This window comes from Tubulanus polymorphus, chromosome 2 (assembly GCF_964204645.1).
Source record: "Tubulanus polymorphus chromosome 2, tnTubPoly1.2, whole genome shotgun sequence".
NCBI classification, from domain to species: Eukaryota; Metazoa; Nemertea; class Palaeonemertea; order Tubulaniformes; family Tubulanidae; genus Tubulanus; species Tubulanus polymorphus.
The window spans coordinates 14,072,962-14,145,050 of record NC_134026.1 but is presented as its reverse complement, the minus strand read 5'-3'; the positions used below and the strand labels follow the sequence as shown (position 1 = coordinate 14,145,050).

The 72,089-nt window shown below is 34.9% G+C and overlaps 1 protein-coding gene across 1 annotated transcript; it reads right to left on the bottom strand.

Annotated features, from left to right (window-relative positions):
- Positions 1-21,290: 21,290 nt before the first annotated feature.
- LOC141899503 (metal transporter CNNM4-like) lies at positions 21,291-71,888 on the bottom strand. Its single transcript, XM_074785861.1, has 5 exons — positions 70,476-71,888; positions 54,061-54,204; positions 50,165-50,296; positions 28,880-29,125; positions 21,291-23,368 (listed from the first exon to the last, which is right to left on the bottom strand). The coding sequence occupies exons 1-5, from the start codon at positions 71,839-71,841 to the stop codon at positions 22,902-22,904; spliced, it is 2,355 nt and encodes a 784-aa protein (XP_074641962.1). The 5' UTR covers positions 71,842-71,888; the 3' UTR covers positions 21,291-22,901.
- Between the last annotated feature and the right edge of the window lie 201 nt (positions 71,889-72,089).

Below are 72,089 nucleotides of genomic sequence, written 5' to 3'. Positions count from 1 at the left end.
AAATGTGATACATGTAATCTATCATTCAGTGATAAAAGATATTATAAAGAACATTTAAAATCTAAAAGTCATATTAGAAATAAGAATAATGATATTTTAGGTGAAGATTAATTTGATAAAGATAATGATAAGAAACAGAAGACAATTAAAAGCATAAAAAATAATTAAACAATAAAAGACCATACATGGAAGATGTAAGAAAATATATTAATTCATTGGATAATAAAAAAGATATAGAGATAACCGAAGCATTTAAAAGTGATATTGGCCCAGCAGCTATCGAGTTTAAATTTCATAAAGGAAAAACATTAGAAGAAAATAAAAAACATTTAGAAAATATGAAAGAACTAATAAAAATAATAATAGATGTTGAATACCCTAAAATTAGTATATCTTCTAAAGTAAAGTTTATAAAATCTGAAGATAAACCAATATATAATATAAATTCTCATTCACAACATATTATATATAAACAACATATAGATGATAATTTAGATAAATGTTATAATGAAGTAAAAACTAAAATCGAAGAGAAATATTTTGAAGGATCTGGTTTAATATTTGATGAAATTATATTTATGACTTTACATGTGTATAACACAAAATATAATAAGTTAACTAAATCAAAACCAATTGATGAAAATAATGTATCATATTATAAAGAACCAGATATTGAAGCATCAAGTTATATTAAACTACCATTTAAAACTAATGCTGTTATAAATGTACAAAATGAAGATGATAAATGTTTTCTATGGGCTATAATAAGTTGTTTACATCCAACAGAAGATATTACACATAGTTTTAGATTAACTCATTATAAACCATTTGAAAATAATTATAAGATAGATAAGTATCATGTTATAATTAAAAACATCCCAAAAATAGAAAGAGATAATAATATAAAGATAAATGTATTTGATTTAATCAAATTACCAAATACAAAAGGTAACAATATAAAACATTATACATTAGAACCTTTATACCTATCAAAAGATTATGATTCAAACGATGTTATAGATATATTATATTATGAGAATCATTATATGTGGATTAAAAGAATTGATTTATTTTTTAAATCAGAAAATGATTTTGATAATAAAATATATCTATGTAGAAAATGTTTACATAAATTCAAAACTGAAAGTGCATTATTAAATCATAAACAATTATGTGAAAATCATGATTATTGTAAATTAGTTTTACCAAATTAAAATGATAGAATATTAGAATTCAAAAAATATGATTACAAAAATAAAGTACCATTTGTCATATATGGAGATTTTGAATCATTAAATAAAGAATTAACTGATCAAGATAGAAAAGAAATATATTATAAAAGAAAGAAATTAAATTCTAATGAAAATGATTTTTCAGATGAACCACCAAAAACAAATACAATTAAAAAGATTCATCAATCAGCTGCTGCTTTCGGGTTATATATTAAATCTGATTATCCAGAACTAATTGAAAGTGAATATTATCATTATAGAAATGAAAATGTTATTAATCATTTTTGTGACTTATTAATTGAATATGAAATAAAATTTAATGAAAAGTTAAATAAAAATATAGAAATTATAATGACAGAAGAAGATAAAGAAGAATTTGCGTTTGCAGATAAATGTTATTATTGTGAAAAGATATTTAATTATAAAGATAAAAAAGTAAGAGACCATGATCATTTGAATGGAGAGTTTAGAGGCGCTGCACATGAGAATTGTAACTTACAAGCTAAGAAAATTAATTTTGTTCCAGTTATATTTCATAATCTATCAGGATATGATGCACATTTATTTATCAAACAGTTATGCCATAAAATAGAAGAAATTAATAATGAAATAGAAAGATTAAATTCAAATAGATCAAAAGATAAAATACCAACTTATAAATTTAAAATGTTAGCTAAAACATCTGAGAATTATATATCATTCCAATTTGGGTGTCTAAGATTATTAGATTCATATAGATTTTTAGGTAGTTCACTAGATAACTTATCAAAATCATTAGTTAATGATGAATTAAAAATATTAAAACAACACTATCCAAATAATGATGATTTTAAATTAATGAGATATAAAGGCGCAATTCCATATTCTTTCTATAAAAATCATAATGATTTTAACATAACTGAATTATTAAAAGAACAATTCTATGATGAATTAAAAAATGAATATGTTAAGGATGAAGTATATAATAGAACATTGAATATTTGGAATCATTTTAGAATGAAAAATCATGGGCAATTAGTAGATTTATATCTAAAATCAGATGTATTATTATTAACCGATATATTCGAAAGGTTTAGAGATGTAAACCTAAAATATTTTAACATTGATCCTTGTCATTGTTATTCAAGTCCAGGTTTAACATGGGATTGTGGATTAAAATTTACAGATATAAAAATGGATTTGTTAACAAATATAGATCAATTGCTATTGTTTGAAAAATCTATTAGAGGAGGAGTTTCAGGTGTATTAGGTGATAGATATTTCAATGTAAATGATAATCCTGGATATAAGTTATTATATATAGATGCAATTAATTTGTATGGTTGGGCAATGATGGAACCACAACCTTATGGAGAATTTGAATTAACAGAAGTTTTACAGAATGAAAATAATGATAAATTTGATTGGAAGAAAAGAATCCTAGATATTGCAGATGATTCAGATACTGGTTACTTCTTTGTTGTGGATTTAGAATATCCTGAACATATTAAATTTAAATCTAGAAATCTAGCTTACTGTCCCGAACATAAAACTGTAACTCATGAAGAATTATCAAATTATCAAAAAAGAATTAAACCCGAAAATCATATTCATACAGAAAAGTTAATGGTAACTCAAGAAGATAAATATAATTATGTAGTACATTATAGAATGTTGAAGTTTTATTTGAATCAAGGAATGATTCTAAAAAAAGTACATAGATATATTTCATTCAGTCAATCTAAATGGTTAGAAAAATATATAGATTTTAACACCAAACAGAGAACTGAAGCTAAAACTGATTTCGAGAAAGATTTCTTCAAGTTAATGAATAATGCATTCTATGGTAAGACTTGTGAAAATATTAGAAATAGAAATGATATTTCTTTAGTCAGTTATGGTAAAAGAATTAGACATTTACAAACATATCCTAAGTTCATTGGTAACAGAATATTTGATGAAAATTTAGCTGCAGTTAAGATGAGAAGAACATCAATGAAATTTAATAAACCAATCTTGGCGCTTCAGTTTTAGAATTATCAAAATTACTAATGTATGAATTCTATTATAATGTATTACAACCACTTTTTGGAGAAAAACATATAGAAATATTATATTTTGATACTGACATATTAAAGATAAAAACTAATAACATAACTGATGATTTAAAAACATTAAAACATCATTTTGATTTCAGTAATTATCCTAAAAATCATGAATTGTTTACAATGATAATAAAAAAGTTCCCGGTAAATTCAAAGATGAATTAGGTGGCGAAGAAATGATTGAATTCATCGGTATTAGATCTAAAATGTATTCATATAAAACTAAAGAACATGAAGCTAAAAAGTTAAAAGGAATAACCAAAAGTGTAGTAGAAAAGAATATTCATTTCAAAGATTACATCAATTGTATATTCAATGAAGAAGTTAGAAAACATAAGATGAAATGTTTAAGATCTGAAGATCATGAAATGTTTATAGAAGAAATTGAAAAGATTAGTCTAAACCCATTTGATGATAAAAGATATATTTTAGATGATGGAATTCATACAGTTGCTTATGGTTGTAATTTAGATGAATACTTAAAATTTAAAAGAGAAGAAACAAAAGAGAACGATATAATGAAAAGAATTCTAACGTGTTAATCAAATTTTAATAAAAATATGTATTATAAATGGAGAGTAAACAAGCGCACAGTGAGAACAACAAATTATTTTTAGATAGAATAAAAGATACTTCAAATGTCAAATCAGTAGATTATAAATTTAAGAAGTTAAAAGAATTAATAATCCATAAGAAATATCTAATTACAAATATTGATACAGTTACTAACAAATATGGAGATAAATTAGTTATACACTTAGAATATGAAGGATTAAAAGGAAATACATATAAATTCAGAACATATTTACCAGATAGATTTCATAGATTATCAAGTGATGATCTAGAAGAATTATGTTCTGGAGATTTCTATTTCGTATACAAAGGTAAGAATGAAAAAGGTCACCATGAAATAGATTTCGAATAAGAAAATATGTAAAATAAATGGTAGAATTAAAAGAATACAGAATATTTGTTGATTCAAGAAAACTTACAAATTATAAATCTCATAATTTACTAGTTCAATTAGATAGGGAATTTAAGAATTGTGTTGATTTAAAATTAGTAAATATAAGTTTATGTAATTCTTTTTATAATATATTGGATAAAACTTTTGAACATAGAGGGTTTATGATTTATATGAGAAATAAAGATAAATGGTTTCATACATTTTTAAAACCAGGATTATATAATTTAGAATCATTAGCGCAAGAAATTAATAGAAGAGCTCGGTTGAAAATCGGGGGCACTTCTGTATTTGAAATTAAATTTAAAAAAATTGATAGTACTAATAAAATAAGAATAAAGATATCTAATGAAAAACATAAATTTATGGTAAACAAACCACTGGCTAAAATGTTAGGAATTAAACCGCTTACAGTTACTGGAAACGCAGAAGGCATCTCAAATATAATACCTTTTACACACTTTTATATTTATTGCAATTTAATCGATCCTACAAAAACTTTCGAAGCAACTAAAGAAACAATTTGTAGTTCTAGTATACTAAATATTTTACCGCTAAAAATGTGAAACAATTTGGAACTCAAATAAATTATAATTTAACAGAATGTGATTTTAAACCTTGCATTCCTAAATTTCATAATTTTACATTAGAAGTAAGAAATCATAATGGATACTTAATTGATTTAAATAACTTTCCTGTAATTTATGAATTAATTATAAGATGTAAAGAGCAATTTTTGATATATAAATGAATATAACTGTTGGACCGAGTATATGTTTTGGATTTGATTTTAAACGTGAGAAAGAAATGAAATTTAACATTAATGATGTAATAACACATATCAAAAATATTACATTTTCTAATGAAACAACATTTGAGTATGAAACTACAATAGATAAAGAAACTTTAAATGTAGAAAAGATTACTTATTTGATTAGAGGATCTTTAAGATTTTATGAATTAGATGAAGATTTTATCATCGATGATATTAAAAAAATAATAATTGAAATATATACAAATGAAACTAGTAATGAAATAAATGTTGAAATAATTATAACTAAGATAACTAAATATTTTGAAGATAGTAATTTTTTGATAAATAAATGAGTGATAATAAGTGGATAATAACTGGATCATATAATGGAGCATTACTATCAGTTGGAACTGTTGGTTATTCAATGATATTAAAAAAAGTATTTAAAATGGGAAGTGTTAATGTTGATAGATTTGATATAAATGATATCTTAAAATTAACGTTAGCAGTTACTTTATCTAATTTAACTATTGATTATTTGGAAAAACAAAAATATATTCCTCCCATATAAATGCATAATTTTTTTGCTAAATAAATGGCTTCTGCAATTATAACTATTATAGGATCGGCAATTGTTAACGCTTTAGCATTTACTGGTGGTGGTTATTTATTTAAACATATTGATAAAAATAGTTCATTAGGAGAACAAAGAAGACATAACTTAGCGTTAGAGAAATATAATAAAGCTGCAGAAGAATATAGAGAAAAGAGGCAAAACTATATGGATTATATTAACAAAGAATTATATGATCAGAAGATTTCACATAGAGATTTTCAATCAGTTGATGATGCAATGAGTTTATATAACGCGGTAACCAATAAAGAAAAATTACATCTATACAAACCTAAATTATCAGATTATTATACCCCGAGTAAAGAACAACAGAAATATGAAATAATTTGGATTTTAGGTGGAACAGTTATTGTTATATTTGTTCCTTATAAGTTTACTAATTAGTAATTTTTTTGTTAAATAAATGGAAGATAAAGTTGATGATAATATTGATATCATTCCTCATGATATAAATAAAACTAAATTAAAAATATATTTAGAAAAACAAATATTAGAATTTGAAAGTGACTTGAAAGTTAAAAAGAAAAAATATCTAAAAAGTAAAATTATATATTATTTGATTATAAGTGGTTCGGTTACAATTAGTTCTGTAATAACATTTCTAGCAATATTCAGTCCATTAAGACCTTTAGCTATATCAATTGGTGTGTTAGGATTAAGTTCAAGTGTTTTAACCGGTATAAGTTCAAAATTAAATATAAAAAGTAATAAAGAAAAAATTAAAACTAATATAAAAGAAATTAATAAATTAAAGAATACACTAGATTATATAATAAGTTTAAATGGTCATATAACAGTTGAAGAACAAGATAAATTATTAAAAGAATTAATAAATTATTAATTTTTTTATTAAATAAATGGTAGATAGTTTTCCAAAAGCTTTCCAATATAATAAATCAATTAAATATAATATTCCAGCAATAGATTTTAATAAAGATATTACATATAGAAATGAAGTTTTAGATTCATTAACTAATTTAGAAATATATGTTACTGAAACTAATAATTTTAATGCAAAGATGGAAAATATATTTCATGTATATTTAATTTCATTAAAAAATTGAAAGATGAAAAACAATGGTTATTAAAATCTAATATGAAGTATTGGCAGAACCAATTAAATTTTGCTGTTTATTGTGCAACAACAGGTTGTGGAATTAGTTGGAATGATCATTTGAATAATTCTAAATATAAATTAATTCAAAGTTTATTTAGATTTCATACATACTTTCAAATCAGAATAATATTAAATGAATTAGAGTGCGCTTTACCAGGATCTTGGTATTTTAAAGAATTAGATAATAAAATTTGTAATGAATTTAATATAGATATAAATAATTCTGATTTTAGAACAAAAATTGGAACAATAAGATCACTTCCTTGCCCTAAAAAGATTGCAGAATATTGTGCACTTCCCATACCATCTAATAGTTTTTATAATATCTATAATAATAAATTAGGTTATGGTAAAATAGAAACAAAGGATTTAGAAACATTAAATTTCAATAAATTACCGAAATTTTATGATCATTTAAAACAAGAAAACAATAATGGTTGGGTTTATTTCATTTTAGAAAATAATGAAGGTTTTACAAAATCAGGTATACAAAGAATAAATCAATCTATTAGAACTTATTTGATATGTATTCTAGGATCACAAGTTGAAACAAGATCACCGATAATTGGAAATTTGAATACATCATTCGATACACAAAAACAATTTAAAGTTTTATTTGAAGATTCCATACATAATGATAAAAATAGATCGATTCCAGAAAACATTGTAAGATATCAAAATTATTTAGATAAATCACATATTAGATTAAATTATTGTATAGGCCCTAATCTATTAATTATTTCTAATGATTTAGTATTAAAGATGGGAAATATAATTGGTTACAATAATCTAATTAAAACTGCAACAATAAATAATTCATTTGGATTAAATGATATAAATAAAAAGATTATAACTGCTCCAAAATTAATGGAAGGAGAAAAAAATAAAAAACATATTCAATCAACAGAAACTAAAACTAAGAATAATAAATTAAATAATGATTCTAAAATAAAAGATTATAATACTACAGAAAATATTAAAACTGATAATATTCAACATGATATAATTAAAACTGATAATGACAATAAATTACATGAAAATACTAAATTAGCTTTAACTTGTATAGGAATTGTTAAAGGAGGAATATTATATTTAGGGTTTTCTGTTATTTCACAGAAAACCCTATTGATATCCGCGTGATTATTATTATTATTATTTTCTTCCAAAGCTCTGTCGAGCCGTAAACATCGACGAATCGACGTGTGTTAGTACATCGTCGTTCCGGGGATCAGCTGCGAGTTTCTCCTCATCATGAGAATCAAATCGAGTAGAAATTAATTTATTACTACTAGTGATTTGGCTGCGGGTTTCAAGGAGTTAGTTTAACAATACCTATTTTTCTTTACCGAATTAACCGTGTATTTACTAAGATATATCTTTAGTGTACCGGGGAATCGTAGGCCTAAACCAAACACGCCGAAGAGATATAGCGGAGAAAAGCTGTTATGTCGACGAGGTATCAAAATAAAATATATATTACTTTATTCGACCGCGGGCTACAAACTCTATACCAATACCATCAATACTCTATATTTCCTACAGTACATACCGATCATTGTCAAATGCAGAAGGTATTTACTAAAAACAAGTATATAACACACTCCTTTCCGTATGCTGGACTCACACTTGACATTCGGAGTAAGCGTTCGCTGTGGGGGAAAGAAGATCGTTCGCTGTGTCGCTTGAAGTGTTTATCGAGTTTTACGCGGCTTTAGGCCTACCGGTACTGAGCTATACTAAAACACAGTATAATTGTTGCCTTTATTAACGGACTCATTGGATTGAACTTCAAAACAAAATTTACGATATTTAGGTGGGTTGTTATTCAATAGGCCTACGACCAATCTGTCCGGATGTTAGGCCTACGCATATACATAGGCCAATTCAATATTTTGGTTTTATCGCCAGTAATTCATTATTTTGGTTTTATCGCCCGCAACAATTCATTAGTTTGGTTTTGTCGCCCGCGACAATTCAATATTTTGGTTTTGTAGCCCGGGACAATTCATTATTTTGGTTTTATCGCCCGCGACAATTCATTATTTTGGTTTTATCGCCCGCGACAGTTCATTATTTTGGTTTTGTAGCACGCGACAATTCATTATTTTGGTTTTATCGCCTGCGACAATTTTTTTTTTTGTCGCGGTTTTATCGCCTACGACACTTCAATATTTTGGTTTTATCGCCTGCGACAATTCAATATTTTGGTTTTATCACCAGCGACAATTCATTATTTTGGTTTTATCGCCCGCGACAATACATTATTTTGGTTTTGTCGCCCGCGACAATTCATTATTTTGGTTTTATCGCCCGCGACAATTCATTATTTTGGTGTTGTCGCACGCGACAATTCATTATTTTGGTTTTATCGCCCTCGACAATTTTTTTTTTGTCGCGGTTTTATAGCCTGCGACAATTCAATATTTTGGTTTTATCGCCAGTGACAATTCATTATTTTGGTTTTATCGCCCGCAACAATTCATTAGTTTGGTTTTGTCGCCCGCAACAATTCAATATTTTGGTTTTGTCGCCCGGGACAATTCATTATTTTGGTTTTATCGCCCGCGACAATTCATTATTTTGGTTTTATCGCCCGCGACAGTTCATTATTTTGGTTTTGTAGCACGCGACAATTCATTATTTTGGTTTTATCGCCTGCGACAATTTTTTTTTTGTCGCGGTTTTATCGCCTACGACACTTCAATATTTTGGTTTTATCGCCTGCGACAATTCAATATTTTGGTTTTATCACCAGCGACAATTCATTATTTTGGTTTTATCGCCCGCGACAATACATTATTTTGGTTTTGTCGCCCGCGACAATTCATTATTTAGGTTTTATCGCCCGCGACAATTCATTATTTTGGTTTTATCGCCTGCGACAATTTTTTTTTATGTCGCGGTTTTATCGCCTGCGACAATTCAATATTTTGGTTTTGTCCACGCAACAATTCAATATTTTGGTTTTATCGCCTGCGACAATTCAATATTTTGGTTTTATCGCCCGCAACAATTCATTAGTTTGGTTTTGTTGCCCGTGACAATTCATTATTTTGGTTTTATCGCCCGCGACAATTCATTATTTTGGTTTTATCGCCCGCGACAATTCATTATTTTGGTTTTGTCGCACGCGACAATTCATTATTTTGGTTTTATCGCCCGCGACAATTCATTATTTTGGTTTTATCGTCCGCGACAATTCAATATTTTGGTTTTATCACCAGCAACAATTCATTATTTTGGTTTTATCGCCCACGACAATTCATTATTTTGGTTTTATCGCCTGCGACAATTCATTAGTTTGGTTTTGTCGCCCGCGACAATCCAATATTTTGGTTTTGTCCACGCAACAATTCAATATTTTGGTTTTATCGCCTGCGACAATTCAATATTTTGGTTTTATCGCCAGCGACAATTCATTATTTTGGTTTTATCACCCGCGACAATTCATTAGCTTGGTTTTGTCGCCCGCGACAATTCAATATTTTGGTTTTATCGCCTGCGACAATTCAATATTTTGGTTTTATCGCCAGCGACAATTCATTATTTTGGTTTTATCACCCGCGACAATTCATTAGTTTGGTTTTGTCGCCCGCGACAATTCAATATTTTGGTTTTGTCGCCCGCGACAAATCAAGATTTTGGTTTTATCGCCCGTGACAATTCATTTTTTTTTGGTTTTGTCGCCCGCGACAATTCAATATTTTGGTTTTATCGCCAGCGACAAATGATTATTTTGGTTTTATCGCCCGCGACAATTAATTTTTTTGGTTTTGTCGCCCACATTGTTAGCTTTTGAATAATTAGGCCAATTAATAACGTAATAAAGACTTATGCTTTCGCCTATTTTGAAGTCGATTAATCTGATATAGTACGGATTAATCTGATATAGTACGGAAGCGATAAAGGGCCTCGAGTTGTGGCGTTCAAACTCGACAAGTCGCCATATTTATGTCGATATATCGCGTCAAGTCCACATGAATATGTCGATATATCGTGACGTTTTCACAACAAATTTCGCTTTTTTGCTCATTTTCCACGGGACAAGCCGTCATTTGAAGACATGTCTAAGTGTAAGATGAGGACGCTAGTAATATGACGACTGAGTTTCAAGTCGTCATGAATATGTCGACTTGTCGCGAGGAAAATGGTCGAGGAAACGAAATATGTCGTCAAAACGTCACGATATATCGACTTGACGCGATATATCGCGGTATGTCGACATAAATATGGCGACTATTCGAGTTGGAACGTGACATCTCGAGCCCCCTTATCGCTTCCGTAGATAATGTGTCGAATATTAAGGTCATTTTGGCAGATTCTTTTTTTTTTTAAGTGATATTTACGGAAGCGATAAGGGGCCTCGAGATGTCGCGTTCCAACTCGACAAGTCGTCATATTTATGTCGATATATCGTGATATATTGCGTCAAGTCGACATGAATATGTCGACATACCGTGACGTTTTGACGACATATTTCGTTTCCGCGACCATTTTCCTCGCGACAAGTCGACATATTCACGACGACTTGAAACCCAGTCGCCATATTAGTGGCGTCCTCATCTTACATTTAGACGTGTCTTCAAATGACGGCTTGTCCCGTGGAAAATGGGCGAAAAAGCGAAATTTGTCGTGAAAACGTCACGATATGTCGACATATTCATGTCGACTTGACGCGATATATCGCGATATGTCGACATAAATATGGCGACTTGTCGAGTTGGAACGCGACATCTCGAGGCCCCTTATCGCTTCCGTAGATATTAAAGCGATCATTCAAGTGATCCTACTTAATGAAAGATCTACGGAAGCGATAAAGGGCCTCGAGTTGTCGCGTTCCAACTCGACAAGTCGCCATGTTTATGTCGATATATCGCGATATATCGCATCAAGTCAACATAAATATGTTGACGTATCGTGACGTTTTGACGACTTGAAACTCAGTCGTCATATCACTGGCGTCCTGACCTTTCAGCAACGCCAGTCACATGGAGTCGTACGTGTTCTACTTTCTGCGATGCGAGAAAATCGCAAGAACAAAGTTGAACAAACTTTTTTTTGTCCAAACGAAAGGTTTTTCGTTTGAACAATCGTTCAATTGAACAGAATCTTTTTTAATTTGAACAGAATTTTCTTGTCAGAACATTAAGTTTTTCGTTCGAACAAGTATATTGAAAAAAGTTTTTTCTCCGAACCGAAAGTATGAAGTATTTCGTTCAATCGAACAGAATTGTTTTCATTCAAACATTCGTTCGAAAAAATTGTTTTCGCTCCACCAAATTTTTTTGCCGGGACTTAAAATTTTTCATTTCAACTATAACATAGCTTTTTATTCGAACACATTTTTTGTCAGAATGAAGAAAATTTTTGGTTCAAGCAAAAAGCGTATTGTTCGATCAAACAGAATTATTTTCATTCAAACAAGATTTTCTTGTTGGAACATTAAGTTTTTTGGTCGAACAGCGTGTTAAGGTCGATTTGGAAATTTACTCGGTCTGGGATATGTTGGATTAGTGTGTATGTCATTTGTCAGGACATTAAACAGAAGACAACTTAGGATACTACCTTGCGTGACTCCACTAGTTTGACCGACTTATTCCAAGATGAGGCGTTCCGTTGATTTCGGCTACAAGTTTTCGTTCAGAGATAACTGCTGAGCCATTTGGGCGACCTATCATTGATACTGTTTCCTAATAGCCTGTTTAGTAATGGCTGATGTTGTGCCTTATCAAATGCTTCGTCGAAATCCACCGTTGAACAGGATTCTAAGACTGTGCAGAAAACCCGTTATCGCTGCATTGCAGCTATATTTTAAATTTTAATTTTTTTATTATATAAATGGATGTAGAAGGTGGAGAAGATATTGGAATGGATCCTTTTGATGAACCTGGTATAACTGATGAACAACCACCTGATTTTGATGAAACAAATTTTAATGATGGTAATGAGCCAGAATATAATAATAATTTGAATATGCCTGATTATATTAAAAATGCTGAATCACAATTAAATCCCGAAAATTTAGACCCATATTTAGTAAAACAAGATTTAGATAATTTAAACAAAATAGCTAAATTAGAAGATTTAATTGAAAATTCTAAACTTAACATAAATGATGAAGACGTTGGACCTTTAGCAGATCAATTAAGATTTTTAGATAATGGTAAATGTTATTATCATTTGAAAGATGATTATTATATTGCTATCACTCATAAAAATAATAAAAATAAAATATTAACAAAATCAACTTTGAGTGATTTAGATCCAGATAGAATTAAGAGAATAAGTATTAGTAATGATATAGAAGAAGATTTAACACAAACAGAAATGAATAAAAATAGAGAAGTATTTAAACAAAGAATTAATGAATTATTTGAAATAATCAAAAAGAAATCAGAAACAGAAACAACTTCTGAACAGAATATAACTTCCAAAAATAGTAAACTTAAATCAAATAAAGTTCCAATTGAAAAACTTTTACCGAATGGATTACTTGATGCAACAGATCAACAATTAGAAAATTTAGATATATTTTCTGATAAAGCAATTAGAGAAATTATTAAGACTTGCATCTGATAAAATTGCACATAATAAAAGTATAAGAGATCAAAAAATTATGTATTTGGAAAAAGAATTAACTAATGCAAATAAAGAAATAGAACAAATAAAGTCCGATTTAGATCATCAAGTAATTGAGGAAATAGAATATAGGCAAAAAGAATTACGTTTAGAAAAAGAAATTAGTAATTTAAAAGATAATTTAGAAGTACAGAAAGAAGAAATTAAATTATTATTAAAATCATATGATTATAATATTAATAGATTAAAAGTTATTTTTAAAGATTTGTTGATTAAACCAAATTCTGAAATATCATTAAAAGATAGAATAAAATTATTACTTAAATTAGAAGGAATAACAATTCTTTCAATTCTAACAGCTGTAACTATGTTATTTACAACAATTGGTTTAGCTATATCAAATGCTTTAAAATCTACACCTACTCCCAATAAACCGGATAAACCCCCGAATGATAATAATTCTATACAAGATAAAGTTAAAGATGGTTTAAAGGAATTAGCAAAATATTTATGGGAACTATCTAAAAAATCTGCCGCAGCATTACCAGGAATTATTGCATCAATTGTTGGTTTTATATTGAAATCTGCAGGAAACATTATTAACTTTGCTGCTGAACATATTATTTTATTTTTAATTACAGTTGTAAGTGCTATTATTTTTGGGTTAGTAAATATGATATCAAAAAGATATCAAGAAAAAAATAATAAAAAATAAATAATTAATTTTTTTGTTTAATAAATGAGTGGGAGTTATATAAGTCCTTCTAAGATTTCTAGAATATCTAATGCTATTAAAGCAGAAAGATCACATCGTATAATTACTCATAACCCTTCAAATATTAATCCCGATGAAACTTTATATGTTAGAATTCCTAGATTAACACAAAATACTTTTTATGTTCCAAATAGTATTTATTTATCAGCCGATATAAAAGTAACTGGCCATGATAACAATTATGTTGTTGATAATGTTGGAAGATATTTGATTAAAAAATTAACAATAAAGATTGGTCCAGAAACAGTTTTCTCATTAGATGATTATAATTTATTTATGCATTATAAAGATTTATGGTTAACTAAAGAAAATAGAAATAATATGATATTTCAAGGTATTCAATCGGAAAACCATAATAAATTAAGATCAGGAGCTAATGAAGCAATAGTAACTCGTGCCACAGATAATTTGATTAAAAAGATTTATGGAAACAAATATAAAATTCCATTAGATTTTGAATTGATAAATAATAATGCACCTTTATATAAATACGCAATTCAAGAAGATATTATATTTGAGATAACATTTGCTCCTGTAAATGAAATTGTATTATCTAGCGTTGTTAAAGATATGGGTTATAAATTATCGAATATATGTTTAGAATATAACACAGTAACTAATGAAAATATTGCTAGCACAATTCAAACTCAATACAATCAAGGATTTTCATTATTATATGATTATATTGATAAATTTAAAACCGTAACTATTAATGCAAATGATGAAATAATTAATGAGAATATTAACTTCCCAAGAAGATCCATTAAAGGTATATTAATATTTTATACCATTGCAACATATTCTAATGGCGCAATAAAGGTAGATAATTATCATAATCCTGAAATAACAAAAGTAGAAATAACTATCGAAGGAATAGCAAATAAAATATTTTGTCAAGGAATGAGAATGATTGATCAATGGCCAGAAATTAGAAAACATTTTATGAATGAAAAAGTAAAATCATTTGAAAATTGTAATATTAATCAAATTGATTATTATACCGGCAATAAATATGCATTATGGTTAGATTTTAGAACAGAGGATAATTCATTACATGGTTCTGGGAAAAAACTACAGAACACTAAAGATGGAATACAATTATTCATGAAAAAGAAAAAAGGAAGCTTAAATTTTAAAATGCACATTTATATTATATCTGACGCACAATTAAATATTGTAAATTCACAATTAGATAGTATTCAATATTAGAAATATAAAGTTAAAATTAAGGATATATAAATGGGTGGTAAAAAAACTCCTAATACTAAAGAACAATATTTAAGAAATTTATATTACAACCGTGAGAGTTCGGTTGCTTATTCTTCTACTAAAAATATATGGCGTAAAGTAAAACAAGATAAATTAGATAAGATAATCCCACAAAATTTAGTTAAATATAAAGGTATAAATGAATTTATGTTAGAACAACCAACATACACAACACATAAAAAAATTGTTAGAAAATATAAAACTCGTAAAACTATGGTAAGTTATGTAGATCAACAGTGGCAAGGAGATTTAATTGATATGAAAAATGTTAAGAAAGATAATGATGATTATTGGTGGTTATTGAATATAATTGATATTTTTAGTCGTTATGTATGGAGCTTCCCACTTTATAGAAAAGATGCTGTACAAACATCAAATGTTTTAAGAAAATTTCTTTGGGATGATAAACTAAAACCAGAAAAAATACAATTTGATGATGGAAAAGAGTTTGATAATTCACTTGTTCATGAACTCTTAGATAATCATAATATTAAATATTTTTCAACAAAATCGGATAAAAAAGCGGCAGTTGTTGAACGATTTAATAGAACATTAAGAACAAGAATGTGGAAATATTTTACAGCAAATAATACTTTTAAATGGATTGATGTTTTACCAAAATTGATAGAAGGATATAATAATTCTTATCATTCTTCTATTGGAATGAAACCTATTGATGCTAGAAAACCTGAAAATGCTGAAATTGTTTGGAATAATTTATATGGAGCATTTCTTGTAGATGATTTTGGTGAACCTAAATTTAAAGTTGGTCAAAATGTTAGAATTTCTAAGTATAAAAAGATATTTGATAAAGGATACGATCGAAATTTTACTAGAGAAATATATAAAATAAAAAAGGTAATAACAACAAAACCATATGTCTATAAATTAGAAGATTTAGATGGTGAAGAAGTTGATGGCTACTTTTACGAAGAAGAATTAAGTTTAACTACTGAAAATCTACAACAAGAATATAAAATTGAAAAAGTATTAAAAACAAAAACTATTAAAAGAAAAAAATATTCTTTAGTAAAATGGGTTGGATGGCCAGATAAATTCAATGAATGGATATTATCAAGTAAAATTAAAAATATATAAATGAATAAGGAATTATTCATATTTGAGCCTCATAATATGTTAATTTCTGGTGTAACAAATTGTGGAAAAACTTATTTTATATTAAATTTATTAGAAACTGTTTATGAAAACTATTTTGATAATATAGTATTATTTTGTCCAACATATGAATTTAATCAAACTTATGATAGAAATATTACTAGGAATAATAAATTTATTATATTTGATCCTAAAACAGTAAAAGAAAATTTAGATAATTGTATTAAAATAGCAATTGATATTTATAAAGGATCAAATACATTATTCATTATAGATGATTGTGCTAATCTACATGATTCAAAAGTTAGAGAAAGTGAGTTATGCTATTTAGCTTTCTCTGGGAGACATTTTGGGATAACAACATGGGTTTTAAATCAAAAATATAATTCAATTGTTAAAGACTTTAGAGAAAACATTAGATTTCTAGTTTTATTCTACAATAAAGATAGAAAATCGATGAAAAATGCACTTGAGGAAAATGATATTATTCCGCATGATTTACATAATGAATATATGGATAAGTTGAAAAATATTAAAAGATCAAAATTACTATTTAGATTACAACACCCATTTAAATATGAATTTATTTAAATTCAATTAGTTTGTTAATCTAGTTGAATTCTAGTTATTAGTAATTGTAACAAAAATCAAATAGATTTAACAATATTTTAACTAGCTTGTTAATCTAGTTTAATTCTAGTTACATTCTAGTTGAATTCTAGTTGTTAGTAGTTGAAACAAAAATCAACTAGATTTAACTAGAAATAAACAAAAACAACAATATTTCAACTAGTTTGTTAATCTAGTTGAATTCTAGTTACATTCTAGTTAAATTCTAGTTGCAACATCACACAATTAATTTTTTTGTTTTATAAATGGGAGGTGAAAAGAGAATAAAATCTAAAAATGGTGATGTTCCAATTGAAAAAACTTTAGATGATTTAGGAATAACAGAAAACAAATTAATTCCAGATGATGGTGTTTTAAGTAATGTTACAACAAATAATAATTATGAATATTATCTTTATTGCAAACATCAATTAGAAATATTAATAGCATCTGGAAAATGTAAAAAATTTGTTGATAAAAATTTAACTTATAATGAATTAGATACAATGAAATCAGTTGAAATTATTAGATTATTTAAGATTTATGAAGCCGCCAGAACAGCTAAAATTAATGACGCGATATCAGAAAATGTAGTAAAAGGTAAAAAGGTAAATTATGTAATTATATACTACCAATTGAAAATGAAAATAGATTATATTCCGATTTAAAAAATGACTATTTAGTTATGACTGAATTAAATAAATGGATTGGATATTTATCATTTCAATTAGGTGGATTTATGACATTATTATCAACCGGGGTTATAACATTTTCAAATATTGAAAGTAAAAATATTTCTATAATAAATGAGCGAAGTGAAAGAAGTGAAGGAATTAACTGTGAAGAAAAAACCGAGAACTCAGAAACAAATTGAATGGTCTCGGCAATTAGGAATTAAATCACAAGAATATAAAAAAGCTGTAAAAGAAAAAATAAGTAATAAAAATGTTAATAAAAATAGTGAAAATATTGTTATTTCTACTCCTTCTGATAATAGAATGTTTGATAAATATCTATATTTTACAGTTGGATTTGTAATTGTATTCATTTTGATTGGGGTGTAATTGGTATAAGAAATCAAATAAAATTCATGATATTAGTAATTCTGAACCAACTGCTATCAAAAATGAAAGTACTTCTGAAATTCCAAAATTGATAATTAAAAAAATGGATTAATATTTTAGAAAAAAAGCAAAAAAAAATAATTTTTTTAATTAATTGAATATTAATTGAATATCTCACTACTTTTGTCTATCTATGCGGAGCGATTAAATTGTCCAGATAAGTCATTTCGGATTCTAGATATTCATTATTTTTATTAATTTATTTTGTTTTTACTTGAATATTGTATTACAGTCGTTTCTTATTATTAGTTTTTTCTTAAATTGAAAGATGGCAGCACTGGGTGGGGTGTGATGCTAAAATGAATATTTAAATTTGAATTTGAATTTGTTAATCAATTAACATGGTAATAGATTACTAATTTGATTAAAAATTATATCATAATTAAGTTAAAAATCCATAATTCATTTATCAGTTTTCATTCTTATATTCTTTTCATTCGGAATAATTTATAATTTCAAATTTCACATATTTTTTTAGCACCAGCAACATTTACTTAGGTGTTTTAGCTAAGTATATAAGGTAATTCATTCAACCACTGGAGTAGCTCTGGCCAGCAGAGGCATTTTGAAAATGCACCTTCGTCCACTCTCCGGGTTTCTCCTTCGGTTTCGAATTTCGAGATTGGTAGAAATTACATTAGGCGCCTTTAATATAATGTGATTTCTACCAATCATTGAAGGAGATCCCGGTTGACGTGGGTCGCCAGGGGTGTAAGTAGAAATGACGGGGGATAAGCGTCCCGTGGCGCCTTTCAATAATGGGATGCTTATCCCCTGAAAACTCTGTAGGTCGAGGATAGGGCAATTTCGCTAAAACTTACCGTAAAAACATTGAAATATTCCTTTTAATCACGAGAGAATGATGACTATCCTTCGTCACGGCCGATCTAATTTAAATAAACCTCGCTTTCAGCAACCAATGAAAACGTGGTGGTTCAATACCGGCTAACTGGCTTGTGTGTGTTGTATGTACTGCGTGCTTATTATATAACAACAACGTTGCGCAACACCTGTTTGATCGATCAATATTCAAATGAAGCACTCTCTTATAATAACATGTAACAGATGTTTGACTGTATGATTGTAGTTGTTTATAAAACGACTAAGGTCATTTTGGATTCTAGATATTCATTATTTTTATTTTTTATTCAATCAACAATTTCTAAATCATGATGACCGTCTTCATTTTTCCCATGATATATTATTTTAAATCCTACTAAATCTTTCAATTCCTCTGTACTCAATGAAACCCATTTATCGGGTAAAAACACTTTAAATTCTCGTGATGTACTAACATTACAGTAGCTTAAATTAGCTGATACTTTCTCTCCATATTTAGTTTTTATCTTTTCTAATTTCAATATTTTATGTTCAATTTCTTTTGTAACATCAACTAACTTTTTTATTTCAAATTGTTTTTTTGTTGGTTTAATTCTGTTATTTATTGTTGCTAAGAATGCTTTTCTATCTCCCATTTATTAGGAAAAAAAATTACTTGTGCTGATGAGTGGTGTCTCGCCCTCTCGCCCTCTGATCTGAAAGCCTACTTTCCCAATTACTCCTATGTCAAGACGGACGTAATACTTCGCGATTGCTTAACCCCCTCTCATCTACCACATAACTAACCTGCAAAATTGCGATAGAATAACCTTTTTCGACCATTAAATCAGAAATCTGGAGACGCTATGTTGGAGGGAATAATCGAAACATTAGTAAGAGTCATATTCAGCTGTGTAATGTTTTACGGGAACAGAGTTTCAATTTTAGAAGCCCTCGTCTATCAAGACAAGACTCAAACTGACTAAAATAACTGGATATGGACGTATGAGCGTATGAACAGTGAATGCAATAGCCCGTCTGCACCAGTCCCAGGTGGATTAAAACTTAAATAGAATAGCCCTTTGGCAGGGTAGAAATGACAGTTAAAGGGGTCATGAAGAGGTTTTGAATAAAATTTTAAAAAATTAATTTTTTTGTATAAAACATGCACCGTATGCATCTATAGTATTCTCGTGGAAAAATTTTTTTAATATCTTTATCCAAACTCGAGAAAAGCCCGTAGCAACAGGACGCTCGCGTTTGCGCGGTGATGTCATTTTGAGAACACATCGCCTGCAGGACACTCAGAAGCGTTAAAATACAATGCTCAGTTTCGTTGAATATTGCGCTAATTTTACCGTCTTTTGAAATGCCTTTGCTGTGTGAAGCTATGAACTGTTCCCACAAAGGCAGCAACAAATCTTAGTGGCCAAAACCAAAGATTTGGCCCTAAGATGATGGACCGTAAGGGCGAAAACACCCGCCATATGTGTAAACTAGCTTCACACTTTAGAGAAGGATTCTTGCAAATATTACAGCACACATAATCTTGGATACACAAAACTTATGTTTTTATTATCCGAGAGCCTTTTATTCTGCCAAGTGACGTGATTTGCAAATTCAATACCTAGTAAGAGATATGCGCTTTCCACTGCATATAGTACTGGCTTTCCCCAGTGACCCACATCGCTGTAGTATGTACAACATAATGACTGTATGTATGCAGCACACATTACTTTTACACGGGATCGCGCAGGCTGGGCTGGGATTCACGAACAAGTTTACGGTTTCAGGACGCTTTTATGGTCCAGTACTGGATAAAACTTTCTCTGCCCACAGAAATATCTGCGATGTCTATATCAGTCATCCCCTCCGTGTGGTTTTTACAGAGAGGGAATGACTTAATTGATGATGAATGCTCGCTACTCCACGGCGTAGAAATATGCTGTACTATAGTCATAAATTGCTTCGTTCTGAGGCGTCAGGTCCAAATTAAATGGAATGATTTTGACTGTCTATTAATAACAACTGTTGGCTTCCTTAACTCCAGACGTTTGATTGGAATCTGATGTATTTGAGTCACTATTTTGCACTTTAATCGCAGTTTGTTTCTATACACTACACCATGTTGTTTTGGTTGAATGATGTCACACTTTCAGGTTGCAAAGGAATCAGCGCGGCCGATTAAAAGTCTTGTTTTAACACTAACTGAAGAATTAAAAATTAATTTCTTGACCACTAAATCAATCAATAGGTCACAACTGATGATAAAAAATACTTTTAGCCATATCTCAAAAACAACTTCATGACCCCTTTAACCTTTTGTCATGACTTCTGCATTGCTAAGTCATACAAACACAACTTTCAGATATTTTCATTTATTTCGGTGGGCTCGACAACTATATCATTGAGGTTTTTCAATCGACAACTTAACATTATCACATCTACTTCATGATTACATAAAACTCTAACAATCAATCCTATGATTCATACAGTGATACTTTTCGATGTATATAGAAATTACATAGATACTGCAATGCAAATGTGTAAGTTCAAATTTATGCAGCCATCATTGAAATTCTTGTCACCCTCCTGCATAGGCTTTTAACTTTCGGGTTTTTCAGGAATTCAACAGTAATTCAGTCAAGAATTCAACAGTATTTCACAAAGGTTGTCTACTACAGAAATACTACTAATGTTCAACAAATGATGATATCCCTTTAAAAGGCATTCAGGGATCATTCAAATATGCCAAAATAGCATGACCTGAGGAATTCAACATTCATTTGACATTTTTCAATATGTGTGAGCAACATTGTTTCCCTAATTTCTATTGCTGTTAATTGTTGTTAGGTGTGAGACATCTCAGTTGCTTTCCAAATCAGCCTAGGTACCAATCAAATATTCTACTATTCAACGCCCCCTTGTGACTATATAGAATAACTAATGTCCTTAACTTCACCACAATCATAGACGATGTCATGAGCTACAATTTTGCAATTGACTGTGGTAACACAATATGCTCAGGTATCAATATAATGTGGAAAAACTTTTTCCACCTACAAATGAGTACTGATGACGCCAATTGCGTCATAATTGGCTGATCAAAAATACCTGTCTCTGGTCTAAACCATCCCTTTCCAAAGAATACCCATTATAAATTGCAATGAGAAATGGCAAACCAGGAAGAAGCTGCAGGACTCGGAATATGGGCCAAAATTGACATTTTGGGCATTAAAAAGGTCATAGGAAGGCCATCTTGAGTCCGATCGACGCAATTTTTCTTATGCTGATGGACCCTTTGGGGATTCTAATATATATATAAGATGAAGGTAATTTATAAAAGCGTCTTCAAAATTTCCCTCAAAAAGTTCAAAAATGTGTAAAAAGTGTTGATTTTGATGAACAACAATGGCTGTCAGTCGGCCATCTTGATTCTGACAGGGCCAGTTTTTGGGCTGAAGATCCGTGTAACATTCAACTGAGTTTCAAAATGAAGTGAACTTAAAACGTGAGTAATCTGGGTCTCATTCGATCCGGTGAACAATCAGAACGAAAGATATACGATGTCAAGTTATGATAGAAAGAATCGCATTACTGTTGAATGCCTATGCAGGGGATGACAGGAATTTCAATGACACCTGCATTAATGCAACTGGATCCATATGTCTAGTTTGTATCTAAAAAAATGACTCTAGATAAAATAAGTTCATTTCCATTGTTTTAAAATAGGAAAACAATTTCAAACTAGAAGTGTGGCACTAGGTCCTGATATCTAATTTAAATTAAAACAACCATATATGCTAACGTCTTTTTAAAAATTGGTCAAAGTTGCACTGAGTCTTCTTCAGTTCTATTGCCATCTAGCCCAGAATCTTTGATATATCTATCAGTGAGCATATTCGATTCAGACGTGACACTTCCTGTCTCCTCTTTATCATCATCTCGTGTCATGGATATATTGAAATCAACGGATGGTGTGAAGCTTTCACTACGGTTACGGTCTCCAGTTTCTGAATGACCATCAACACTTCCACAGTGGTGCTGCATAGAACTCACTTTAGCCCATTCCTTTGAAAAGGGGTCATATTCATTGTTTTTAGAGCTTCGTTCCATGAGTGTAGCTTTCCGCGCTGCGATATAATGAGCCCGCTTTATTTTCATATACTGCACATCACTCAAAGCTTTGACTGTAAAATCTGGTGTATATGTTGGTTGTTTGGCGTAGAACCCGGGTCCTAGACTTGATATACTACTACAACTATTCGCTCGAGCCAATGGAGAAGGAAGTGCTGAAATTGTGGAAGACATTATAAGACATAAGATTATTCTCTTACTGAAAACATATACATGTACATGTACTCATAAGTATTTCATAACAAATAAACAAAGAAAATAAGATGACCATCTGATCGATTCATATTTCATACTGTTAAAAGCTTACATGTCATATCTTAGTCATATCTAACTGTCAATGAAAGGCTATAACCAGGAAGAAACACACTCTAAATATTTGGATGGATATATGAAAGCTGTGGGTACTGGAGTTTGTAATGGGTAGTGTAGTGTGATCTGTGTGCATTTGTGGCCAGCACACAGATCACATTGTTCAATGGGGTTTGGTCCAGGACTCGCGAGATTTTCAACAACACGGAAGTAACGTGTAATAAATGATGACTTGAATTGCATGACTACCTACCACCCCTCATCATTGTTGGAAAACTAAACGTTCCGCACTGACTAACTAGGGGTCCAGGGACACCATGCCCACTTGGGAAATGGTTTCAAATGCTCAACAATCTAACAATTTCAATATTCAACGTCCCCTGGTGACCATTTACAAAAACCAATGACCTTAAAACTCACCACAATCATAGAACATGTCAGCAGCTACGATTTTGTAATTGATTGTGATAACAAAATATGCCTCGTTACCAATTTAATATGGAAATACTAAGTCATTCTACTATTCAACGCCCCCTGGTGACCATATTCAAAACCCAATGACCTCGAAACTCACCACAATCATAGAACATGTCATGAACTACAACTTTGCAATTGATCATGGTAACAAAATATGCCTAGGTACCAATATAATAAGGAAATACTAAGTCATTCTACTATTCAACGCCCCCTGGTGACCATATTCAAAACCCAATGACCTCGAGACTCACCACAATCATAGAACATGTCATGAACTACAACTTTGCAATTGTTCATGGTAACAAAATATGCCTAGGTACCAATATAATAAGGAAATACTAAGTCATTCTACTATTCAACGCCCCCTGGTGACCATATTCAAAACCCAATGACCTCGAGACTCACCACAATCATAGAACATGTCATGAACTACAACTTTGCAATTGATCATGGTAACAAAATATGCCTAGGTACCAATATAATAAGGAAATACTAAGTTATTCTACTATTCAACGCCCCCTGGTGACCATATAGAAAAACTTATGTCCTTAAAACTCGCAACAATCATAGATGATGTCATGAGCTACAACTTTCCAATTGATTGTGGTCACAAAATAGTCATAGGTACGAATATAATAAAGAAATGCTAAGATATTGTATTATTCAACGCCCCCTGGTGGCCATATACGAAATCCAATTACCTTGAAACTCACCACAATCATAGAACACGTTATGAGCTACAACTTTCTAATTGATTGTGGTAGCAAAATACGCTTAGGTATCAATATAATGTGGAAAAACTTTTTCCCACTTACGAATGAGTACTGGTTACACCAAGATGGCCGCCAATTGCGTCATAATTGGCTGATGAAAAATACCTGTCTCAGGTATAAAACATCCCTTTCCAAAGAACACCCATCACAAATTGTAATGAGAAATGGCAAACCAGTAGGAAGCTACAGACTCAGAATTCGGGCCAAAATTAACATTTTTGGGCACTAAAAAGGTCATAGGACGGCCATCTTGAGTCCGACCGACCCAATTTTTGTTATGTTGATGGGCCCTGGGGGGATTCACATATGTCCGAAAGATCAAGGTAATTGATCAAAGCGTCTTCAAAATTTCCGCCAAAAAATTCAAAAATGTGTAAAAAGTGCTGATTTTGGCGAACAACAATGGCTGCCAGTCGGCCATCTTGATTCTGACAGGGCCAGTTTTAGGGCTGAAGATGTGTCTAGGGTAGATACATGTGTAACCCAAATATCAAGACGTTACATTGAAGCGTCTTTAAAACTTCCCATAATAACTGGATTCCGTCTACGGACGGACGGACGGACGACGGACGAAAAGTGAACGCAATAGCCCGCTGGGACTAAAGTCCCAAGTGGGCTAAAAATTAGTAATAACATTTTAGAAATAGCCAGAATTTTAACTTAGCTTTTATCTTATTTTTATTTTACAATTGCGATTGGTATAATTTTTTTTTAAACGGCCGTTAAGGAGTCATGTTTCGTCTGCAATTCACTGCAAATAGTTACGCAACTATGCACATTTCAGTGTTTTTGGCAGCTGTACACTCGATCGGCACCATTCGTGACTAGCTTCACTGCGGAATTATCATTAATTAACATCGCCATATCACATCATCAACTTATATTGTGCCTTAAAACCCTAACAGCCGAAATAATTGAAATGCACACACGATTTCTATCATTGAAAATTGAGAGAGTAGCCATGTTTGTTTTTGCTGCTTCGCGTAAATCCCGCACGGTGGCGGAACCGCGCGGAGTGGGGCCGATACGTCCAGTATGTGACCATGCTGGTCATTTATTGATACAATCAATCCAATCACCCACGCAGATTAGGGACAAGGAAGTGCATGAATCTTAGTATTATTAACCATGAACTCAGATTATTTTTCAAATGTTTGTTTGTTTTGTATGTATAAGGGTACATGTCAAATTTCTAAGAGTGCAGGTTGATTCCAGAAAAGAGGCCATGGCCCGGTTTCACAAACGGAGATTCTAATTTGGGTTAGAGCCTCTAAAAGCCTCTAATTTGGGTTAGTTTGCTAATCCAAATTATAATTTTGAGGTTAATTTTCAATGGTCGTTTCACAAAAAAATGAGTTAACGGTAATTCGAATAAGTCTAACCCGAAAATCTAATCCTGCTACAGAGCAGGATTAAATCGGCTAAATCGAATTAGTTACAACGAGAATGGGCTACTGCGCTCTTTTTGGAGCGAGACTCGATCACAAACAATGGCAGAACTCTTTCGTTAGTTCTATAGATTTTTAGAATTCATCAAAAATCTCATTGGAGAAAGAATTCAAAGAAATTGAGATATCAAATTCAATTTCACCGTACCACCAAAAAATCCTACGATACTTCAGGCGCGTAGCAAGGGGTCTGACGATCTGACATTTGTCGGACAAAAAATGTTTTTGACGAATTTTAGAAGGTACCTAAAACGTCTAAATCCATAAAAAAAAACTAAGGGGGGTTCGAGAAATATGTACTGAGTCACTCGTGATCGTTCCGTGAATACATTCGCCATGCGATGTTGCCTTTCGTGGGATTCGACACCGCTGACCACTATCGTATCGTACCGGTTTCGAGTTCTGCGATTCAGGTAGACGGTCTACTTCAGCTATTCTGACTGCGAATACAGGTGGGGCAGAATTGGACAGGCGACCAGTCTACAATTCAATCACTAAATAGGATCGCATTGTTTACTTCCAGGTTAGGGTTTCACAGAAAAATATTCCGAAAATGAATTATTTTGTCGTTTAATCACCATAATCACGCATGTAATGTTAGAAATTAATCATGCCAGCCCGCCAATGGAGGGTGAGAGAGCAGCAGAAGCCTTGGAGTCTGAAGCCAAGCGATGCTATACTATTTGAAGCCTGTTTAGGTGCACACAAAAAAATCAAAATGTGATTGTGTGTAGTTGTAGTCTAGTGTGTCGATTCGTGTAACAGACTTACTAATGAATTTAGGCCTTATGAAAAGGGCACTTGTCGTGTGGGGTATAATGATTAAAAGGGGCACTTAAATCGGGTCGTATTTTTTTAAAAGGGCACATTTTGTGCGAGTTAAATTTATGTGGGCCTAAAGAATTCTTAAAAAGGGCACTTTTGTTTTAAATGTTAAAAATGGCAGGCTCGGGGTGTAATGTTTGAAAGGGCACTTAAATTATCTAAAAAATGGCCATTTCCACCTGATTAATGTTGAAAAGGTCATTTTTAACGGTCAATTTTGAATTTGAATCAACGATGAGTCAGTACTAGATGAGATTCAGCAAGCAGCCATCGACGATGAGCCAGTACTAGATGAGATTCAACTAAGAGCGCCTAATTATGTTGATCCACCGTCTGTAGAACCTGGTATGTCCTTTTGCACTTGTATTTAGCATAGATATTTAAAGATTAATCTTGGTTATGGAAGGGTGAAGAGTGAAACAAATTCCAATGTATTTGTGAAATATGAATAATGATGGCAATGTTCCCACTCTCTGATGGGTCCCATGAAGCTTAGAATTATACAGCAGCGATGTAAGGTTTGTTTTTATTATAATATACTCATAACTGTAGTTTTGATTGATTGAATTTTTCCTGATTTTCAGATGTAAGTAGACATAGACCAAAAAGGGATTATGCATTTCCGAACGGGGCATATGGTTGTACAACTGTTTGCCTAGCTCGCTGTAAGCAGGAGTACTTCGGTCAATATGAATGGCTCACCTACAATGAAGAGAAGGACCATGTCCTTTGTATTTATTGTAGGTCAGTTTTCTCCTCCGATAAATTAGTGCAGAACAAGAGATTCGACACTGCTTTCATTACGAGAGGTTACAACAACTGGAATGAGGTATCTGGATCTATGACAAAACACAACAGGATTGATTCGCAGAGAGGCATACAAATTTTCATTGGAAGGCAGAGGCAAAAGAACCAGAATGTAGGAGAAATGATTGCACATTAGAATGGCCAGGTTTGTCCTTCATTTGATTTTTTTCCAATGTAATTAAATGACTCAGTCGGTCATGGTCCAGGCATCTACCATGATTGGTACTTTGACTCCAAATCTCCAAGTTGTGCCAGTACACTTTAATTTTGAAGAGAAAACAATATTTCATATATGCCTGCTGCTTTGTATTTTCAGAACAAGAAAGATAGGAGACATTGTCTTTTGAAAATTGTCCCACGCTTAAGGACTTGGCACGTCGAGCAGAAGCTCTGAGAGATCATGAAGAGATAGACTCTTTTTCAGTTTTTTAGAACTTTTTTCAGTTGCTTAAACTCCGGTCTGAGGATGACTCGTTACTCAGCGATTGGATCAATAAAGCAGGGAAGCGGTACATGTCACCAGTTATTCAAAATGAACTTCTCCAAATAATGGGTCTTCAGGTATGCATTATAATTTTCATTAATAAGCAACAAAGCGTTATCAACAGGGTTCCCACGAAATTCCCCCAAATTTTTTTTACCCTGTTTATCACTAAACTATTGGAGCTGAAAATGTCAGTCTTATCAAACCACCTGACTTGAAATAGTCCTGAAAGGACCAGATCTATGTGAAATATCAATTCTCAAAAGTACTGACACATTTAGAGCCCAAAATATACTTTTTTGGAATCCAAGATGGCTGCTTACCAGCGATCTTGAATGCAATTTAAACTAAATAGGTTCATGTTCATGCCACCAAACACCCATGTTTTACAAAAACCTAAAGATTCAAAGGTCATTGAGGCACAACAATGTACCACAGCGAAAACAATATCCCCAATGAATTTGTCGGGAATATAGTAATCCTTCAAGCATCATATGAATCTGTATAATCTGTATGCTTAGTAACTAAAAACATTGCACTTACATTGAAGAGCCTGTAATCCGAAGAATGTGAATGGTCCACCTTCAAACATAAGGTTTTCCTTACCAACAATAACCGAGACACGACCTTGTAGTACAAGTACAAAATAATCACATGGTTTACCCCGTTCAAATATTATATTATGGTCAGGGTCTTTATCTTCATAGCGTAAGCTCAAAATTATATTTTGACGTAGCAAACGCTGCAACACTACTTCAGATATCATCTCTGCTTTGAATGGTTCAACAGCTGAAAAAAAAATCAATTAGGTAAATATTGATATTACATTAATAAGTTAAAAGGAGGCTCAGTGGAAGAAACAACTGGAGGACTAAGGGTCCTGCTTATAAGGATTGGTGTACATATTTAAGTGTTGTTTGAAAATGGTGATATTTTGTAGGCGCATTAAAAAATTCCCAAACCTCAAAACAGGTCAAAACATTAAACTAGGGTCCAGGGATACCATTCCAAATTAATGAAATGCTTGACAATCTGATAATTCAATATTCAACACCCCCCGGTGAATTAACACACTAATCATATGAGCTCCAAAAAAAAATTTGCAGCTGATTGTGCTACAAAACATGCGTAGGTACGGCAATATAATGGAACATTGTCAGATCTGCCAACCCTACAGATATCATCTCAGGGACATGAACATTTTTCACAGGGACAAATCATTGTACCAATTTCCCAGGGACATTTGCTTTCTTCTGAGTGATGAACCCGAAATTCCTTAAAAAACAAGCATGACAAATTTGAGTTCTTTTATGCGTTAGTCATCTTTCTTTTTTTTTCATCCATGGTGTTCATAATCATTTGTCTCTAACAGAAATAGAAAATGCAAACTGTAATACATGTGTTACGAACGGTTAAATTTGTGTTGTCACTATAGAGTCCGGTCTCTGTATTTAATCAAGTGCGTATTATTCGCTCTGGTAAGCACACTCACGTCTCAGGACATAATTAAAGGTTGAATTTATAAAACATGAAAATGGTTAAATATTTCGTATTTCCTACCAAACGTAGCATAATAAATAAGTTATATAGAGACACAATAGGAAACCCTCCAAACATAATGGTCCTTGTTAGGCATGTTTGCACATCTTGTACTTATGACTCGTATGTATTTGCATTAAACCGTTACCAATTAAGAATAAAACCAACCGTATGAATTGTCTATTCGTCGTTAGTTGCATATAAAATGTAATCATCAAAATTGGAGCAATGAGTATTCGCACATTAATATTACAGACTGTATCTAAATCTTATTGGGGGTATTGAATAAAACTAGGGGTCCAGGGATGCCATGCCTACTTGGGAAACGGTTTCAAATGCTCAACAATCTAACAATTTCAATATTCAACGCCCACTGGTGACCATATACAAAAACCAATGACCTTGAATCTCACCACAATCATAGAACATGTCATGAGTTACAACTTTGCAATTGAACATGGTAACAAAATATGCCTAGGTATCAGTATAATAAGGAAATACCAAATTATTCTTCCATTCAACACCCCCTGGAGACCATATAGAACAACTTATGTCCTTAAAACTCACCACGATCATAGAAAATGTCATGAGCTAAAACTTTGCAATTAATTGTGGTAACAAAATATGCAAGGGTACAAGTATGATATAGAAATTCTAAGTTTTTATATTATTCAACGCCCCTGGTGGCCATTTACAATAAGCAATGACCTTGAATCCCACCAATATCATTATTTCATTATTTTATTATTATTTTATTTTTCCATTTTGAATTATAATAATCGTACAAAGTAATACAAATACAAAAATTCAAGATGGAGGAAAACATGAAGAAACCTGTTAAGGTTTATATGATATTCATGCCACCCTCGTACACCCAATCACACTCTCTTTCACACCACATTCACACTGAAAATATTTAAGTGCCAGATGGCAGAGACTGGCAAGGTTATCGAAACATTAATTGAGAAGATACTGTTTGAGAGCACGTTTAAAAACCGGAGGGGATACTGATCCAATGATCTTCAGTGAGTAAGGTAAGTTATTCCAAGTTAGAGGGGCTGATACTTCTAATGAAAATTTCTTTCGATTGGTTCTAAATTGTTTTACTTTGAATGCATGATGGTTTCGGGTATGATGATGGTGAAAGTCGGAATTTAATGAAAAAATATAGCTGCAAAGCAGCGATAACGGGTTTTTTCTGGATGCATGTGATCGAAAGGTAAAATTAATTACCGGGTATTCGATGGAAAAAATAAAATGAGATGATTTGGATATTATCGGAGCAATCCTCTTTTTAGTTGAATGGTCTAACCCCAGTATAGTCCCCGTGATTTGGAAATTCTCGGAGCCCTCCTTTATTTACTTACTAAATGACGTCACAAACTGTTATTTCGCCGGTGCTTGTTGTCTAACAATTCAATTCAATTCTTTATTTACAGTAACCTAATAAGTAATTTTAAGTTTCAAATAGGATGGAAAGTACATTCAGACAATCTGTTGGATCAAAGAGACCGTTATTACAGTATCAATTTATACATTTCATTTCGAAGCTGTCAGTTGCCGAATCTGAATGAAGATGAATTTTATTTGACGAAATCGGCGGAAAATATATAATAATAATAATCAACAGAACTTCAAGAGGGTTTTCGACGAAAGTCAGAAAACCCTAATAATCTGAAAACGAGTTAGGCAGTAGTGAATCCTTATATTTAAATATGAAAAAGCACAATTGAAATTTCGTCATTGCTCGAAAAGTAAGGATACCTAAGTTTTTGAAGATGGGGGCTGTATGGTCAAAGAAGGTAACCTTCGATATAACCCTGATCGCACGCTTTTGAAGTAGGATTATTGGCCTGATTCTCGATTCGTAGTTATTGCCTCAGATAAAATTGCAGTATTGGAGATACGGGTAAACAAAACTATAGTATAAGGTTTTCATCACTAAAACTGGCAATCGTCTTTTAACTCTATTCAAAACACCAATACTACGAAAGATCTTTTTACAGACAAATGATATGTGGTCAGACCACGTCAGTTTACTATCAATATATAAACCAAGAAATTTTGTGGAATGAAATTGCTTTATTGGCACATTTCCAATTTTTATGGCACAAGGGGTACCCTTGAAATTTCCGAAAATCATAAAATAACATTTTTCAAGGTTAAGAGACAATTTATTAACTTGAAACCACATTCGAAGTTTGATGAGTTCATTGTTTATCAGTTGGAATATCTTATGATCTTTTGAATAAGCGAAGCATGTTGTGTCATCTGCAAAAAGGGTGAAGTCAAGAATTTTTGAAGCATTGACACAATCATTTATGAATAATAGATATAAAAGAGGACCGAGAATAGAACCTTGGGGAACTCCGATAGTTATACCCCTTCTTGACGAGTTAATACCATTAAAACAAACAACTCATAGAATCATAGAACACGTTATGACCTACAACTTTCCAATTGATTGTGCTAACAAAATATGCTTAGGTATCAATATAATGTAGAACAAAAACCCCAAGGGGCACTATGGCCAGCCTGTCAGCTTTTCATAAAATGGTACATGATGATGCATTCTGTGGGTTAAATTTGTCGTAATACACTCCCAGCTGAGAGTCAATACCTAATAATTTACACAATACAATCGTAGAATACATAAGTAGCACAGACAGCGACTGGATCTGGCAGGAACAAACACCTCAGATAAATCTTTTCCCTTGGTCTTATTGATTTTAATGTAGAATAGAATTAAATTTTCTGAAATTTGCTCAATAAAACAAAATTGAATTGGATTTGATATTTTTTGCTAAATAAAATTTGATTGAATTTGTATTTGAGCACATGGCTAATTAGCATATCAAGGTCATCTTTCCGATTTAAGAAAAAGCTATTTTTTCTGGACTTTGCACAATTGTCAACGATATTTTCTGTAGTGCTAATAAAAATATTCCTCTCAAAACCCAAATCAACTAAAGCTTTCACAGAAATCGATCTTGAAATACAACTTTAGATCTAAAAATAAAACCAGGAAGTTAAACGGTAGACGATACTGCGGGTTCATGTGAACACCTGCTGATTTCTGCGGCTAAGCCAATCATAGAGGAGTCTTTGCTTTCTGATTGGCTTTTCAAAACCGATATTCTTGCGATCAGATATTCGCGAAAAAGCTCATATAAATTTTAACGAGGCCCTCTTTCAAAATTCAGCTACGTAGAGTTTGGAGAATGGATAATGTTTTAATGAATGATTTGTATGATTATATGCTCAGTTGCACAGACAAAGAGCCTTTGCTCTGGAAACCATGTCATTTAAATTCGCTCCATTTGTATAGTAATAGGCTCAGCCTACGGCTGGCCTGAAAACTTTTTTCCGCCTACAAATGAGTACTGATGACACCAAGATGGCCGCCAATTGCATCATAATAGGCTGATCCCAAAAAGTTCATACTACAGCCATCTTGAGTCTGATTGACCCAATTCTTCTTATGCTGATGGACACTTGGGGGTTCACATACATACGAAAGATCCAGGGGCCGGTTTCACAAAGCGTAATTAACCCTTAATTATGATTAAATCACTAATCATGAGTAAATTATCATGATTTAATCAAGTTAGGTGTTTCACAAAACGTAATCAACTTTAATTATAATTAAGTTAATTACAAAATTTAATTCTCCACTAGAGTGTAATTAAACCATTTAATCATCATTAGTTTATTATTAAAAACAAAAAGCTGCAGATATTATTCATGGAATTTGGTGTTTATTAATTGACGACGGCAATTCCTACACTTATTCAGTTTTTCAGATTGTTTGGCTCAAATATTGTTTGGATTTTTTGCCTTTTGTAAAAAAGGCATGTCAATACTCTAAATTCTATTGATTTATTTTCAAACGTCCTATGTTTTTGTCAGCACGACCACCACATACTTAGAAGTATTGAATTAATTGATTTTGTCAATACATATGATAGATTTCTGTCAGTAGAGTACATATCTATGGAGTTAGTGTTAAAAAGTGCTGCTCGGAAATAAACCCCATTTACGAGGATTTTATTTTGCTGACTGGAGGTGAGTTTCTATTTAAAAACTTTTGAGACATCTTGCTAAGTTTTTCCACTGGTTCCTGAGACCTTTCAGAGCAATCTTTAACTCCCAAAGGAGTGAATTTCTCTATTCCTCTAAACAAGGAAGGTTGTTGATGCTTGGACAGCAAATGGCTGTCTAAAGTTCCGCCATTTTGATACAGTTAAATTGTAATTAAGTTGCCTAATTATGTAATTAGTTAATTTTGTAATTAAACCCTTTCGTGAAACCGAATTTTAATCGTAATTAACTAATCATGATTAAGGAAATTTAATCATGATTTAGGTCCTAATTATAATTAAAGTTAATTATGCTTCGTGAAACCGGCCCCCAATTGATCATCGCGTCTTCAAAATTTCCCTCAAAAAACACAAAAATGTTTAATAAGTGCTGATTTTGGCAAACAACAATGGCTGCCAGTCGGCCATCTTGATTCTGACAGGACCAGTTTTTGGGCTGAAGATGTGTCTAGGGTAGATACATGTGTAATACAAATATCAAGACATAACATTGAAGTGTCTTAAAAACTTCCCAAAATAACTGGATTCCGTCTACGGATGGACGAACGGACGACGGACAAAAAGATAATGCAATAGCCCCGCTGTGATTAAAGTCCCAAGTGGGCTAAAAACAGTTGCTTGATTGGAATTTTCATTTCTTTGCATCCCTTTTACCAATAAACATGAATAAACTTTTTAAAAAAGTTACACCGCAAGGAATTGCTGCCCTCTAACAGGTATACAAGAAACTACATCATCAGTGAAGGTATTTTGGCGGAAAAATTGCCACTTGTTCTCTACATTAAAACAATCACTAGACCACGTAGCATATATAGAGCTAAATATAAGACACCATTTTTCATCTGTCGGTTAGCTGGATACTGAACAGTCAGGGTGCTGCTGGCAGTATCGATTTTCCAACAAACACCGCAGTAAGGAGTGCTGCAGGTGGTATTGATTTTCTAAACTAGCTAGCCAATGATGTCAGTAGCACATAGAGTAGACTCGAGAGAATGATTTATTCTATTCATCTTTGCAGAGATGAGAAAACCGACCTATAAAATCTGGTTTTTTTTTAGTTACATACGTGTAGCAGGCACTCGCGAGCACCTGAGACGCGAAGCTATTCCGGGGGAGGGGGGGTTGGGGGCCTTCCCCAGAGAAAATTCTAGAAATCAAAAGCGTTTTCCAAGCACTTAGAGCGATCTTGAACGACTACTATATTTTGGGAGGTAATGGCTATTTCCTATGTGCCACATCCTCATTCTATAACAATCGCATTACCGGTTGAGCCCTGAATTATTGCAGTTAAAATGCGCCGATGAATGCTCACTAAAACTCATGGCAGTGTATAATATCTGAAGTGAAGGTATTCGCCAAGAACGCGCATGGCAACAGTAGAAGCCTATTTACATTACTACTGTCGCCGCGCGCACGTGTCTGCCTCCGATTGATAAAATACATACATCATAGTAGATACAATGAATAGGGCCTATATTTTATGTACAGCAACCAACCGAAATGTGCCTTCAGAAATAATCTTGATCGGGCAAAAAAGTGCGGCCCTGATTGGCATGATGTCATAGACGTTAACCAATGCTAAAATAAAGGCAGGGCTGCCAACCTCTGAAAAGTGCTATCAAAAACATTTCTTTGAAATATGAAAGAAATGTTCAAATGACATGTTTGCCATATAGATATCTGCATGACCTTGAAACTGAAGAGGGAGTATTAGCATGATAAACTGTACAACTTTGCTTCAAATTGTGTCAATCATTTCTGGCCAATGAAGAATCTACTAACCAAAAATGATAAAAATTAGACCTCTCAACACCAAAAACAAATTTGGGGTAGTTTTGATAATAGTCTCCTCCAAAAATCATAGTTTTTTCATAGATTATGAAAAATATTGATTCCTCATCAGTAGAGTAGTTTTTGAATGAAAAATTCTTCCTAAACAAAAAAGTAGCTTTACACTGTGTGTACATACGTAATCAAGCCGAGATTATGATGGAAAGAGAACCACAAAAACAAGAAAATACTAATGAAATGGAATACAAAATTAGATTTCTAACACAACTTTTTTGTTGCTTGCGCTTCATCAGTTGCAGCACTCTTCATTCTTCCACGACTCGTTCAACAGACTATCATACAAGACACGAGCGCACTAGAAGGCAGCTCAAGAGGTATTGATTAAACTACGTGATGAATTCAGTAGAGTGATGGTTAATGCCAGGTACCATTTAGCCATCTAACGTTTTATGCACACAGCTGAGAAATCAATACAATTGTCGCAGAGTGAGTTGTGAACTTCGTCGGGATGGATTCTAGTTTTTTGTCGCCTTATAAAACGTAAACCATCATTAAACCTTAACAATGTTAACCATTCAGCGTCATTTTACAAACGACAACGGTAAATCGATGTGCAAAACGTCACAGGTCTATGTGTACACATACAAGCTATTTGGCAAAATATTATTGACGAAGATGTAGAAAGATGTAGAATGACTTCCTGTGATTATATAATGAGCTCTATTTGAACGTCGAAATGTTACATTGCATTGAATAACATTAGAAGACATATTGTAATAGTAAAGGATGTATGATTATATCAGAAGCGGCAGGCATAAATAGAAATGATAAGTAAATCGGATCATTCAGTCAAAATGGCGGATGTATACACGATTTGGAAGTCTGATATAAAAGTAAGACCCTGACATGGGGATGCCGGTGGAATGACAAAGCTATCTACAACCTGTGTAGGGCTGGCATGAATTTCATCGGCGGCTACAAGCAGTCAATATAACTAGTGGTCCAGGGACACCATGCCCACTTGGGAAGTGGTTTCAAATGCTCAACAATCTAACAATTTCAACATTCAACGCCCCCTGGTGACCATTTACAAAAACCAATGACCTTGAAACTCACCACAATCATAGAACATGTCAGCAGCTACGATTTTGTAATTGATTGTGATAACAAAATATGCCTCGTTACCAATTTAATATGGAAATACTAAGTCATTCTACTATTCAACGCCCCCTGGTGACCATATTCGAAACCCAATGACCTCGAAACTCACCACAATCATTGAACATGTCATGAACTACAACTTTGCAATTGATCATGGTAACAAAATATGCCTAGGTACCAATATAATAAGGAAATACTAAGTTATTCTACTATTCAACGCCCCCTGGTGACCATATAGAAAAACTTATGTCCTTAAAACTCGCAACAATCATAGATGATGTCATGAGCTACAACTTTCCAATTGATTGTGGTTACAAAATATGCTTAGGTATCAATATAATCTGCATAGGTACGAATATAATAAAGAAATGCTAAGATATTGTATTATTCAATGCCCCCTGGTGGCCATATACGAAATCCAATTACCTTGAAACTCACCACAATCATAGAACACATTATGAGCTACAACTTTCTAATTGATTGTGGTAGCAAAATACGCTTAGGTATCAATATAATGTGGAAAATCTTTTTCCCACTTACGAATGAGTACTGGTGACACCAAGATGGCCGCCAATTGCGTCATAATTGGCTGATGAAAAATACCTGTCTCAGGTATAAAACATCCCTTTCCAAAGAATACCCATAATATTGTTCTTTCGACCCCATTCCAACAGTTGTAATAAAGGGGTGTATCGAGTCATTACTACCTGTGTTAGTGTCCATAGTAAATAAATCGTTGGAGAGTGGGCAGTTTCCTACTGCTTTGAAATTTGCGATTGTGAAGCCACTTCTCAAAAAACCCTCAATGGACAAGGATGCCCGCGGGAGTTTCAGGCCTGTTTCTAACTTGAGCTATTTGTCCAAGCTAATCGAACGTGTTGCAGCTGTGCGTCTCATCACTCACATGACACTTAACGGTCTCTACGACCCGAACCAATCGGTGTATCGAAGAGGCCATAGTACTGAGTCGGTATTAATGAAAGTAACTGACCAGATTCTTACATCGTTGGACTCTGGCCATGAAGTGCTTCTAACGTTATTGGATTGAACCGCTGCTTATGATACCGTTGACCATACTATCATGCTTGAAAGGCTCCGAACGTGTATTGGAGTGAGTGATGTGGCATTGTGCTGGTTTGTATCCTATCTGCAGGGGAGAACTCTTTCACTCTACATCTCCGGTCAACTGTCGGAATCCGTTCCTCTCCAATTTGGTGTGCCGCAGGGATCAGTGCTAGGCCCTATATTGTTCACTGTCTACACCCTACCGCTGAGCAATGTGATGCGTGATCATTCCTTGGATTATCAACTGTTTGCTGATGATTATCAGCTTATTGATTCGGTTGCGCTCGGTGATCGCAGCGTGACATAATGGTGAAAAACATGGAGACCTGTATAACGGATATTAAATCATGGCTTACTGCTAATAAGCTCGCGCTGAACCCTCCAAAGACGGAGGCTGTTAATCTTGTGTCTACGAGAAAAGTTGGATGAGTGCCTGAGATTGAAGTAGACGGTGTTCCGATTACAACCTCTGAGTCTGTTAAGGACCTAGGGGCTTGGTTGGACCAGGGTATGACTATGCAGGAGCATATTAAACGTACTTGTAAAGCTGCTTACGCGTCTTTGTATAAAATTGGTCGCATACGCCGATTCTTGGACCAAAACAGCACTATAAAATTAGTTCATGCTTTCGTCCTGTCCCGTCTTGATTTTAACAATGGAATACTTTACGGACTACTAGCAAAAACATTAGCGCCTCTTCAGCGAGTACAAAATATGGCAGCCAGATTAGTGTGTCGTAAAAGGAAGTTTGATAGAATAAAACCTATTCTCATAGAACTCCATTGGCTGCCTGTCCAGGCTAGAATCGAGTTTAAGATCTTGTCAACCGTAAACCGTTGTATCCATGGATCTGCTCCAGTTTACTTGTCAAATCTGCTACGTAGGGTAGAGGGGCGCACTCGTTCTTCTACCAGCTTTGCTTTACACGTTCCTCGTTCTAAATCCAAATATGGCGACCGTGCCTTTTCTAGCTGTGCAACCTACCTTTGGAATAGACTACCCATTTCCATTCGTTCCACAGTTGACGAAGGATCTTTTCGCAACGCTCTAAAGACATACCTGTTTTTGCAGTATTTCCAGGAGATAGCGCTTTGAGCATGGGATACTGCGGAAAAGCGCTTTAAAAGAACTTTTTATTATTATTATTATTATTATTATTATTATTATTATTATTACCCATCACAAATTGTAATGAGAAATGGCAAACCAGTAGGAAGCTACAGGATTTTTGGGCACTAAAAAGGTCATAGGACAGCCATCTTGAATCCGATCGACCCAATTTTTGTTATGTTGATCTTGATTCTGACAGGGCCAGTTTTTGGGCTGAAGATGTGTCTAGGGTAGATACATGTGTAACCCAAATATCAAGACGTTACCTTGAAGCGTCTTCAAAACTTCCCAAAATAACTGGATTCCGTCTACGGACGGACGACCGACGAAAAGTGAACGCAATAGCCCGCTGGGACTAAAGTCCCAAGTGGGCTAAAAATGTGTAAACATATAATTTCAATATTCAAATGTTTTAGAAAATATGTTCGATATAAGGGGTATGCGGGTTTCATGAGATTAGCAATTTATAATAACATAGCTGTCATATACGGCTCCGTGTCCTCTGATAGCATGTGTATTAGCTGACAATTCAAATCAATTCTTAATTGAACCTTATTACATATAAAATTCCCAAATTCAATAAAGTTACAAATTTTAAAATAAGAAAATACAACATAAAAGACACATGCGTAATTCATACAGAATAACATAAACAAGTTATCTTAAATGACAATAATGTCTACTTCAACCCAGACTCAAGAGGATAATTCAATTCAATTCAATTCAAGTACTTCATTGACACTAATAAATTTTACAATAAAACATTTTAGTGACACGTCAACAAAGTTAAACAAGACAAAGAAATGGTTAAAATGATGACAAATTATAAAACATATTAAACATGTGAAAAGATATACCGGATAAAACATGAAAAAGTTGACCGGATGTGTTCAAAGATGGCAGCACAGTAGATTGACCCCAGTAGATTTATTTAAATCCCTGACGCCATCCTGATATCGGCAATGGAACTAATTGAATTACTGACTAAAATACAAATTTCATGGTCATTGTTGCTCATGCTCATTAAAAATATAAATAGTTCATGGTCAGATATTAGGTCAATATCCACGAATTCGCCGCGAAGCATTTCGAATAGGGTATTTCTTACACGAGTATAAAGTGGACAGAACAACAGAAAGTGTTTTTCATCCTCGACCATATTCAAATTTCAATATTTGCAAAAGCATTATATCAAGTGATAGCCAAACTGGGGACTGGCCGGGCCGGGCTGGCTAGGCCACACAATATGCTCCAAAGTCATGATGAAGCAGACATCAGGGCTCTTTCCTCAACCATGGAGGCAATGAAGTTGCAGACCAGCTTAGATGCAAAAGTGAATGAAGTCGGTCGCAAGTTATCAATTATCGACAATTTTCAATGAACAAGAGGTCCATGGACCTTGAGACTTCGTCGAGATAATCGAAGTTCCAGTTTGGGAAAAAGACAGGTCCTGCCTCGCCCGGCAGGCTGGATCAATGTTTCTTAAATATATCAATTACACTTACATGTATAACAAATATATATGTCACCACTTGTGCTGAAATGTAATTTAGAATTCAATAATGTCTTAATTTTAAAATATGCTTGTTTTCTGGGGATATTTTCTGACAGTTCCACATGAGCTAAAACTTTTCGCTGGTAATTCCTTTTGAGGTTTATGTTTGATGCTCTATCCAACCACTCCAGTTTCAAACTGCATATCAGTGAAGCAGATGAATAACAGACACAGCAAAAACTTCACAGAGAAGACGAAAAATGGTTGTCCAACTTATTCAAACTTTATTGAAAGCATTTTCAAAAATATTGCAATATTAAATCTCTCAATGAAAAATTTCATAAAGTCCTGATTATAACACATAATTTGTCATTACAAACACAGTTAATAATGTAACGATATAACAAATTTCAGCAATAATACTTAAAGACCTGTTTAAAAGTTTTAAAAAATCACCAAGACTGTCATTGCTATTAGGACTTAAAGGTTATCACTAGCAAAGTATGAATAAGCTTGGACATTTAACTAACTTGTACAACAAATTCTATGGTCCCAAAATAAACCTTGAACCATGCTCTTTATTTTCTAGATTTGAAGTGAAGATATGTGGCTGAATAAAACATGTGATTAGATCAAAATCGACCTGATTCTCGATATTTTTGAAAATGCAAAACAGTTTGATTGCAAACAAGTTGTTGACGAGCAGTGAGTCCATTGAGCCTTGAATTGTATTAACTTCAACTTTTGTTTAAATGTGCAGTCTGAGCGAAATTCAATGTCCGATCTATCACTACTGCACGTGCTGGTACCACTAGATTGTTTCATATAAGAATTGTCTTAATCCAGTGGCGTATCGATTTTGAAGCTATTCCGGTGTTTGCTGTAGTATAGACAAATAGAAACCGAATAGGGATTGTACGTATCATTCAACATCCATTTTACAAATCTGAAACAATAGAAATGTACCAATTTAGTTTCTGCCTAATCAAAACAGAAATAAAAAGTATTCAATACACTGTCAGGGCTTGTCAAGTTAGGATATCTATTAGGCCAGCCATGGAAAACCCTACGATCTTGTTACCGTTGGCATTGGTTGCGGAAAAACGACTGTCACAATAACTTGCCCTCCGTCCCATATTGAAATGACAGAAATACTGAAAAAAAATTGCCCATGGGCAAAGTGTGGTTTACCTTGAAAGCTGGAATAAGGGCATTGCTTGAAAAATCTTTTTAATTCATGATTTCAAAGTTCCACAAGTTTATATTGTATTTTATTTTTCTTAAAGAATTATTTTGTAGTCAAACAAGACCAAAGATATACATTTGGTTACGGTCCACGTCCAAAATTCTGTAGTGTACAGGTAGGCGTGGCAGGGAAACTATTTAATATTTAAAAAAAAAATATGTTTCACAATACGAAAAAATATTCAAATAAGGCCATCCCAAAATAATTGTCTGTTTGCCGTAACACCAACTCAACTTTTCAGGATGAGTCAGTAGGTAAGTAGAATTGCTAAATTTTTGGGCAAAAAAAAAAAAAAATTTATCACCTTTTTTACATGGAAACAATACCGCAGAAATCATCTAAGTTGTGCACGGGAAATTTGTCTAAAAGCGTAGATTTCGAGAATTATTCAAAAATTATAACTTCATCCAGCGCGTCATTTCTTGTGTTAAAAATGAAACAGTAATGTGTGTGCTTTTACGTTACCAGCTTTAATATAGTCACTATGAGAATGAATGGCAGATTGTTGGAACACTGCCAGTTTCCTGGAAAACTTCAATTAGGCCACATGTCAAGGCATGTTTTCACACTTGAATTCAAACATATGTAGCTCATACGTCGGCAGTGGTAATTTTCGTTTTATAGCGCTATTTTTCGTTTTAATGCGGCAATAAAACGAAAAAGTTCGTTTTATCGGCGATAAAACGACTTTTTCTCGTTTTATCACGCAATAAAACAACTTTTTCTCGTTTTATTGCCAATAAAATGACTTTTTCTTGTTTTAACGCGGTAATTTCTCGTTTTAACATGGTAATTTTCGTTTTATTGCATGAAAAACGACTTTTAGCCGTCTTTAAAAAAAATGTGCACCATTTGTGATTTTTTTTACATGGCCCGAATCAGCCACCATAGCTATTAGATCGTTTTAAATCCTGGAATTTACGACTGCAATATTCAGACCTCGACCTATACTTGTAGTTTGCTGCTTAATATTTTCAGATCACAAGAAATTACAATTTATTACAAATTCTATCAAACAGAAAACACAGCGCTCATCCTCAGCCTATTTTCATGTCAAACATGCACGCGCTAAAATAAAATAGTTGTGTACTGTACGAGCTTGTGTGTCGTGTAGCACTCCGCGCGCAAGTGGAGGCCTCGTGTAAGAGAATGTTCGCTTACACTTCAATGTCAATCAAAACAATCACCGGGTATTAAAATGAAACAATAACTATAGCGGATGTGTGAACTGATTACATCCTCACCAGCAATGAGAATTTGAAATTCGCACATGAACGGCACCTAGTCCAATGAAACGTACGCCATTCTATGGCTTTCCCATAATTATTTCAGTAGCGCCGGAATTCCCCGTATATCCCAAAAACAGCCAATCCCACTCGCTCGTAGAGACGACGCCCCCCAACCAAGGTCATTGCGAGACCAAGAGCTAAGAATTTTCCCGCCAAAAATTTTTTCGTAGAATTTTAACTCAGTTGACCATGTCATCGACGGAGGATCGCCATGTCTTCAATCGCATCGATTATACGTCGTTTAATACGAGAACCAATGAAACGAATGCTCACATAAAAACGTACCGCAATTTTACATGAATTGGCTCAATGCCAACATCATATTGCTGACAAAGGTAAACCAAAAAACCCACCTAAGCAGAATCCAGAAGCAGAGATTGAGGACAATGAATCTGAAAAACTAGGGGTCCAGGGACACCATGCCCACTTGGGAAGTGGTTTCAAATGCTCAACAATCTAACAATTTCAATATTCAACGCCCCCTGGTGACCATTCACAAAAACCAATGACCTTAAAACTCACCACAATCATAGAACATGTCAGCTGCTACGGTTTTGTAATTGATTGTGATAACAAAATATGCCGCGTTACCAATTTAATATGGAAATACTAAGTCATTCTACTATTCAACGCCCCCTGGTGACCATATTCAAAACCCAATGACCTCGAAACTCACCACAATCATAGAACATGTCATGAACTACAACTTTGCAATTGATCATGGTAACAAAATATGCCTAGGTACCAATATAATAACGAAATACTAAGTTATTCTACTATTCAACGCCCCCTGGTGACCATATAGAAAAACTTATGTCCTTAAAACTCGCAACAATCATAGATGATGTCATGAGCTACAACTTTCCAATTGATTGTGGTTACAAAATATTCATAGGTACGAATATAATAAAGAAATGCTAAGATATTGTATTATTCAACGCCCCTTGGTGGCCATATGCGAATTCCAATTACCTATAAACTCACCACAATCATAGAACACGTTATGAGCTACAACTTTCTAATTGATTGTGGTAGCAAAATACGCTTAGGTATCAATATAATGTGGAAAAACTTTCCCACTTACGAATGAGTACTGGTGACACCAAGATGGCCGCCAATTGCGTCATAATTGGCCGATGAAAAATACCTGTCTCAGGTATAAAATATCCCTTTCCAAAGAACACCCATCACAAATTGTAATGAGAAATGGCAAACCAGTAGGAAGCTACAGGACTCAGAATTCGGGCCAAAATTAACATTTTTGGGCACTTAAAAGGTCATAGGACGGCCATCTTGAGTCCGACCGACCCAATTTTTGTTATGTTGATGAGCCCTGGGGGGATTCACATATATCCGAAAGATCAAGGTAATTGATCAAAGCGTCTTCAAAATTTCCCTCAAAAAGTTCAAAAATGTGTAAAAAGTGCTGATTTTGGCAAAAACAATGGCTGCCAGTCGGCCATCTTGATTCTGACAGGGCCAGTTTTTGGGCTGAAGATGTGTCTAGGGTAGATACATGTGTAACCCAAATATCAAGACGTTACCTTGATGCATCTTCAAAACTTCCCAAAATAACTGGATTCCGTCTACGGACTGGTGAACAACAATGGCTGCCAGTCGGCCATCTTGATTCTGACAGGGCCAGTTTTTGGTCTGAAGATGTGTCTAGGGTAGATACATGTGTAACCCAAATATCAAGACGTTACCTTGAAGCATCTTCAAAACTTCCCAAAATAACTGGATTCTGTCTACGGACGGACGGACAAACGGACGAACGGACGACGGACGAAAAGTGAACGCAATAGCCTGCTGGGACTAAAGTCCCAAGTGGGCTAAAAATGGAAATATTTCACACTTTATGGTTACGTAAGCCCATACACGGCTGAGAGCAGATCGTCTCCCAGGCGAAATAAATTAAGTTGAAATTTTAATTTGATGATTAATAATTATTAGAAGGGCACACAAATGCGGTTGAAAATAAATCACATGCAGCTAAAAATTACGCGAACTTTGATACTTTGTCACTAGAAATCGACAGAAAACACCACCGTAGTCAGGTTGTTTAATTTAGTTTTCGGCGTGAGAATTTTGCGTGCTTAAGACACTGACAGAATAGATCAAAGTCAGAATTCCATCAACATTGGAGCCAGCATTGCCATAATTAACTGGATCCTCACACTACATTAGATAATTGTACCATGCTCAGCAAAAAACATGAACTTCACTTACCCAAGACGTCAAAATGGCGTGTATCCCTTGTGCAATTTCTCGTTCAGCTAAACTGGTGGTTTGGGGAATACCCCAGCTGCTAAGGGTATTCCCTCAATAACCAATCAGAGCGCAGCTTTCTCACAATGGCGTCACAAGCGCGATCACGCAGGCCAACCTACCCGGTGAAGAGCAGTGATTAGCTGAAAGAGCCCACGTGATCTCCGCAGATTGAGGTATTTATTTTCCGGATGGAACATATATTCACGAAAAAAAACCGAACTTTGACTGCTAATTAATGCGTAACTGGAACGTTTCACAGTTTCATCTTCTCAACGTTTTATCTTTGTTTGGTAATGTTTTGAATGGCACTAATCGCATAACAAAAGTGTACGGTACAAAAGACGAGTTTACATGCACGGCATTTTGTGAGAAAGTTATTACTGGAAAGGTCCCCAGACCCATTATGAAGATTTCGAGTCGACAAAGTCAACTAGGGGTCCAGGGACACCATGCCCACTTGGGAAGTGGTTCCAAATGCTCAACAATCTAACAATTTCAATATTCAACGCCCCCTGGTGACCATATACAGAATCCAATGACCTTGAAACTCACCGCAATCATAGAACATGTCAGCAGCTACGATTTTGTAATTGATTGTGATAAAAAAATATGCCTCGTTACCACTTTAATATGGAAATACTAAGTTATTCTACTATTCAGCGCCCCCTGGTGACCATATTCAAAACCCAATGACCTTGAAATTCACCACAATCATAGAACATGTCACGAACTATAACTTTGTAATTGATCATGGTAACAAAATATGCCTAGGTACCAATATAATAAGGAAATACTAAGTTATTCTACTATTCAACGCCCCCTGGTGACCATATAGAATAACTAATGGCCTTAAAACTTGCCACAATCATAGATGATGTCATGAGCTACAACTTTGCAATTGATTGTGGTTACAAAATATGCATTGATATGAATATAATATAGAAATACTAAGATATTGCATTATTCAACGCCCCCTGGTGGCCATATACAAAAACCAATGACCTTGAAACTCACCACAATCATAGAACACGTTATGAGCTACAACTTTCAAAATGATTGTGGTAACAAACGCTTAGGTATCAATATAATGTGGAAAAACTTTTTCCCACTTACGAATGAGTACTGCTGACACCAAGATGGCCGCCAATTGCGTCATAATTGGCTGATGAAAAATACCTGTCTCAGGTATAAAACATCCCTTTCCAAAGAATACCCATCACAAATTGCAATGAGAAATGATAAACCAGTAGGAAGCTACAGGACTCAGAATTTGGGCCAAAACTAACATTTTTGGGCACTAAAAAGGTCATAGGACGGCCATCTTGTGTCCGATCGACCCAATTTTTGTTATGCTGATGGGCCCTGGGGGATTCACATATATCCGAAAGATCAAGGTAATTGATCAAAGAGTCTTCAAAATTTCGCTCAAAAAGTTCAAAAATGTGTAAAAAGTGCTGATTTTGGCGAACAACAATGGCTGCCAGTCGGCCATCTTGAATCTGACAGGGCCAGTTTTTGGGCTGAAGATGTGTCTAGGGTAGATACCGTAAAAACCGGCGTATAAGTCTACGCGGCGTATAAGTCGAGGTCGATTTTTAGACCTACATTTCATGATTTTAACATATATCCGGCTTATAAGTCGAGTCCCTTCTCTTAGAAGAATAATTACTAGTATCATTGTATTGAATAGTTTGTTTTGATAAGGATGTGTGCCTTCACGCACGCCGCCACGCGTCAGCCCGATTGCTGCTGTGTGTTAATCAACAGACTGTTACACACACTCAGGTATAGTACACTACCATATAGTGATACAGTAGTGTGAGTCACACGCTATATATAGCCTAATGTATTAAGCGCTGCTATGAGCGCGCATATATGAATACATCGTTTTAAATGAAGCTGTGTCAAAATGAAAGAAGTTTTTTTCATTAAATAACTTTATTTATCATAAATAATTATTCAAACTGTTATAGCAGTAAGAAGATGAACACTGTCTTTTTTGTCTGGTAGAATCAATATTTCTTGTGACCTGAAAATACTTCGTAGAAAACTGTACTCGGCGTATAAGTCGAGGTCAATAATTTAGTGGTAAAATCAAGGGTTAAAAACTCGACTTATACGCCGGTTTTTACGGTACATGTGTAACCCAAATATCAAGATATTACCTTGAAGCGTCTTCAAAACTTCCCAAAATAACTGGATTCCGTCTACGGACGGACGACCGACGAAAAGTGAACGCAATAGCCCGCTGGGACTAAAGTCCCAAGTGGGCTAAAAATCAGTAACTTTAAGCCTAAAAAGCTTACTTTCTTTTGATCAAAATGTTAATAGTTTGGGCCTGAATTAGAGCCGCTTTTCCAATGAGATGCCATAGGCCCTATTGGTTTCTCTGACTCCACAGTTGTGCTAACTACCGCAGGAATTAACCCTTTCAATACCACAGTGTCTCCCCTGCTGTACCAGAGGGAATTTAGGGGTTTATAGGGGTATATTTGAGGCTTCATGGAATAGTTACCAAGGTATCTGACACAGAAAAATTATATAGCATGTTGTTGATAACTTTTGTGCCAACAAAGTAGACATAAATAATGTGGGTCAAGGTCACATTCTCCAAGATGGCCACCATGAAAACTTCACGAAAAAGTTTCAGATAAACTGCTGACTCCCAGCAAAATGCACTGATCTATTCAATTCCAACTGAAATTGTATGCCATATATCCTTACTTTATGTAGTAAAAATTTCAATAGCACAACTAAAAGATTTATTTTTCCACTAATTTACCAACTTTTCCACCAATATGTCGGAAGGCCGGATGTAAGGGGTTTCATTGGGGTATAATTTCAGGCCTCAGAAAATTGTAACCTATGTATTTGACACTGATATATTGTATACCAGGGTGTAGTCAGTAACCTGTCTGTGGTTTAGTTTCAAGATCGGATATTTTCACAAACCACAGTCAGGAATGGGAAGGTCATTTTTGTATGCAATCTTCGTCAGCCAATTTGACTGACGAGTAATTTGCCTGGCATTTCATTGTCTCCTAAGATATCCATCTAATTTTTGTTGTAATCGACGCACAACAGTTTCTTATTTTTTCTGATACCTATAACACCTCACCTGACGATCTTAATCCATGTGCAAATCGGCCGTAAAGTGAGAGTAAATTTCCGTTGAGTCAACAGCTGCCATTTTGAAAATTACTGGAGGTGCTGGCACCTGTGGACTGAGGCCAGGACAACAGCACAAACTAATAAAGCGAAACGACGAAATTGAAAAAAATTAAGAAATCAACACTTATTTACATTTTTCTTTTACCAGAATTTATTATTTCATTATTTATTTTGGAAAACACGAAGTTTTGAAATATAAGTTGGAAAACCATCAAAAATAAAAATTGTCGTTTCGTCTTGGAAGTTTTATATAAATCCTTGTAGGTCCCCTTGTCTTATCATGCCACATGTGCAATACAGAGAAATGGCGGCCAATGGCGAAATTTGTGGAGAAATTAATTAATTTCTCAAAATAATGTTGATTAATCACTCGAAACATACATAAAATTGGATTATTTCGAAGTATGTGTGTTAGTTTGTGAATTAAGCCATTAATCGTGGACTGAAGTGAATAGAAAGTATATTTTTGAAGTGTTACTTTTTTCAACCGTGTTTTGGTCCTTGTCATCCCTAACGTTGGTATAAGCCCATCCGATTATAAAAAGCTTGCCACCAACGATTAGGTAACTAACTAACCAGGGTGTTGATAACCTTTGGGCTTACAAATAAGACAAATAATTTGGATATATGTGACCTTGAGGATGGACAGTTTCTGGTTCTTCATTATTGTTATTGGTGTCCGTTGCCATGACAACCGTATCAACAGGGTCTAAAAAAATTGATTTCATTTTTCACTGATTTCATTTTCATCAGCAAAATCATTGCCGGCACTATAAACCTATTTTCTGACTAAGTCTCATCATCTGAACTGCTGCTGTCATATTCGTTGTCACTCTCAATTTGTTCACTACCAAATTCCAAGTGACCCGCATCACTGTCAGCATCATATACGAGCTGCTGAACCGTTTCATCCAGCCAAATTGTTTTTTCCTGGCCCTTGCCATCTTGGATTTTATGCAGATGGCAGCACCAGCTGATACTGATAGATATGCCCTTCTAGAAGAAGGGTTAAGTGATACTGTATCACATACAGTACGGGTATGCTAGCTTGTCAATTTGTACCGTATGCCATATGGTAGTGGTATTGTAAGGGTTAAGAAAATGGAATTAAAGGTCAGAAATCCGTGTATGGTCAGAAGGTTTTCATCCATGATAAGCCCAAAGATCAAAACAATCCATTGAAGCGTCTTCAAAACTTCCCAAAATGACTGGATTCCCTATAAGGACAAACAGACGCCAGGTGAACGCAAAAGCCTGCTGGGAGGAAAGTCCCAAGTGGACTAAAAATGGGAGAATGTCCAGAACATACCTTCACAACCATCTAATGTTAAGTTACTGAGAATGATGTGACAAAAATCTGACATATTTTTACAAGTCGCCCTCTGGTGGCTCCACCGGTTGTCTGATAAAAAATTGCTCAATAGAAAGCAATGGGGTAGGTAGCAAGGAGAACAAGTGGACCATGTTTCATGAAAACATCCCTTAAGGTTATGGAGGAAGATGTGACACAAATAAAAGTTGACGCCGGACAGCTCATCCCCTCAGGGTTTTCTGCAAAGTAGCTGAAAACTAATTCCAAAGAACACTTACATGTCGACATGAACTGGAATGTAGCAAGCGCTAGCTGAGGTGACATCTGCTCCCATTTCTCACATCCAGGTGCATTAAATTCGGTGAAGTCCTGCTTTTTTGTTGTGCGAGGTTTTTTGTTTAAATTATCAGCTGAAACAAATTGTAAGATCTTTGTTTTTGAATTTTTAAACGTCGGCATATGGTCTGCATTTGCTAAATTAGCAAAATAAAATCAATACATGCAAAGTAAAGGGGAACCAGTCTACATTGTTTCACGATTCCGTGATCTTAGTGTAGAATTAGCGCTGGTCTCACAATAAAAATGGCTGCCGACACGTAAATTGGCCCGTGATCGGACAGCCTCAGATTGCAACTGATTGAGCCTGCTTGCATGAAATATTCTAAAAATTTTCTGGGGTGGGAACCCCTTTCTATTCCTAGAAACAAACTTCCCCAAAAACGTCTGTGGAGGTATCGCAACAGCTCTGTGTCAGACCAATACGGACTGGAACTTATGCCATTCCACTAGACAGTTTATAAACCCATAAAGAATATAATAAAATTGACACACCGATGAGATCTGGTTTCACATATATTTTAAGCATAAGAAAATATAAGATTTTTTTATCTTTCTAGTATCCGTTTTTTGTTAGGGCAGGTAGCGGAAATAAAAAAAAATAATTCTTTTTTTTTTATTCTAGAAAACCGAGCATTCTCGACGGCGGATCAGAAATCCAAGAAATTTTTTTTTAAAGCGCCTTAACGATAACATTAATTACAACAAAATAAGAACATTATCAAGTTTCTAAATGAGTTGTTTGTATTTTTTTCGTCATTTGTCCTTTTTATCAAAATAAATTTCATATACATTTGCAATTGCCTTGGGGTGTTCTAGGAACCGTCAACCAAGATAGCTCCAAGTATTTATCTTCACAGTATCAAACTAATTTAAAGGTTTACTGCAATTTAAAGGAAGGGATGATATGTGGCCTTATGGTTTGTCATGCTGGTTTTTCTAATGGTTTGTACCAAATGCAGAACTAATTTTTAAGAGGATCAAAGATGGGACATTACCACGTTGAAATGAATGCTGAAAACTTCAAAAAATAGTTCACTGAAAAACTTCTACCAAACATTCCAAACATTCCGCCCAATTTGATTATTGTTATTGACAATGCCAAGTACCACAGTGGTGTTTTGGATAAAGCACAAATGAAATGCACCAATAAAGCGCCAACGAATCAGACTCTTCAGAATCAAGTTATTTAGAATCTAAAGTATCAAATGGAGATGACAATAGTGAAAGAGACACATGTAGCAAAATGAGGAGAGCCTAGCGACATCACTAAGTGAATCAGAAGTATCAAAAAAATTATATTGTATGGATTATCCTAATTTTTAGGCATGGGTGGAACAAGCACACGGTGATGTTTCCTATTACTACAATACAAATGTGTCACAATTGGTTTATTTAAGTGGCAGTATATAGTGATCCTCCTTCCTGGCTCTTTTGGGAATGAACAGACTTTATAGCTGCGTTTTAGCAATACCTAACTTAAGAAAATTGTAATGATACTTTGGATTTTATGAAACAAGAAGGCCACCTTTCCACCATGGTATGAAGCCACAAATCAAATGAAACATTATATTTTGAGGCTGGAATAATACTATGAAGCAGACATCGTGCACGCAGACATCTAACCCAGGTAGATAAGAGCTTTTATTTTTTGACGAAAATGGCAAAGGAAACATTTCTATAATCTAAAATTCTGATTTCACTCGCAAATATGGATGTGGTAGCCATTTTGGACGACCAAAATATACTTGAGCCAATTTGTAATGCCCACTCTATCGCTAACAAAGGTAAACCAAACAAGAGCCCTCACGGGTACTACGGCCAGCCCTCAGAATTCAGGCCAAAATTGACATTTTCGGGCACAAGAGGTCACAGGATGGCCATCTTGAGTCAGATCGATCCTATTTTCTTACGTTAATGGGCCCTTGGGGGATGTACGATTATAGGAAAGATCAAGGTAATTGAACAAAGTGTCTTAACAATTTCCATTGAAAATGTTCAACTAAACATACATAGGGAATACCCCTCGGCCAGTGAGCGAGAGTCAGGGATGAAAACAGAGTTGAAAAGAGAGGGTTGAAAAACGAAGGTATCATTTTAGCCATCAATGCATGTTCAATACATATATTATCAAGTTATACTTACTGTGACCACCGGATACAGTCTGCTCTCGCACAATCGCCACGAACCCATGACATAGGCCAATAACCATGCAGTCCATGGGGTACACGCTTCACATCTATGTGTTAAAACAGTTGTTTTCAAGCTGTTCACAAACTGAACCAAAGGCCAACTGCTAGCTGTACCCTTAGGGTTATATCAGTAGAAGTTAAACTAGTTACTGACCAAATTAAGTTTGCCGACTTTAATTTGTTTTTAATCGGTTTTTAATGGTTTCACAATAGGATAATTTCTTATAGTAGCAGTTGTGAATAATATTTCTTCTGCTAATTCAAGACCTTTTCGACTAAACGAGCGTGTGGATTGTAGCCTATGTGCCACCCGCTCCGTAGCGCGCAATATCTATTACTGATACATACATGGTGAAAACCGCATGTACAAGGCGATATTGCCGACGGGACTGTAACTCATGTTATCGATGCGCAGGCTCTCATCACTGCGCAGGCTCTCATCACTGCGCCACCAACTAGATAGGCCTACACATAATCGGGCTCTAAATATGGATGGCTGACAGGAATTAATTAACGACTATTAATCATTTTACTTAGTAATAGTAAGAAAGTTTTCAGCATTACTCAACATACTGGGATCAGAAAAAACTATACAGTGCATGTTCTAGACCTTTAGAGTGCACGTGAACACTGAGTATCGATGCAGCACAGCAGCTGATGTTGAATCAATGTAGCACGTGTATTGCCGAGTCCATATCACCAATGTGTAAACATTCAATTAATCCGCTGACACACACACACACACACACACACACCAAGAAAATGCCGAACTTTCGGGCAATAAACGACAAAATAAATTTCCTGATATCTATATACGGAAATATACAACTTAATCAGAGAAAAGGCCTATATAAAGTATCTCAAAAATGTATGCGTGGCACTATTTTAAGCGTGGACTTATACAGGTTTACTTCTAGACAGAGGCGGCACTACTTTAGAGTCTCAAATTTTTTATTTAGGCAATTTCTTATTAACCAAGTTATAAAAATTCACCATATACGAACTCAACCTAATGTGTTTCACATTTAAGCGCAAGTGAAAGTTTCAGACGCGTACGTCACGTAAAACGGATGTAATCGTTTGATGTGACGGATTTCACGATTACAATAGGATGACGTGTACTACGTACCGCGTAAATCAGCGTTTCCATGGAGGATTTTCATCCCTGGACAGTAATGTAGAGAATGCAAAATTGTAATAGGGTTCCTGACACTAGCTCACATCTCAAAAATAGGTTTCAATATGACTCTGGTGGCCATCTTGGATAACATAAAGGCCTATGCATCAAAAACACTTGGTTTTGCCTACAAAAGGCGAGTAATAATACTCAACAAAATGCTCTTGTTTCTGACAAACTTCTCTTGTAATGGTTGGCCCTGAATACAAATCGAACCTCAAAGCAATTGATCAGATCAAACCCTATTAAAAAATTTCCATTAAAACATCAAAAACGTGCTGATTAGATAGGCCTAACTGTATAAAAGCTAATATCAAGACAATAATAAATCATAGGGTGTCAGAAATTTTCCCTAGCTCCCTAATTATCTCATCTACAGAGCTGAATAAGTAGGTTAAAAGCAATCATAATGGGAAAACTAAACCTGATACCCAGCAAAATAACAATATGGCATAATTCTATTACATACTGATAGTATCAGTTTCATCAACAATCTCTGCCTGAATGATTTCTTCAATGACGTCCTCTAATGTCACAAGACCAACAGTTTCATAATATGGATCTCCTTCTGTTTCAGTAACTATATGCTGTACAAATGCCATGTGAGATTGACCTAAAATGAGAGGAAAGAAGCAGTTGAAACTAAAATAAACAGTGGCATAGCAATCAATGAATTGAATTGATCAATCATGATTTAGGAAGATTTTTATGACTTCTTTTATTTTTATTCTCAGAAAACACCCGAACATGAAGATTGGCGGCAAAATAAAAATGAAAAACAAAAATTTTGGCTATTCTATTTTACTTCAAAATTCCCGTTTTCAAGTTCGGCGGGCCCGTTGATCAAAATAAAAGATTGGTCTTGCCTAACCAGGCTCTAAAACGGATAGCAATGCAAACGTCTATAAAATGACTTCAATTAATGACAATAAAACAAGTATTCCAGTCTTGCTAATATCAGACTATCACTAAAAATTCATAGTTATCAATCAATCAGCCGTGCCTGTGTGGCGAACATTGAAGTAAGTATCCGCATTTTGAACCCAAATTTTCACCAGATATCTTGATGCTATGTTACCTTTTGCATGGGATTTCAAAATTAGAGGAATCATTTCACACAATAAATCGTTGTATGATACACCTTGAGTATCAGAAATCATGTTAGCAACGATGAATATGAACCTACTTAATTGTGCCGCCATGTTACTTAACGCTTAACATGCACCACGTCATGAGGAAAGTCAGTGCAATTGCATATTGTAATGCTTAATGTATATGAAAAAATGGCCGATTTTGCGTACAGAGGGGGAGGGGGTTGAAAAATTCAAATTGTATGCGTACGTAATAAATGAATGATCCCTCAGACTCAGATATAACATACTTCTAGATACCGGATACAAATGAATCATTTATTTTTAGTAAAATCAGACATAGGTACAAAATTGATTACATGGGACATAATATTCTTAAATACACTACACAACATTTAGATAAAACATATTGCTATTGGAAATTAGACAAGAAACAAAATTGTTAAGAACTTTCCTCAATTTACACGATGGTGTATGTTTAATCCAGTATCAAAATCAAACTAATTTAAGTCCCAGATAAGTGAAAATAAATCTGATCCTAAATTAAACGAGTAACACTGTACCATTGAACTGTTAGGGTGAAGGGGGAAAAAAATAAGAATTTTTTCTATCACCGAAAATTTCAAAATGGGTATAGAGAACATGCCTAATTTATTCTGTGACGTTTTTCTATATTACTTTTTGAAGGACTGCAGAAAAAAATGAGGAGGTCCAACTGCCCTGGGTTTTCAGTTTCCGAGCCTTAAAGGCCCGAATCCAAAGGTCCTTGGACCAAACCTCGCAAGACTAGCAAGGATTACTCCTGGAGAAGATTTGCCCAGATTTACACCTACACGACGCAGTTTGTCATCCTCCCTACCATGATGCTGACCTTTAGGAGGGGGTGGCATAATTATTCAATTAAGAATGAATTAAAAATGAATTAAATTAAATTAAATTATTTCGGGAAAAAAGAAACACGGGATGGGATCAACTTCCTAAATCCCTTTATTTTTTGTCAAAAAATCCAACGCGTTCATATGCAAAAGATGGCGGCTTTTGCCAGTGGCTAAATGCAATACCGCAGGGCCGGGTCCTATAGAAAAACCGATGGTGATCAATCCAAATTTAGAAAATATTGGCCAAAACCATAGGAAAGGGGACAGTACTCGACGGAAATACGCGACCTTGGATGGGTTCTTTGCTAGTATTGCTGAATTTTTCACCTTATCTGCTTATTAAGGACTATGTTTACTATCTATGAATTGTAGTGCACACTTTAACAACACCATGAACAATGGCTAGAAATCAGGTTACAACACGACTCCAACAGAGTTCACAAATTGTGATTATATGTTAGGCTAGTAATACTTCCATGCCATTTTCAGCAAATCAATATCAAATCAAAACAAACTGCTACTAGGCTATAGCCCCTACAGGTTATACTATATTGATCAATACAAAATCATCATAGAAAATCTAGGATGAATAGAATATCGCTGAAGAGGACTTATGCCCCCATATCAGGTCAAAAACACCTGAATTTGTAACCTTATCTTATTGTTGAACCTTTTATGAGCTCCATGAAATGAACCGCACAAAATGGCTTCTTGTAAATTTGACAGATACCCCGAGCCACCCATTCACCAAATTTCAGTTATATATCTCACACTGTTATGCGTTTGATATATGAAAAATACAAAATAGCTTCCTGTGATCATGCCCTGGACCCACGGACATGCAGGACCCAAAATCTAATCAGTTACCGTACATAGGTAGAACCCATTTATTGAAATTGAGCAAAATCTTTTTAATGAATAAGAAGCAAGGGCATGGAATTCATTACGGACAGATGGTCGAATTCAGTTATACATAAGATATTGTGGGGGCATAAAAACAATCCACATTTGAAATCTTCAAAAATATTTTACAGAAACAGGAAGCGGCCTTTAAATGAAGACATTAACACGACATTTTTTGCGAAAGTATCCAAACAGCCAGTTTTTATCATAAAAGTTGATTATTGGCACTGAGGTAAATGCTGTTACTAATCAAGCGATTAATGATGGCAATACTTGATAAATGAAGCATGAACATATGATTGATGCATAAGCTTATCTATCTATAATAATTGATTACATCTGTAAAATTGAGAGGACTGAAGGTCGACCTAGGGATTCCTGGAAGCATATGGCATCAAAGTACAGGTAGGCAGAAACAATGGTGACATCATTTTCAAATCATACACAATGAAAGATGTGATAAGTCCATTATAAGTCAAAATAGAATGTGAATGAATCAGTCAAATTAGGGGTCAAGGGACACTATGCCCAATTTGGAAAAGGTTTGAAATGTTAAACAATGTGGCGATTCCAATATTCAATGCCGCCGGGACATACTGAAACCAAAACCAATTATTTTTGATCAGATTTTTTATTATGTTCACGCAACCAGCTGCTAACATTAGTGTTATGAGTCTTTATTTATACATAGAAACGGGTTTTTGAAGAAATACCCACAGATTGTATGTAAGGGAAAGCTAAATCTTAAGGGCATTACTAAACAGTGCTACCATCCAAAATTCAACTGAGACCACACAAATTATGCTTAAAACCCGACAAACAACATAAGACCACCACAACCACCAAAAAATAGTGATTTCAAATAAATTTCAAAGTCAAATTCCAATAGAGAACCATAACGTCCATACGGTCGAAGACAGTGTCTAGAACTGACTTAGTAGTGGGAAGTGGATGCATGAGATGCCAGTTTTTTTATCAGCGAAAAAAATGTTTCTCGTTAGGCCTATATCTTTTTTTCTAATACGCATGCCGAACAGGGTATTTTTATTATTATTTAACTAAGGGGATTCCCCAACACTACAGCATCTTCGAATGACGCAGTTTGTGTAGATATATGTGATACATGCATTACTGTTAATTTCAATGAAGAAAATCCCTCACTCGCTCTGTGCTTTCGCACTGATACCAATATAATAAGGAAATACAAAGTTATCTTACAATTCAATGCCCCCTGGTGACCATGTAGAATAACCAATGACCTTGAAACTCACAACATCAATAGAACATGTCATGAGCTGCAACTTTGCAACTGATTGTGGTTACAAAATATGCATACTATACATACGCTATAGTTACTAATATAAATGGACAAATAATATATTATTCAATATTTAACTCCCCCTGGTGACAAAAGCAAAGAAGTAGGCAAAATTTCCAATTCCATTTGAGGAGATGTATCTTATGACAGTGCTTATAACAATAAAATGTCTAGATGTTTAGTAAAACCTCTTTATATTTTCATCAAAAAACTTTTTTTCCACTCACGAATGACTACTGATGACACTAAGATGGCAGCCAACAGTGTGATAATTGGCAGATCAAAAATACCTTCAGATGTATTTAAGATCCCTTTTCATAGAATAACCATCATAAATTTCAATGAAGAATGGCAAACCAGTAGGAAGCTACAGGACTCAGATTCAGGCCAAAATTAATTTTTTTTGGCACAAAAAAGGTCACAAGACGGCCATTTTGAGTCCAATTGCCCAAACTTTTCTTATGCTGAGCCCTTGGGGAATACAAATATATATGGAAGATCAAGGTGAATAGTAGCCTAATAAGGACCCCTACTGAACGCCCCACTCCCTCTGGAATATAGGAAGCCAAGTAGATATTTTGCCTATATTGTATTAGGCCTATGCCAGTCAACCCATCTATTTTGACATATATAGACAGTCAACCTCACTTAATTCTTCATCGGTTAATTTGTATAGCTATCTAATTCTTCTAACAAGAGCCCCAAGGGGCACTTTGGCCAGCCTGTCAGTTTTTCATAAAATGGCAAATGATGCATTCAGTGGGTTTTGTCCAAATACACTCCCAGCGATAGACTAGTCAATCCCAGGCTAATAATTTACACAATTCAATCGTGTTTTCATAAGTAGCACTGACAGAGACTGGAGCTGACAGGAACAAATACCTCAGATAAATCTTTTCCCTTGGTCTTATTGATTAGAATGCGGAATAGAATTGAATTTTCTGAAATTTGCTCAATAAAACAAGATTGAATTGGATTTGCTGTTCAACCTTGTTCAATAAAGTAAAATTGAATTTGATATGATATTTTTTGCTAAATAAATTTTTTTTGAATTTGCAGTTTGATCACATGGCTAATTCGCATATCAAGGTCATCCAACCGATTTGAGAAAAAGTTATTTTTCAGGACTTTGCACAATTGTCAATGATATTTTCTGCAGTGCAAATAAAAATATTCCTCCCAAAAACCAAATCAACTAAAGATTTCACAGAAATCGATATTGAAATACAATTTTAGATGTTAAAATAAAACCCGGAAGTAAAACGGTAGACATTACCACGGGTTCACGTAAACACCTGCTGATCTCTGCGGCTAAGCCAATCATAGAGGAGTCTTTGCTTTCTGATTGGCTTTTTTAAACAGATATTTTTGCTATCAGGTTTTCGCGAAAAAGCTCATATAAATTTTAACGAGGCCCTCTTTCAAAATTCAGCTTCATAGGGGTTGGAGAATGGATAATGCTCTAATGAATTGTATGAATATATGCTCAGTTGCACAGTCAAAGAGCCTTTACTCTGGAAGCCTTGTCATTTAAATTCGCTCCATTTGTATAGTAATAGGCTCAGCCTACGGTTGAACCAAAAGTGAAAGGTCCCAATTATTCCTTCGGACGTATTCGCGACCCATAATTCGTATTTCATTTTTCCCCCAGCTGGCAGTGATTGGCAAGCTTACCAATTACTTGTCAGTCATTTCTATGAATTAAACATAATTCATGGAAAATACAAATAACGTATAATCCGTATATCTAATTTCTAGAAAAGACTACGGTCCCAAGAGATACGAAATAAGCGAGGTTGACTGTAATTTAAGCTCTTTACTAACAAGAGGCCTGTGGGTCTTGAGCTTTCACAGAACTATATCCTTATGTAGTCTAATGAAATAAATCTTATGCATGAAAGAATTATCTACTACTGTTTCATCATTTCCTTTCTAGAGTTCAGTGGAGTTATGGTCTATTTATGGAGTTATGGTTCTTTAACTAGAGGACCAAAGGTCCTGTGCTCCCGAGGTACAATTTCTTATAATATCAATCAAAACATATTACATTGTTCGTTGCTCATTCTCCTACTTTTTAATTATGCAGATCTGTTTGCTTTAACAACTGCTATGGGCACTACGATGAAACTTGACACCTCAGACAGTGGTAGGCATGATCAAATACGTCAGATCGATTTGTTTTACTTTACTTTATTTGTTTTACTAACATTAGTGAAATATGGCCGGTCATAGTTCAGAAAGATCGACAGACCAATGTGTATCACTTTCGAAGACTTTTTAATAATAATTGGACTGATAACAACTTAAATGAAAATCTATAATACAGTTTTTGTTCAAAATAATAATTACCCATGGGCCCAGAGGTTTACTATGGAATGCCATCGCTGCAAAAAATCAAAATCGCAATATTACATTCTCAATTGGTAACTTCAATTTCACAAACTTAGATAGTCAACTTAAATCTAACAATCGACTCGTTATCTTACACAGTCAACTGAGAATATAACAGTCAACTCGTAATTTAACATTACATTCATAATCTTAAAAGGCAACCAGTAATATTACAGTTCTCAGAATCTTACAGCCAGCTCATAATATTATTGTCAATTCGTGATATTACAGTTAGCTCATAATCTTAGTCAACTCGTGATATAACAGTCAACTCGCAATATTACAGTTAGCTCATAATCTTAAAGTCAACGCGTCATTTACGCCAATATATAACACCAGATGGCACTGTTGGTATCAGACTGGCTCACGTACCATGGAAATGGTTGGAGAGTAATAAATTATCTTATCCTATCTTATCTGGTTGATATTTGGTATTCGCTAGCTTCTCAGAATCGATACATCTGAGACTGCTTTGTCATAGAAAGTTCTATTGAAACATTATTCTCTTTACATTGATGGCGTTCTGTAAAATGAAAAATGCTAATAGCTAAACAATCAAGCACAATCCTGGACATCTTCACATAATTTGGTCAAAGAAAATATTACAAAATGAGAAGGGTTAGCCTAAATGTGAAGAGAGAAATGATTTTATTGAAATCTTACATAAAAACTAAATAAGAGACTATATTCTTAATTCAGAAAAACTTGGTGAGAGCCTAAGTTTCATGGGAGGTTTTTCATTATCATATACTGACCTCCCAAGTTCTTCAAATTTGAGGCCAGTGCCGGTTACTGACGAAACAAAGTTTTATCGACTGACAGTGTTTTTAATAATTTCACGATAGGATTGCTTTAAGCTTACATTTTCACTCAGACAAATCGTTTACGCGCGACCTACATTGTGGCATGCGTACTCTATAACTGGTACAAACACGCAGTGAACACGGACAGTATATGGCAATATTGCTACCAGACTGTACACGACTGTTTTCAACGTGAACGCTCATCACTATACCGCGATTAACAAACTAACATTAATATCAGGCTCCAAACTGGATCTAATGCCAATGCTAATGCTTCAATTAATGATGATAAAACAAGTATTCCAGTCGTGTATATATCAGACTCATCTCTAAAAATCCGATGCTATCAGTAAATCAGTCATGTGGCGAACACGGAGGTAAATTTCCGCATTTTGAAACCACATTTTCGTCAGATATCTTGATGCAAGGTTACCTTACGCACGGGATATCAAAACTAGATGAATCATTGAACATACGCACATATTAAATCGTTATATCATATGCCTTAAAAGTATCAGTATTCGCGCTAGAAATGACGAATATCAACATGATCAATCGAGCCGCCATTTTGTTTGTGAAATAACGCGCACCAGCTGATCCAACTCGTTCAATGTTACGACGTCATGATGGAAGTCAAAACTGGGTCAACACAAATTTCATATTATCAAGATTTCGAGTCTTTGAAAGCCCATAACTATCGAACAAAGCGTCGGATCTTGGCAAGATAAAGTTCTTCCGATGCAAATAGCATTGAATTTTCACATGTGCAATTTCAGACAGTTAAAGATGCTGCATAAAGAAACGTGTAAAAACAAATCGGATCTTTTAAACTTTTTGGTAAATTTCTTGAAAAATATGAAACCCACGACTTTCAACTTTGCGCACCATCAAGAAAAACTAATTACGAAATATATTTTTGCTTAATCCGTTCAATTTGCCCATTAGCAGTGAAATTACAGGCTACTGAAATTGCGTTTGAGTGTGCTAAAAATAGCTGTGAGTGTAGTGTATACGAATGATTATCGATCGGCCAAACCATTGACATATGCTCGCTAACGCGAGCCAAAAATGTCAGCAGCTACGATTGTGTAATTGATTGTGATAACAAAATAATAACTAGGGGTCCAGGGACACCATGCCCACTTGGGAAGTGGTTTCAAATGCTCAACAATCTAACAATTTCAATATTCAACGCCCCCTGGTGACCATTTACAAAAACCAACGACCTTGAAACTCACCACAATCATAGAACATGTCAGCAGCTACGATTTTGTAATTGATTGTGATAACAAAATATGACTCGTTACCAATTTAATATGGAAATATTAAGTCATTCTACTATTCAACGCCCCCTGGTGACCATATTCAAAACCCAATGACCTCGAAGCTCACCACAATCATAGAACATGTCATGAACTACAACTTTGCAATTGATCATGGTAACAAAATATGCCTAGGTACCAATATAATAAGGAAATACCAGGTTATTCTACTATTCAACGCCCCCTGGTGACCATATAGAATAACTAATTTCCTTAAAACTCACCACAATCATAGATGATGTCATGAGCTACAACTTTGCAATTGATTGCGGTAACAAAATATGCATAGGTACGAATATAATATAGAAATACTATGATATTGTATTATTCAACGCCCCCTGGTGGCCATATACGAAATCCAATTACCTTGAAACTCACCACAATCATAGAACACGTTATGAGCTACAACTTTCTAATTGATTGTGGTAGCAAAATACGCTTAGGTATCAATATAATGTGGAAAAACTTTTTCCCACTTATGAATGAGTACTGGTGACACCAAGATGGCCGCCAATTGCGTCACAATTGGCTGATGAAAAATACCTGTCTCAGGTATAAAACATCCCTTTCCAAAGAATACCCATCACAAATTGCAATGAGAAATGGCAAACCAGTAGGAAGCTACAGGACTCAGAATTCGGGCCAAAATCAACATTTTTGGGCACTAAAAAGGCCATAGGACGGCCATCTTTTGTCCGACCGACCCAATTTTTGTTATGTTGATGGGCCCTGGGGGATTCACATATATCCGAAAGATCAAGGTAATTGATCAAAGCGTCTTCAAAATTTCCCTCAAAAAGTTCAAAAATGTGTAAAAAGTGCTGATTTTGGTGAACAACAATGGCTGCTAGTCGGCCATCTTGATTCTGACAGGGCCAGTTTTTGGGCTGAAGATGTGTCTCGGGTAGATACATGTATAACCCAAATATCAAGACGTTACCTTGAAGCGTCTTCAAAACTTCCCAAAATAACTGGATTCCGTCTACGGACGGATGGACGGACGAAAAGTGAACGCAATAGCCCGCTGGGACTAAAGTCCCAAGTGGGCTAAAATGGTACTTTACTATTCAACGCCGCCTGGTGACCATAAGCGAAACCCAATGACCTTGCAACTCTCCACAATCATTGAACATGTCATGAACTACAACTTTGCCTAGGTACCAATCTAATAAGGAAATATTAAGTTATTCTACTATTCAACGCCCCCTGATGACCATATAGAAAAACTAGACCTAATGTCCTTGAAACTCATTAAAATCATAGAACACGTTATGGGCTACAACTTTCCAATTGATTGTAGTAACACAATATGCTTACAGGGTTCATAGCCTCCATGACCAGTCTCATTCCATGACTTTCAAGCACCTTTTTGCCCCAATTCAATGACCCGATTCGTTGATCAAATTAACAATAATAGATTTCAACTAGCTGACTTTGACTATTAACTGTATTATATCAAAATACCTAAACAGCTTAGGTATCTATGTAATGTGGAAAACTTTTTTCCACCTACGAATGAGTACTGATGACACCAAGATGGCCGCCAATTGTGTCATAATTAGCTGATCAAAAATACCTGTCTCGGGTATAAAACATCCCTTTCCAAAGAGTACCCATCACAAATTGCAATGAGAAATGGCAAACAAGTAGGAAGCTACAGGACCCAAAATTCCGGCCAACATTGACATTTTTGGGCACTAAAAAGGTAACAGGACGACCATCTTGACTCCGATCGACCCAATTTTTTAATGCTGATGGGCCATTGGGATTGTCTCGTTGAGCTTGAAATATTATAGGGATTTGGTCCTTCAATATACTGGTCGCCCCAGCATCTTGTACTGGTTTGGATTGTAAATCGGGATTTTCTTCCAGTGCATTTACATATTGTCGTCTAGACAGGGCATGAACGGGGCAGGAAATTTCGTCCACCGTAAGCAATCACACGTTCGTTGCCATCAATACGTTGACACAGAACCAGACCTATCGCATTCGCGCTTGCATCAGTGTGCAGCTCGAAAGGTTGGTTAAAGTCCGGAAAGGCTAGGACTGGAGGACTGGTTAGTCTGACTCGAGCTCTTGGAATGATCGTTCGCAGTCCCCATTCCACTCAAACTTAGCATTTTTTCTGGTGAGTGCGTAAAGTGGACTGCATATTTCGCTAAATTTTCAATAAACCGACAATTATATGTCAAATGTCTTTCAATGTTGTGGGGACTGGATACTCGTTTATTGTTGACATTTCTCTGGGTCAGGCTTGATGCCTTCACCACTGATAATATGGCCAAATACAAAACGCTATCGAGAACAAAATGACATTAGTCGGGTTTTAACGTGAGCCTCTAGAAATCACATAAAAATCTGTTCTAAGTGAATCAAATGTTCCTCAAAAGTTTGTGAAAAGAAGACGACATCGTCTAGATATATATTAAACAGATTTTCCAGCTTAGGCCTCGGAGCACATTCTCCATCAATCTCTCAAAGGTACCCGGACTATTGCATAAGCCAAACGGAAGACGATTGAATTCGAATCGGCCCCTGTTACAAGAAAAAGCAGTAATTGGCTTGGATTCTTCGTCAACCTCCACTTGCCAATAGCCTGACCGTAAATCAAGAGAGAAATATTTTGGTTGCGTTGCACCGAGGCTATCGAGAATATTGTCGCACCTTGGCACTGGAAAAGAATCTTTGCGTGTGACGGAATTTACTTTACGGTAGTCAACGCAGAATCGTGTTTGGCCGTTTTTCTTTTTCACTTAACGACCAGGCTACTCCAGGGGGAGTTTGATTCGCGTATGATATCTGCCTCGACCATTTTGTCAACCTCATCTTCTTCAATTTTCCTCATCCCTGGGGTTCTACAGTAGGCTCTTTGTCGATCGGTGGGTGACCCTGAACATCAATATGGTGTTTGATTAATGAAGTGTGGCCTCACTCGCTATCGTCATTCGCGAAAACGTATTTACGAAGTAGGTCCGTCAGTTGCTGTTTCTCGTCCTTCGTCAGCTTAGCGTCGCTCAGGTCCACGTTTGGTGGGTCTAGTTTTGGCTTATCGTTTCTAGTACTTATGTGGCACATATTGCGTCTCTCCTGGCTGACTGGCGGAGTGTCAGTTTCTTCCAGAGTTGAGTGTACTTGGTATGACCCAGTCGACAGGTTCCCCACCGTTGTACCCTGGAACAGCTGTAAAGGATTTACCGTAGGGTTACAGATTCGAAACGGAACAGTTTGGCTCTTTACTAAGGCGATTATTTTAGCCCCGATTAAGTTAGACTTTTGTAATTGTGTGCTAGGGTCTATGTAGCACTCTGTGTCATCTCTAATTCTGTCGACAACTTTAGAAAGAATGATTATTTCAGTGAATGGGGGGACAACTGTCATCTCTTGAATGCAAATTTTAGTGTCACTAACTAGGTCGAACTGCTTCTGCAATCATAGTGGTCTACTCCCCGGAAATTGAATGGTTGCGACCCCCAAATCCATACCTAAGATGACGTCGTAGGCCAGCACTGAAGCTACGTGCGCATCAATCGGAAAGCCTGTTACCAATATCTAGACTGAAACTAATTTTCCCTAACATTTTAATCGGCGTGCCATTGGCTGAATGGACATTGTGACTTGTGGCCAGGTCCAATTGTTTACTCTTAAAATAATCTAAAAATCTAAACACGTTTTAACTTATAACAGTTATCTCGCTTCCACTATATACGAGAACAGTGACAGCGTTAGTGCCAAATTTCCCGTGCACTGAGTTAGCTACTGAGGCCAGAATTGTCTTTGGCCTATCAGCATGAACCGTTGGATTATGGCCGACATCTGAGTCGACTGGCCCCCAGACCATATCAGGGTCTCTCGGTGCGTTCCGTACATTAGATACAGTATCGAGTCTGGTAAAATAATAGACTAGAATCAAGTTTAGACACTTGTGAGGACACGTAAGATAAAGCATATTTCAATTTCGAATACAAGTATGTAGTGAGTATATATGAATAAGATATAAATAACGATGCAGTATATATGACAAATATGTGTGTCCATCTGAACACTGAAACACAAGATAATTTCACAATGTTAATCATACAATATAAAAAACAATATAAAAAACCAACAAACAAAATTGACTATTCCCGAATAAATTTCTCTTGGGGTATCTGGCGTAGGATTTCGATTGGACAGCCCGAATGAACCCACATTCAGACGGGCCTCATTTAGTTTCCCCGCTTCGTCGAATATACATTGTCCTGTTACCGCACCCCGTGGTTGGTAGGTTTGATTGCCGGGATTATGATAATTTGTAGGACGCCCACGACGCGATCGAAAATCATGTCAATCTCTACAATAGGTCGCCGTGTGACCGACGCGATTACATCTGCCGCAAATAGGATTACCCGAAGTCGTTCGCTGGTTCCTATACTGGTCATGCAGACGAACGTTCTGTGGAGCTTGTTGGTTGCGTATCTCCCTCACTTCGCTTCTTGGGGAAGCGATCTCATCCCTTAAGGATTGGTCTAGCGATTTATCGTCAGAAATGGCTGCGACCGTTGTTGGCGGGTCAAGCTGGTTAATTAATTCAGCCGTCAGCGCGTGGTTAACGGCCTCGTCCACGTTTTTAGGGTGCTGTGTGATGACAAATTTCCGTATATCGGACCGTAGACCAGACATAAAAATATGAAACCGAGAAGCGGCTGGAGTAACCAGTTTTTCAAATTTAGAGGTCAGGTCTTGGGAATAGGGGCGGACTGGCTCGCGAGGACCCTGTTTTCGGCCAAGTAGTGCCTGCTCCTGTACCCAGTACAGATCTAGCTTAGTTTGTAGCCCCGCCTTAATAATTGAATATGTAGGGGGGTCTGGACCGGAGTGCTGGGCCATGACATCGTCATAGTGGTCGCGCGCAACTCCTGTCAAATAGGCTGGGAGCGCAGCAGCTTTTATGTCGCTACCCCAATTGTTCAGCACGGATAGACCTTCAAAGTCTCTTATAAAACGAGAAAAATCCTCTGAGTCTGAACCAGAAAATTAATCCAACTTTGGTGGCTGGAATGTGGGCTTTTGTAGACGGTGCACAATCGAGTTGATAGACTGAATATATGGTTCAGTCTCATGAGCAGTAGCTGGACTTCTCGGTACAGGACCCAAAGGGAATTGCGGACTCGGCGATCGGGGTAGTGGTCCTGACAGAAACGGGCCGGTCGAGCCGAGAGATGGCTGTCTGAGAAGTACTCGATGAGAAGCGAACCGCTGTCTCGACATTAGAGGGAGATGTCACAGTCAGGAGGATTTCCCGCGAAATCGCTGCGGGTCGGACAGTGACTGTCCCTGAGTCAGTGCTACTGTCATTGGTACCGGTCGATACATTGGTCACCTCAATGATAAGAAATATGTTACGTGGATAGGTTCAAAATAATACGAGGTATCAAAAAAATATAACAACAATAGCTAATAACCCGAAAGCAAGACAATATCGACTACACAAAAAAACAGGGATTTAAGCCTGAAATAGATTAAAATTACTAGTGTTAGAGCACTCGCTTGGTAACAGCGAGAAAGCGCCTGAAATAAAAAAAATAAATAGTTAGAAAAAATAGCACTCACCAGGACCGTGGTTCTCCACCAATTGATATATGTACAAATGGGTGACTAGCTCAGATGTGATCTTATAATTTCTGTGAAATATCTGTCCTGGTTTCGTAAAATAAAGAACGTCCACTCGTGAATTTGAATATATGAAAGAAAGGTTTATCATAACCGACTGGTCCAGGTGAGTGTGGAGGTACGAATGGCGATAATCGAGGGAGGGGTGCTACTATATATTCTAAATGATGGGAGTAGAGAATCTCACCGTCGGAATCGGATTTCCTTACCCGATATGGTAATCCGATCGACCGTTCAACTCTCTACATGAAAATGAATGAGGAGGTGAAATGAAGATGAATCATGGAATGAAATGATGTAATTACAATTGACAACCTATAATAATACATGGGCTATATATCAGAACTATGGAACCTTCACGTAAATAAGCTACTTTGTTACAAACTTCCCACGTCGCAGCATAATAGATACGTCGCAAATATACTACAGTGCCGCAATTAGACTACGTCGTAACAATGGTCATGTTTAATGCATGAATCGCGTTCCATAGTTTTTGGCCTCAAGATGTGTCTAGGGTAGATTCATCTGTAACCCAAATATCAAGACATTACAATGAAGTCTTTAAAACTTCCCAAAATATCTGGATTCTGTCTACGGACGGATGGACGAACGTTATGACGGACGAACAGTGAACGCAATAGCCCGCTGGGACTTAAGTCCCAAGAGGGATAAATATTACTGCTCAATGATATGCCAAACCAATTAGCAAGCATTGCACAATGTAAAGCTCATTAAGAGGGTCTGGACTGGAGTCTTCCCCGGGAAAATAACTAGTTTTCCTTGTATCTTGGGCATTCAGATTTTATGGTACTTCTAAAGAATAATGTTAGTCACATATTGTTCGGACTATATTCCAGAATACAGTGGGAATATAGCTTTAATCAACCTCTGCATGACATAAACTTGTCACTTTACTAGTTTAAGCTGGTTTTAAGCTCGATGTCCCATTTCCCTCACAGAATTTTGACACATATTACATTCAAGATCCCTCAATCTGTTACTTACTGAACACTTAAGTCCCCGATTCATATTGGTGGTGTTTCGATTACGCTACCTTGGATTTTACAATTCAACACAGAAAAATATCACGACGTGAGAACCGCTGACTCGGTGATTTCAAATCAATTTCTCAATATAGGTTATAATTTGACAGCTTATGTACACAATGCAATAATCCTTAGATATTTCTGGTTTTGGTTCAAGTCTATTTTCATAGCCATTCAAAATATTGGTGTGTTCAAATTGTACGTAAGGTAAATTTTTGCCATTTTTCAAACCCCTTCCCCCTTGTATGAACTTGGTACTTATTGACCCCTAACCGTACCTTCATTTTGAAAGACCCCCTTAAATTGGAAAACACTGAGATACTTGCAAGAATTTGATAATGATGATGTATCTATTAGGCCTAGCCTATATAAAATCATGCAAATCTATTAATGATATATATTGAGTGGGATGATATTAGGATAGGTTTGTCATTTAATATTTTATATCAGTATTTGACGTTATTTCGGATATCTCTCGTTGATTAAGTACGTACGTTTTTTGAGAGACCCTATCAGAAAAGTAAGTAACGGTACATTAGATTCCTCTTTTACCCCCACCCCATACAAAGTTAACACAATATTTGTACATATATTTGTATATATATATATATATATATCGGTAAATATCCCCCTAGGTAAAAATCCCCCATATTTGATTTCACTAAAATTTTTCAACACTTTCAACGGCTCTTATGTTAAAAAATTATGGATTAAAAATTGTATTGCACTTTATTGCTTTATTTAACACTAGTACAGTAATTCCTTCCATTAAATGCATAATACATACGGTTACCAAACGTTTAATAAATAATAATCACTGCAGAGACAAAATACTTATTCTAGGGGTACGAGTCAGTTGATTGAATTCGGTCATTTTAACTAAATTGGCTAATTAGGAGTGGTCACTGTTGAAAATTAATAAAGATTACTTACGAATTATCTAGTCACGAAGCCAACCTGTTTGATTTACAGTTATTAACTTCTTTGATTATATGGGCACCAGAGTGATTACCCCTTAGATAATTTAAGGCACTTGAAATAATTAAACAATAGAAATGACAGAGCTGGTGATGTTGAAATTGAGGCATTTCTCTGTGGTGATGGTCACAATATTCACCTCGGATAATCCGTGATATTTAACAAGCTACATGCATAAAAATGACATTATTATGTGACTTAGCATATACGACATGCAAGCTACATGCATCAAAAATGACACTATCATAATTTTGAAATTTTCTAAAAAAACTATGGTTTAAAAGTAAAAATAAAATATCTAATGTACTTATGTATTCCTAAATAATGTTGTAAAAAGTTAATTTTTTCTACTCTTAGTTTTATAGATAAGTGGATATGGGGGAGATTTTTACCAGGGGGATTTTTACCTGGAGGGATTTTTACCGGGGGATAGGGCCTATTTACTGGGGGTATTTTTACCTACATTCTTTCTTTCAATTACCCAGGCAACACAAATGATACTTACCTTTTCTGAATTCTTCCAACATAGCATCCAACTTAACATCCTCAAAAACAAAGTTCACAGGATGATTATAAAACTTGCATACAGTCCTCAGCGGCGTTTTGTCATCAGCATCAACGAATGCCAAATCTTTGATATTGAGAATTCCAACGATTGCAGATTTTGACGTCTCATACACCGGAATTCTTGTATACCCTCGTTTCATTATATCACTCATAGTTTGAAAATCTAAAATTGCATTGTAATCTAACAAAAATGCATCACTTAGTGGTGTCATGATATCTTTGACCATTTTCTTCGTAAGTGATAGTGCACCGGATATAATATTGACTTCATCTTTTTCGAGAACATTGAAATCTTTCGTCACCGTGATCAGTTCTTGTAATTTTTCACGGTTATACACATGCCCGATCTCTTCACCGAGTACAAGGTCTAACAATTTACTTATAGGATAGGAAATGGGGAATGTCAACAACATAAAAAATTTTGTTATCCAAATAGTCTTAGCGCCAACTGCCAATCCATGCCGCGAGCACACTGCTTGAGGAATTATTTCGCCAAAAACAACAATGCCGAAAGTTGCGCCGATAATAGCAACCATACCACTAGTTAAATCATCAAGTAAAATAGTTAATGTATTATTTACTAGAACATTTCCTAACAACAATGAGCACAATAAAAAATTTCCACGCTTGCGCAACGGCGCAATAACTTTCGCATAGCGTTTCTCAGAGCTGGAGCCGCATCGCTCAATAATCTTCAACTCTGTTTTATCCAACGCCATTAAACCTAAATTCAAACCACTGAACAAGCCAGACAGACAAAGCAGAATAGAGATAATTATCCCTTGTAGCCACATCGGCAATAAGCTCTTTTTTTCTTCTGGTACTTTAGTTTTAAATGTGACCCAGTTTTCGACACCTTGATGAATCCAAATCTCACGTCGCTGGCCTAAAATGCTTTCCACAGTCTGTTTAATGCACACATAATAATTTTCCTGGTTAAAGGTCGGCTGAAGATGCGGTAAATTTACCTCTACTTTAGCGGAAACTGAGGTTAACCCATCTGGTGAAAACATATAGGTCCTAGATTTAGCCATATCCGTGCAGTCGTTCGAAGAGCTACCAGGCGCAGCAGTAGTAAATGCCACTTCGGTAGCTGCCGAGAAACCAGAGCCAAAAAGTCTCAATGGAACGTCCTGACCAGCGAAGATATACAAAGTGCCATCCACCATATTTGAGAAAGACGAATCTTCGGCTCGAAAACCATTTACGACAGCACTTGAATTCGATGCAAATGTGATGTTAATTAAGCATAACACATAGTAAAGCATGAGAATGCGACAGAAACTCCAAAGCGGCATCGCCATCTTGGAGAAGGCTTAGAGGTGTTGACATGCGGACAACGACCCGGACGGTATTAATCGGTCGTCATTAGTTCCAAGACGAGTTTGTCGATGACGTCATTGGTAAATAATAACATAACCACGTGCGTGAGGAACAGACTTAAATACAAAGACTTTATTCAACCAATTCTGTGCGCCGAATTGTATGATCATAAACAAATTGCCGCAATCTTTTCCTTCGTTATCATCTTTTGATGATTCTTTGTTCAACA

Excerpts from the sequence above, each read along its gene's own strand:
- LOC141899503 (XM_074785861.1), bottom strand. The coding sequence starts at position 71,841 with ATGGCGATGCCGCTTTGGAGTTTCTGTCGCATTCTCATGCTTTACTAT. Across the intron at positions 54,205-70,475 it reads GTTGGAAGAATTCAGAAAAG|GTCAATCTCACATGGCATTT; the intron begins GTAAGTATCATT and ends CTCTCATTTTAG. Across the intron at positions 50,297-54,060 it reads TGATGAAACTGATACTATCA|CTGATAATTTAAACAAAAAA; the intron begins GTATGTAATAGA and ends AATTTGTTTCAG.